Source organism: Eucalyptus grandis, chromosome 5, assembly GCF_016545825.1.
Source record: "Eucalyptus grandis isolate ANBG69807.140 chromosome 5, ASM1654582v1, whole genome shotgun sequence".
Taxonomy (NCBI): Eukaryota; Viridiplantae; Streptophyta; class Magnoliopsida; order Myrtales; family Myrtaceae; genus Eucalyptus; species Eucalyptus grandis.
The window spans coordinates 46,975,968-47,048,056 of NC_052616.1; the positions used below are offsets into that span (position 1 = coordinate 46,975,968).

At 40.4% G+C, this 72,089-nt stretch overlaps 2 protein-coding genes and 2 pseudogenes across 2 annotated transcripts; 2 read left to right on the forward strand and 2 right to left on the reverse strand.

Annotated features, from left to right (window-relative positions):
- Positions 1-9,233: 9,233 nt before the first annotated feature.
- On the reverse strand, positions 9,234-14,635 carry LOC104431719 (annotated as a pseudogene).
- A 15,304-nt stretch (positions 14,636-29,939) lies between these two features.
- Positions 29,940-33,064, reverse strand: LOC104445283 (probable 2-carboxy-D-arabinitol-1-phosphatase). Its single transcript, XM_010059121.3, has 7 exons — positions 32,748-33,064; positions 31,940-32,091; positions 31,643-31,762; positions 31,462-31,561; positions 31,090-31,229; positions 30,928-31,007; positions 29,940-30,594 (listed from the first exon to the last, which is right to left on the reverse strand). The coding sequence occupies exons 1-7, from the start codon at positions 32,917-32,919 to the stop codon at positions 30,468-30,470; spliced, it is 891 nt and encodes a 296-aa protein (XP_010057423.2). The 5' UTR covers positions 32,920-33,064; the 3' UTR covers positions 29,940-30,467.
- A 4,629-nt stretch (positions 33,065-37,693) lies between these two features.
- On the forward strand, positions 37,694-44,329 carry LOC120293337 (DNA-directed RNA polymerase II subunit RPB2-like). The gene is given in 29 exon segments (XM_039312451.1): positions 37,694-37,793; positions 37,876-38,166; positions 38,348-38,369; positions 38,372-38,544; positions 39,050-39,114; positions 39,193-39,279; positions 39,359-39,479; positions 39,573-39,617; positions 39,699-39,729; positions 39,732-39,779; positions 39,782-39,834; positions 39,965-40,037; positions 40,171-40,247; positions 40,343-40,450; positions 40,534-40,650; positions 40,823-40,978; positions 41,056-41,163; positions 41,249-41,374; positions 41,462-41,539; positions 41,622-41,717; positions 41,811-41,886; positions 41,889-41,925; positions 42,017-42,086; positions 42,163-42,216; positions 42,295-42,331; positions 42,334-42,437; positions 42,599-42,898; positions 43,329-43,751; positions 43,976-44,329. Coding segments are annotated over 28 exon segments (3,087 nt in total). The 5' UTR covers positions 37,694-37,793; positions 37,876-37,884; the 3' UTR covers positions 44,096-44,329.
- Positions 44,330-45,100: 771 nt separating this feature from the next.
- LOC120293167 lies at positions 45,101-50,271 on the forward strand (annotated as a pseudogene).
- Positions 50,272-72,089: the final 21,818 nt, after the last annotated feature.

Sequence of the window (72,089 nt, forward strand, 5' to 3'; positions counted from 1 at the left end):
GCCGAACCTCGGCGACCGGCCAGAGGCGATGGCCCGCGAGCCTCGCCGGCCGTCGCTAGTGGCCGCGAGGGTGGCCTCGTGCTGGGTAGTGAGGCTCGCCCTCGCCGGATCTAGCGAGGTCGAGCCTCGCTAGATCTAGCAAGGTTGAGCCTTGCTCAAGCGTGAGGCTGCCTTCGCGGCTAGTGAGGCTAGCTCGAGGCTACCCAAGCTGCAAAGATGACCTCACCCATAGCCGGCAAGGGTCGACCCTCGCTAGATCCGGGGAGGGTGAGCCTCGCCGCCTAGCACGAGGTCGCTGCAAGGTCACCATCGTGGCCACTAGTGGGGGCTCAAGCCTCGACGGACATCGCCTTTGGCCGGTCATCCCGAGGTTGCCATCATGGCCATTGGCAAGGGCTTGAGCCTCGCCGGCTGTTGCCTTTGGCTAGTCATAGAGGTCCGGCAACTGGCTAGGGGAAGGAGGAGAAGGAAAAAAGAAAATGAAAAAAATTCAAAAATATTAAATTATTATTAAAAGTTGTCTACATCAACGTTTATTGTATCACGTCAACAAGCCGACGCCTAGTTAGCAAAATCCGGCCAAAATTAGCCGGAAATGATTGAATTGACACCAAGTAAAATGGTTTAGGACTAAATTAGCACAAATACAAAAAGTTTATAACTCTTTTAACACTTTTCCCGGAATAAAATTGATCCTCAATGGTTGATATGCACTGAGTAATGCCAACCACCTCGCACTCAGCGTTGTTGCCCGTAAACACTGCACCACTCTTGCTAAACGATTATATGTGTTGCGATAGGGCAAGCGATCGAACAAAATATAGACGGAAGAAGAAAAAATAAATCAGACACCGGATTTACGTGGTTCAGTCGTAAAGACCTACGTCCACGGGGAGAGCAGCAGCGAATTTCACTATAGATCAAGCGATACAAGGAGATTACACACTCGAGTCACTCAAACACTCTCTCGGTGTTTCCCAAGCCCCAATTACACCCAATAACACACACAGTGTTTAGCCCCGAAATTCCTCAAGAAATAATCTCTCAATCTCACGAAGGAATTACACACAAATCTTACCACAAGATTTAATTGGCTTTAACACTAAACCTTCTTGGATGTAATTCACGACAAAGAAAAATCCCTCCCAAGCACTCAACAACGAGGCGGTGCTTCAAGACCAATTCTTCACGATCAACGGCGGAACACCAAGCACTCACGTGGCGCTTCAAAACAACTTGTGATCCACATCTATCACCCATGGCCTCAAGTCTATATATAAGTAAAACCCTTATTCTTTTGCCAACTTCTCATAGGATTTTGTTTCCTATCCAAAACATATCTTTGTATATTTTAAACAAAAATCCAAGTCCTAGTCAAAGTTGGACTTTCCTATTTTAACAGCCAGACTCTCCAACGCAGATTCAAATTCAGGAAGTTGATCTTCGGATCTTCTTTGCTCGATTTCGAACATCCACAACATATCCAATTCGGAATATTCGTAATTTTGCATTGGGCTTAAACTCGAGACATATTTTAACAATATGAAAACCAGTCCCTATGTAATGCCACGGGGATGTGCATCCGAAATCCATGATCCACCTTCTGCAATCAAATCGACAGACGTACAGCAGATGTAGTTCGAATCTTCCCTGCTGGCTTCTGCAACATTCACATCGCATTTTCGATCTCACCGCTTTCTTTAGCTCTAGGCAGTTCTATGTATTGCGGCCCCCCTTTTAACAGTTGTAAAATATACGAATGCCATGCTTGCTTCATATTTGAAATAGCGTATAATATATTTGCAGAAGTTCAAATTCCATGGAAGAGTGAAGGGACAGATGGAGGAACTGAAGGGAGAGGTGAGGAAGATGCTGACTGATGTCGTGGATAAGCCTTTGCAAACGCTTCACTTGATTGATCAAAGCCAACGCTTGGGAATAGACTACCAGTTTGAGCGTGGAATGGACGAGCAATTAAAACAAATCAACAAGAGTTTCTCTCAAACTTAATCATGGAAATTTTAAGGCAGATGACCTTCACATGGTGGCTCTTACCTTTTGATTGTCGCGACAATAAAGTTATAATGTTTCATCGGGTATGTCTTAAATGTGGTGCACCAATTTAATAAGATATCCAAAACAAATTAAAATATTTCTATTGCTCAGTTGAATTCCAAGAGAAACAGGTAAAAGAAAACCTAGAACATTAAATAGGATTTGAATTACATCTTTTTTCCCATGGTTGTTCGCACAAAGGTCTTTGATAAATTCAATAATATCACTCATGAACGATGTGCGTGGATTGTTAAGCTTATATGAAGCTTGTCATTTAAGGTGTTATGGCGATTTTATGTTGGAAGCAGCACTCCCTTTTGCTATAACTTACGTTGAATCGATCAATGAAAGCAAAGTGAGCACTAGTCTTGCAAAATAAGCGAGTCATGCCCTAAAGCAGCCACTTCACAAGGATTTCTCAGGGCTTGAAGCAAGGTGTTAGATTCCACTTTACCAAGAAGAGCCTTCACGTGACAAAGTCTTGCTCCCACTTGGCTGAATTAGATTTCAACTTACTACAAGAGCAACATGAGAAGGAACTTGCAAGATTCTAAAGTTCATTAACATCATATGATAAAAAAATCTAAAATTAACTTCGAGAATATATCTTAACAATGCCTGAACTCTCGATTTTTTTCTATTTTCCAAAGGTTTACTCGTCTAGTTTCAATTACCCTACTAAATAGTGCTTTTGAACATTCTTTTCACTTTTACTTGAACTTTGGATAATTTTAGAATAAATGTTTCCCATTAAAAAAAAATTATACAACTCATTAATACGATAATCTGTTAGCTATTTGCCAAATAAACCATTTTTGGGTTCTACCAAAAAAAAAAATTATGGAAAAGAGGGACACAAATTTCGTCCCTAGTGGGAGAACAAAAAAGAAAACCAACAAAGAAGAAAAAAAAAAAATGTAACAAATTATCTTAAATCAAGAATAGGCCCCACATTTGACCTTTATCTTTGATGTTTGAGTCTAACATGGTAGATTTGTCTTTTATTCTAATATGTTAGAGTCGAACATGGCAGAAAATGTTAAGAGAAAAGGACTAAATGGACAACACCATCTCTAGACAACAGCACCAACCGATCTATAATGGCTATGTACTTCAATGGGAAGATTGAAGATAACTATTTAAGATAAGATGGGAGAAGTACCAAAATGCCCTAATTAAACATGCAACCTATCCTAGAAAAGTCTCTAATTTACTCTAAAATGATGTTTTTGGTATTTTATTTTAAGAAGCAATCAAATAACTGATAAGCACTCATCACAAAATAATATTTATCCAATTTGCATCACTGAATATCCCGTCCATTCAAATTTCAAAAAGAATAAACCGACCATCTTCAAAGGGTTGTAGATGGCCGCTATTCCGCGTGGACAAGAATCATATCTTGAGGTTGATATCGGATTGCCATCCATGCACACATTATGAATGATCAAATAATCCTATTTTGAGTAATCATAAAAATCTTCCCAATATGCATTAGATAACAAATCATTCAAATATCTCGATTTGATACCAATCGTTCAGATTATGCAATAAAATCAGATATTCAACTTTGGATAATGATCATCACCTAACTCGAAGATATGTTCCCAAGTCAAATTCAACAGAGGCACGTGGACGGAGGTGCTTCGGACGACGACCAGCGATGGGGGCACGGCTAGGTAGCCCACGGTAGCTTGGTCGCGGTGGATGTGTTGGGATCGATGAGGGATGTCACCGCAGCAAAGGAGTCAATAGCCATTCATGCCTACAAAAATGCCATAAAAAGCGTGACTCGACCTAAGGCAAATGACTTATCGCAAGACTCCCACGATCAACAAAAGGACAAAGCAAACACCGTGTTTCCAATCAATCCTCAGTTCACAAATCCTGCATCAAGTGCTCAAGTATTCTCTTTTCAAGGAATAAAAATTTGGTCGTGAAGTTTAAGCTCTTAAGAACCTTTATGCACACTGAATATAAACGTTAAAGTCAAATAAGCTTAAGAAAACAATATTCTGCACAAATTCCAGGTTAGTCGTCTACTGAAACAGCGCTTCAACGAAACAAAGGAACTAATACTATGCAAAATCTAACAAATCAAGGAATACCATGCAAAGGCTGTGAAGTGAAACCGTGGATAGGTTTGGCGCGGGGGGATGATGGATGACGCGGCGATGAATTCTGGTCTCCCTGGAGGTGCTTGAAGACTCGCCTGGTTTGAAGCGTGCACGGCCATTGAGCGCGACGACAAGGCTTGGCGAAAGCGACTGGGCAATCACCAGACGGCGGGTGTTCTTTTCTATCGACTGATCTGGACTTCACACCAAGGCCACTGGACGCGATGGTCTCGCCGGAAAACCTACCAAACGAGAGAAAATCCCTGGTCTCTCCCGAATTTCTCTATGAACGCCGGGACTTGCCGAGGCGCCGGTAAGTAGCTGGACACGGCTGAGCTGTAGTGAGGCAGGAGGATGAGCGTGACGACCAGGCCTGCTGGACGACTCGCAGGAGCCGTTGGGCGCAGCCGCGTGTACGCTGGAGGTGTCGGCTTCGCTACAAGAACTCGCTGGGTGCACTAGAAAGCCAGGAGATTTCACGGCGTCGTTATTTATATTTGGAAGGACACCAGGAGGCCTCGACTCGCCGGGAAACAGCCGGATTGTTTACTGGTGCAGATCAGGTGCGAGGTGAGGAGCGGGCGAAGGAGCTCGGCGGCAAAACCCGAGCTGAACTGCAGGACTGTTTCTCGGAGATCACTGGAGGGTGCTGTTCCGGCGTCGGGACTGCCAGAGTTGCTGCTGGTCGGTGGCTGAAGCATGTTGATCACTTCACCGGGATTTGCTCGAACTATTGCTACGGTGAAGAGCGGCGGCGAAGGCGAGTCACGGCCGTAGGGGCAGCTTGGCAGCATGAGGTTCCAGCCTAGAGGGTTGCCGATGCGGGCGGGGCGTCAGCAGCAGCAGCAGGAGGGATGGCGTGACCCTGGTGGACGGCTCTCGGTGGTCGCGGGCTCGTCGGGGCTGGCTCGTTGGGCTGACGCCGGAGTCGCGGATGCTGATGCTTCATTGGAGTCAACGGAGAAAAGGAAGGACTTGTCGAGGCTGTTGTTTCGCGACTACCTGTCTTGTTTGGAATCGCTGAGGTTGCTAGGCGGGCACTATGACACCCGAATTTTTGTCGACATTTTTAGGTATCCATTTATCTTACAAAAATGTATAAAAAGATAAAAAAAGCAAAATGAAGAATAAAAATGGATGAAATGAAAATAAAAAAATAAATAATATATATAAAATTTGAAAGCGAAGTCATGTGGGCCGGTATGTCCAGCCAATAATATATGTTTCTATCCCAATCAACCAATTGCTGATAAATTAGGACACGATCAAGACAGTTGTAAAAGGAATGAGCGGATTGATTACGAACAAGAAGGAACGTGCTTAAGGTTGGAAGCCGTTATCAGAAATGAATAACCGAGTGGTGGTTACCAAGCTCCTGTAAAAATACCGCCAATCGTCCAACTAGAACCCCCTGAACAACACATCAAATGTTATTTCCTTATTGTATTTTAGTTTTCCCTAGCTGTTGTGTTTAGATTTCCGTCGTTGATTAAATTTCAGCAAGTGTCTATATCTTAGGGCGGCATTGTTGATTAAATTCCGACATTATATCCCTAGTCCAACGTCGTTGATTATATTTCGACATTGTGTCATCTATCCAAGTGCATTGTCACCGATTAAGTTCCAACATTGTATCAAATTACTTTAAAGCTATACAATTGATTAGATTCCATCATATAGTTCAAATTGGGTCTCAGAGTTAGTAAGTCAATTATCAAGATTGCATAGTGCAGTTTGAAATTGAGAATTCAATCTTTAAATTGCATTTGATATCTCTTTTCGGAATTAGCACGTAACCTCCGTCCTTTTTAAACAAAAGCCGAGAATAACACTGGTGAAAGATATTTCGTCGCCAAATCAAAACCGGCGAAATAGCACTACTGCTGAAGATGCCTAGGGTTGCTAGATGGAGACTGCAGAGGTAGCCGGAGGAGTCGCTGGGACAAGTCTGGCCGCACAAGAACAGCAGCAAGTGGCACAGCGTGGACTAGCGATCAACGGCTGCGAACGCGGTGTCGGTTGGAGCACCGCGAGAGGGCCGCGGTTGCGGTTGCGGCTGGCGTCTGTGGGTCTTTGCCGCAAACCCCACAAAAGCTGTACGGCACAACTCAAGATTTTCTCCATTAGCTTTCTTTTTTCTTCTCTGTTTTCCTTTTCTCATGAAAAACGTGCGGACGCCCTTTTTTGTCCTTTCTTCCTTCTACTTCTGTTGTGAACTGCCCCAGAAAGCTTTTCTCCATTTGCTTTCTCATGAAAACGTGCAGACCTCTTTCCTTTTCCTTCCTTTCTTTGCTTCTTTTGTGTAAACGTGGATGGAGACCAAAGAGGAAGAGAGGAACAGATCCCTTGCGTCAGTCCATGGAGAAAAGAGCTTAGCTTCTATCCACCCTTTGTCTCTGCCCTACTCGGAATTGGAGCAGACCTCTCCTTTTCCTTTTGGGCGTATAAGGGGCAGGCAAGAGAGAGACCCTCGTTCGTCTTTTGTGGCCATGGCATGATATTCATATTTAGTAATGTCAGCCAATTTTTTATTTCATGAAACAGATCAATAGCCAGAGAATAAATTTGAAATAAAAATAAAAAATAGAAAAACCTACTTCTTTGTTCCTGAAAATACCAAAAAAAAAAAAAAAAAAAGAGAGGTTATTTTAGAAAATAAACTCAACATAACATAATGTTCGTCTTTACACAATCAACACAATGTTCGGTCTCCCGGCCCAATATAAGTTCTCATTTTTAGAATAAAAATAAATAAAAATTCAAAAATTTAGGGAAAAAATTTAGAAATTAGATGTTGAGTAGTCTTATTGGATTTTTATGTAAACTTTAGTTTAGAATTAGTTTAACATAAAAATGTGAAAATATTTTGATGAAAATTGGATTCAAGATTGAATAAGCTTTTAGGGTTTTACTATATAGATTTTGAATGTCGTTTTCTTTTAGAGACAATACTAGATTGCAAAAGCTTGATGACTCCAAGCAACTTTTTCTTTTTCTTTTTTTCAAAAGATCTATACACCTATTTATCGTAATGCTTAGAGATTTACTATCAACTTCCTCATATTATAAGTTATAAATCAACGGAACTCTCTATTACTATTTCAACCCTCCATCTTCGACTAATTATTATGAAGATGGAATTGTTGAAATATGATGAGACATTCTTCTCTCTCTCTAGGGTATTTACAGGCAAGGAATGGTTACTATTTCCAACCATCTTTAACTAATTATTATGAAGATGGAATTGTTGAAATACGATGAGACATTCTCTCTCTCTCTCTCTCTCTCTCTCTCTCTCTCTCTCTCTCTCTCTCTCTCTCTCTCTCTAGGGTATTTACAAGCAAGGAATGGCTTAGCAATTCTAGTAATTGCATGGTCATTTTGGGATTTTTCATCTCCCACAATAACAATACGTGCCAAATGCCGGTGGCCCAAGTTATGCACCTGAGTACGGTTGATTTTTAGTAAATGCATTATCATCGGGTTCTATTGGGCTGGTCGATGGACGGCGTTTGACATGGGTACCGTGCAGGATTTTGGAAAGACTCTTTAACCTGCGAGTTCATGCTGTGTTTAGCTTCTTCACCGTTCATTTTCCTATCAGAATTTGGTCTTCCTTGCGGTTGCTTGCTGCGGACGAGAAGGTTCTACATATTTTCTATTATTACAGTGCGCGGTAACCTTCTGAGTGATGAGAGTGTCGTGCCCATGCCTTTTCGCTTTCACGGCCTCATAAAGTGCTGCCATCTCGTTAAGAATGGAGATTCCTTTCGCGTTATGTGGTTCCTGATTTGATTCTGAATTAAAATGTGAAGATGTTTCTGTGAACTTGTGCACTTGTGGTCTACATCCACGCCCAACCATACCTGGTCTAACCAAGGCAGCAGCACTTCATTTCATGTGGATGTGGATTGGCCTCGCCGTTCTTGGTCGGGTCATTCACAACTTCCTCCCTCTTTCTCTTTCGTAGCGCGTTCTTAGCTCATCGCGTTTGGACCATCTCGCCTCTCAAAGCACTCGAGAAAGCTGCCTCTAATTTATCAATTTCTAGCCTTCCAATTGATTTTCACGTTGATTTTAGACAGTAGAATTTTTGGAAAGGCCCTTTAACCTGCGAATGGTGCAGACTGTCAGACATATCATGAATGCTGTGTTTCGCTTCTCCACCATTATTTTCCTATCAGAATTTGGTCTTCCTCGTTTTCGCTTGCTGCGGACGAGAAGGTTCTACATATTTTCTGTTATTACAGTGCGGTCAACTACTAACTGAGTTCCGATCAAGGTCGAAAAAAAAAAACTACTGAGTGATGTGAACGTTGTCCCCATACCTTTTCGCTTTCACGGCCCATGCGATGCTGCAACCTCGTTAAGAATGGAGATATCTACCGAGTTGTGTGGTTCCTGATTTGATTCTGAACTAAAACGTGAAGATCGTTCCTGTGAACGTGTGCAGCGCTTGTGGTCCACATCCGCACCCAACCTCACGTAGTTTATCCAAGGCAGTAGTACTTCATTTTATGTGGGTGTGGATTGGCCTCATTGTTCTTGGTCAGGTCACTCGCAAGTTCCTCCCTTTTTTCTATTTCGCAGTGTGCTTTTAGCTCATCACATTCGAACCATCCTGCCTCTCAATGCATTCAAGAAAGCTACCTACCTCTAAATTAGTAGTTTCGCATCTTCCAATTGATTTTCACAATTCTTTTAGACAGTAAAATACCAGTTAAGAGTGCCAAACTCTGGAAAGCTCATTTGAATGTGTTGAGAGCTACAGTTACAGGGACTATATAGGCCTAGAGGCCATCGTAACCATGTAAGAAGCCGGATCACTATCTCAAATGTGGGATTCTCCTGTTGCACTAAAAATGAATTCTACATGGCCAAGTCCCTGTAGGTGGGCTTTCATTCCGTGCTAATAGTAAATCTCATTCTCTTCTTTCCATACTCCATACCGATCAAAACAATTGGTTTTATAACCATACCATTCTAAATCGCATCCTTTGAAATTCGAAATGAAAATAGCTCATCAAAAGCTTGATTAATCCTTTTTGGACAGAGTACACCTGCATAGATGCATCATCTTTTGAACAATGGGTCCAGTTTTCTAATGTCCAGCTGATGAACTTCTAGTTCACTAATTGCATATCATAACTATTGCACTGGGTCTATGAGCACCGAATGTATGTAATCTTTCAGTGCAATATGAGGATTGGTATAATGATCTCCACCATCCTTGTACAACACATCCATCACTCGCGAGAGGTTGAGAATTCCCACGAGAAGTGGCATTGCGACAGCAGTCGGGCGAAGACACTCCTCATTGATGTCCTTCCACGAGTCATTCACTTGCTTGCGAAGGTTGTTTTCCGCTTCTTGTTCTGTGACACCATATAGCTTCATGTAACATTGCACGGCCGAGTCCACATGTCCTCTTGATTGTTCAAACTGCAAAGATATGTATAACAAGACATTTAAACAAGACCGTCTATATTCCATAGGAGTTGGGTTGGGTCTATATCTTCATGGAACACTTGCAAGAACAAAAAGTACCTTATGTGTCGCCAAATCATCCATGAGCCTGCAGATGATTGTTGAAGCCTTGAGGATCTTTGGGTCGTTGAACAACCAATCTAGATCGTCTTTTGTGACGATATCAGGCATTCCCACAAAGGACGTGACAGCTAACAATGGGTAACCACTTGATACTAGCGCAATGGACATGTACTCATCCATGGTGGGCTTGTGCTGTTGGTGCAGCCATTTTGCTTCAGCAAAATAGGATCTCGCCTGCCTCTTCATCTGAGAATGCAAAAGATTATATTTCTATCAATCGAGAATGACAGCACTAAGATTGTAGAATATAGTAGGGGTGGTACGATCTTACTGCTTCTACCGCATAGCAGAGGCAGTATGATTTTCCTGTGCATGCCAGTATTTCTTCAATTTCAACATAGATATTGATAAGTGCTTTGTAAAACACTTGCATGTACTCTGGAAGTTCATGTATGCAATCAATGTCCCACCTGAAATTATGAGATATTATAAGATAGGGTATAAACTACGTGATTATTATAAACTTCAGATCGCACAAGGATTTGGTAATCACCATATTACCATATACGAAAAGGTTGATCAATCAAACTCCATCTTCTTTTGACATAGAGTTACTGATCAGATACGTTTTGCCACATCATACAAGTAGTGGTGAAACATAATGTACGAAAAGTAAGACGCACATGCTGCAAACCAAAAGGCAGAAAAGCGAATTTAACCTTTGAATTGCTTGAGTAAAGAGCTCTAGCTCTTCATAGGTGCCATAGACATCATATATGTCATCAAGAACTGAAGTCACTGCGATCACTTTGGTCATCATTCTTCTAGCAACCGCTAATTCGGGCTCAAAATGAACTCCCAGAATCCAAAAGTATCCTTCCACGAGCCTGTCTCTTGCGAATGGTAACTTCCTCTTGAAGTCTAAACCCATCCACCACCTACAGGTAAAATGGCATTATTCATGTAAATCTTCCGTAGAGTGTAAATTCAAACTATTTAATCATGTGATTTCATAGTTGATGAACCTTGTAATATCAAATAACTCCTTCTGGTGTTGCTTCTGCAAGCGGTTGAAATCTAACTTGGCTAGTGATAGCAGGACTTCATTATGTAAAGGTTCTGCTTCATACATGGAGATGTATCGTCTGGCCTCGAGCCTCGGCACCCCTTTACGAATTGTTTGCTTTAAGGCATGATGGACTTGTGTTGCGAGAGGAGGGCTTAGTTGCTCCTTAACGGATTTGAGATGGGTTAAACTGAAAGAAAGCGCTTGATCCAGAACATCTTCTCCATGCACACTCAAATGGCTAGCTTCGTACAAACTTAGTAGTCCTTACGTCACTTGCATGTTTCTCACTGAACTTTCCACTGGGGTCCTTGAACTTGTTGAAGATGTCTGCTCATAGATCACAGTGAAATAAGGATTTCTATTGTAAACATCTCTGTTAGACAGAGATTCTTCACGAGCAACAATAACAACCAACTTACAAACGATGGTTGAAGCCACTTGTAGTTATTATTTTTATCTCTTGCCAAGGACAGTCCCTATAACAATTGTTCCTCATGATATGAAAACCATGTGACCTATCATTTAGTGTGTATTAAGTGAACTATATGTAGAAATCACTCTCTGTATCTATAGCATTTTTCTAAAAGAAACAGTCGCAAACTAGTTGTATTCTAGGGTTTTCTAGGGATATCCGGCATATTTGGTCAAGAACGTGAAGTATGCCACAAGTTTAACACATTTATGAAGTTCCTTACGGTCAGAATTTTGTTTAGTAGGAGTACTATTTAGGTGCGTTATACTTTTATCGGATTGTGGCTTTGGGGTTCTGTTGTGCAATAACTTGGGCAGGTCGTCTGTAACTTCAGGTGATTGATTGTCGAATGACCTCGATCCACGGTAGAGAAAGGCAAAGGGGATAGATTTTGGACAGTGGGAAAAGATCAAAGTATATAGATCATCAATTTTGTGGCTGAGTATTAAAAACAAAAGAAGGCGACTCACCAGAAGAAACTCGGTAGCCTTGTTGTCGCAACAATCGGAAGAGGAGAGCAGCCGTGTAGAGGTCATCGATATCCCTGTCTCCATTGTTGCAAACGAAACATGTCTCACTAAGTTGTTTCAACACGTGATCAATGTTACTTGCGAAGCGGTGTGCAATGCCTAATCGTTGTATTTGATCAATCATGTCCAGTTTCAGGGACGGCTTATCGGCATCAGCGCATAGCATTCTCTTCACCTCGTCATCCAGCTTCTGGATTTCTTGTTCCGCATGCTGATCATGGCCATTTTCCTACACATAACAGAGAAAAACATATGTCAATTTCTCTCTGGTACTGAGTGCATGAGAAGTTCACTGGCCCGTAAGGAAGGACGAGAGGGGCTTTCTATTGGTGTCGATTTCTCTCTGATACAAAAGACTGCAGTGGACCGGGCCAAAATCGATATCTTTGTGCATCACACCGCAGCACGTGGATATTTTACTTTGCTCTCACTCGCGCAAGGGCTCTCTCTCTCTGCTTGATGTTAAAGTCAATTGTGGAGCTCAAGCGGTCTCATGATCTCTCCCCGGCCAGTGAGAGGCTGCCTCCTCCTCCAGATCCGGAGCCAATGCCTCCAGATCTATAACCTCAACCTCCATGGCCATGGAGGGCGGCGGCTCCTCTATGGCCATGAGACTCAACCGTGACGTCAATATCTCAACCGCTATAGAGGAGTCGCTGATATCATGGTGGCGGAGCGCAGAGAGAGAAAGAGAGACCAGCCTGGAGATGATGAGGACGATGGCAGACGGTGGAGCGACTCAGACATGTGGCCAAGGCTCAGCCTGGAGGCGGCGGCGGCAACTTCACTGGTGGCGAGAGCACAGGGAGAGGCGGCATCGAGTTGCTGTCAGGAGGAGGACCTAATATTTTCTCCTCCTTTCTCTCTCACACGCTCCTCTCTCATGCACACCGCAACTCGATGTCGCACAGCAACGCTCCGATTATCCCGGAAAGAACTCTATTTTGTTAAAGCCTCCCTTGCCCTTAGCAACGAGAATTCAATTCCATGCCTAAAGATCATTTGTCACTTCTTGTAGTCACATCCGATTTCCTCACCATAGGATGCAGAGATGTGTTCATCTAGGGAAGTCTGACGTATGGGCCCACTCGGACACGTGTCATCATTTTAGGTCCTTTTTTTTTATTGTGCTGGCTACATCAGAGGTACCTAATACTTTCTCGAGAAAAAGGAGAGGGGGAATTTGAAGTTGGTACGAAAAGGACTAGAGTTACGTGGACAAATACGGGATTTTTTATGGTAAAAAAGTACGGGATAGTCCAAATAATCATAAACTGTAACTAATTATCATCTATTCCTCCTTAGTAGGAGGTTAAAAGGCTCCGCAGAAGACAACTGCGTAAACAAATCACGGTCAAACCGGAACGCCCTCAGGTACCCACTGCGATCGGAAAAAACTAATTGGAGTATTGGCAGCTCTCACGCCAAGAAAAATATAGTGGCTGGGTTAACTACCCATAAGATACCCTCTTGAGCAGGAGCCTAAAAGGCTCCCGCAGAAGACAACTGCGTTAACAAATCACAATCAAACTGGGACACCCCCAGGTACTCGCCGCAACGGAAAAAAACTAATTGGGGATATTGACAGCTCCCACGCTAAGAAAAATATAGTGGCTGGGTTAACCAACCAACGTAAGACTGGACCTAAGCAAGTCCTTAAAAGGCTTCGTCCGAAACAGGGATCCCCAGGACGTAAAACAGGGGTATCCCCCACGAGGCTCTCCGGTCACAACCCCCCTAACGGGCGGTTTGGAACCCACCCGGATTCCCGCGCCGCCGCCAGGTGAAACATCCTGTAACTAATTATCATCTAGATATGGTCTGGAGAGGACATGGGTATTGAATTCTTGAATGCATAAGGTAAAAAAAGAAAGAAATAGAGAAAGAAAGATGGTAAATATGGGATAGCTAAGAGTGTTTATTGAAATTGTGCACCAGGATATTCACGAAGATGTTATTGATAATGATAATTCTCACATTCCTTGTTTACGAGATTTGTTTGGATTTCATGTCGTTTCTTTTGACCTTACATCAAAGGGCTCTCTCACCTTTACCTAATATTTTCACTCTTTTTTAGGAAAAATTTTAAATACAGTGCCCCTTTCGGAACACCCCCTTTCATTTTTCTTTACCACGCCCAGGTATTTCACTGGGGAAATAGCTTGGGACGAGTCCCGCCTCGGCTAACCCCCTACCCCAGGGAGGGTCCCTTCATTGGCGGCGGCCCGCCTTGTTCCTTGGATTTTGTAATCAGGGTTCCTAGGATAAACCCCTACCTAGTGGTTTAAGCCGCATGGGCTTGGCCTAACTTGGGACGGGTCCCGCCTCGGCTGACCCCCCTACCCTAGGGAGGGTCCCTTCATTGGCGGCGGCCCGCCTTGTTCCTTGGATTTTGTAATCAGGGTTCCTAGGATAAACCCCTACCCAGTGGTTTAGGCCGCATGGGCTTGGCCAATTTTCACTCTTTTTTGGCAAAAAATTTTAAATTTATAATGAGAATGTCAGAATTTCCTTGGTCATTATAGAGTAACAAAGTGAAGAACCAAGTTTAAGCACGAGAGGAAGCTTTGTATTATTCCAGATGAAGTGCATAAAAGGAAATTTATTTTCACGTGCTATACCACTACTATTCACGAAATATGTATACATATATATAGTTGAGTCAGAAGCAATGTATTAAATTCTAACCATTGAGCAAGAGCAAGAGGCATATTTGAGGAAGTAATCCCCCCATATGCTTGGATGAAAATTTGCTGAATGGCGTTCAACCACATGGCTTTTATCTTGAGTTGCAAGAGAAGATGGAATTGTTGAAATCGGAAGAGACATTCTTTTCCTTTCTTTTTTATGGCTTTCTAATGAGAGATAGAGAGCACGAGGGGCTTTTCTATGAGTGGCAAAGACATTATTGATGGGTATTTATAGGCAAGGAACGGCTTAGGCTCCATATGGTAACGCTTGTACTCTTTTACTCTCCGAAATAGAAAAATAACTAAAATCCGTTTGATAATATCAATTAATTTTTCTACTCCCTGTAATAATAAAGTGATTGGGAATAGATTTGGAACAGAAAACAAAAAGTAAAAAAAAATAGTTTCTTATTCTCGAGAACAATTTGTAAAAATAAGTTATTTTTATTTATTTATTTTTCTTTTCTTCTTCTTCCTCGCCACTCGCATTTCTTGTTCCTAGAACAATTTCTAGAAATAAGTTAATTTTTTTCTTTTCTAGGCGACGAGCGGCAGCGAAAAAGAAAAAGATAAGAAAAAAGAAAAAAATTAAAAAATTATACATTACAAAAGAAATTGTAGATTATATTAAACGTAGTCATATTCTTTTTCTATCTTGAGAATAAAATTTTGTGTAGCTAATAAACGTTCTTGAACTCAAAAATTATTTTAGGAATCGAAATAGAAAAAAATTATTTTTAAAAGAAATGAAATAAAAATATTATCAAACACACCCTTAATAATTTTAGTAATTGTACTGTTATTTTCGGATTCATGGTTTCCCAAAATAACGATTCGTGCCAAATGCTAGTGGCCCAGATTTTTTCCTCTTTTTTTTTTGGTCAAAATAGTGGCCTAGGTTGTGCACATGAGTACGTGGGGTTCCATCGGGCCGGTTGATGTATGGTGTTTAACACGTGTATCGTATAGAATTTCGGAAAGGCTTTTTTAACCTGCGAATGGTGGAGGCTGTTGGAGATAACTTGCAAACTGTGTTTTGCTTCTCCACCGTTCATTTGCCAATCAGAATCTAGTCTTCCCTTGTCTTCGCTTGCTGCGTGCTAGAATATTCTGTTCTGCATGTCTCTATTATCGTACCATGGTCGACTACTGACCTGAGTGGTGTGACTGTTGTGCCAATACCTTCTCGCCATCACGGCCCCATGCGGTGATACCGCATCGTTAAGAATGGAAGTATCTTCCGCGGTGTGTAGTTCCTGATTTGATTCTGAATTAAACTTGAAGATCGTTACTGTGAACGGGTGCATCACTTGTGGTCCGCATCCGTGCCCAACCTTACCTAGTCCCACCTAGGCAGTAGTACATCATTTTATGTGGGTGTGGATTGGCCTTGTCATTCTCGGTCAAGTCATTCGCAAGTCCCTTTTTCTATTTCGTAGTGTGTTCTTAGCTCATCACATTTGGACCATCCCGCCTCTCAAAGCACTCGAGAAAGCTACCTCTAAATTAGCAATTTCGCATTTTCGGATTGATTTTCACATTGCTTTTAGACAATTTGGTCCTGTTTGATAACATTTTTATTTCTTTATTTTTCTGTTCTTTTATTCCTTGAAACAGAAAAAAGAACAAAAATCTGTTTAATAATGCCAGCTAAGGGTGCGTTTGGTAACGCGATTTTGTTCCTGAGAACAGATTCTAATCAAAAATGATTATTTTTTATTCTGTTCTTGGGAACAATTTCTAAGCATTTTAAATTGTTTGATAACTATCCAAAATTTCTGATTCTGTAATAGAATTGCATTTGATGCATCTTAATTGATTCTCGTTCCAAATTCAATTTCTTTTAATTTTTAAATGTTTTTCTTTTTCTTTTTTTCTTCTCTTTTTTTCCTTTTCTTTATTTTCTATTGTTTTTTTCTTTTCCTTTCTCTCTCATGTCTATCTTCTTCCGTACGCTGGTCGTCGGTCCGGCAACCGGCCAAACAAGGGTCGGCAACCTCACCAGAGCATTGCTAGCCCTCGGAGAGGCCGGCCCTCGTCGACCAAGCCTCAATGGGGCTGGGCAAGGCTCGCCTGGCCACCAGCAGGGCTAGGCAAGCTTTGTTAAGGTTGGGCAAGGCTCGCCTAGCCATTGGCGAGGCTCGCCCAGCCTCGCCGATGGCCAAGACGGCCTCGCCGGGGCTAGGTGAGGCTCGCCCGGCCACCGCGAGACTTGGCCTCCCTAGACGCGAGGCTTGCCCGGCCCGGTGAGGCTCGAGCTCACCAAATCTAGCGAGACCGAGCCTCACCGGTGGCCAAGGTGCCTTGCCCAACCTCTAGCGAGCTCGCCAGACCGGTTGCTAGCGATCGGTAGCAACAGCGGCGGACAGCGACGGCGACCGACGGTGACTGGCGGCAAGCGGCGACAGACGGCAACCGCGGGATGGTGGTCGATGAAGAAGAAGAAAAGAGAAGAAGAAGAGAAAATGGAAGAAGAATAATTGGTTTTGATTCTTAAATTTGTTCCCGAAACAAGAATCAATTTTTTTTTATTCTTAATTATATTCCAAATTTACTTCTGGGAACAAAAAAATATAATTTTGTTTCCGAGAACAAAAATTTTACCAAACGCGATTCTCATTCCCAAACTAATTCCAAGAACAAAAAATCAGAATTAAGCATTGTTTGGATGGTTACCAAACAGTGCCTAATTTTTCTATTCCTCAAAACAGATTAGTAACAAGGGAATAAAATTGGAATAGAAACACGAAGTATATATAAACCTACTTATTTTTTCCTAGAAACACAAAAAATGTCATTTTAGAAAATAAGCTCAACATAATCTAATGTTCGTCTTTATACAATCGACACAAGATTCAGTCTCCTAACCCAATCCAAGTTCCCATTTTTCGAAATAAAAAATAAAATAAAATACAATCAAAAATAAATAAATAAATAATTAGGAAAAAATTGAGAAATTAGATTTTGAGTAGTTTTACTAAATTTTAATGTTAATTTCAATTTAGAATTAGTTTAGCATAAAAATGTGAAAATATTTTGATGAAAATTGATTCAAAATTGAAAAGCTTTTAGGGCTTTACTATATGGATTTTTAAGTGTCGTTTTTTTTAGAGATAATGCTGGATTACGCTAGGTGACTCCAAGCAACTTTTGCTTTTCTTCTCAAAAGGTCTATACACCTATTTATTGTAATGCTTAAAGATTTACTATCAATCTCCTCATATTATGAGTTGTAAACCAACGAGACTTTCTGTTACCATTACCAAGGGGAAAGTATAAAAAATTTCATAAACCTATTATATTGGTACTAATTAACTCCTAAACCTTTTTGCATTGGTATCAATTCAATTCATTCAGCCAATTTTGGCCAGCTGGCGTTGACGCCCAGGGCCATTGGTGAGGTGGCTTCGCTTAGATCTAGGCGAGGCCATGGTGGCCATCGCCAAGCCGGAGGCTTGTTAACCACTAGCGAGGGCCGCGAGGGCCTCACCAATCGCGGGCAAGGCTGCCTTTGCCCACAGCAAGGCTAAGGCGAGGCTGACCTTGCCCAGATCCGGGCGAAACCGCCTCACCCGCAGCCTTGGGCGAGGGCCGCGACCTCGGTGAGGGCCAGTGGTCGGTGAGCCTCTGGCCTGGCGATGGCCGCTGGTGAGGCTACCTTCGCTAGTCGCGAGCAAGGCCACCTTCACCTGAGGCAAGGCCAGGGCGAGGTTGGCCTCACCCAAATCTGGGTGAAGCCGCCTCACTAGTGGCCCTAGGCGAGGCAGGGCGAGGGCCCCGGCCCTTGTTGGCCACCACGGGGACATCCAAGGAGGAACAAGGGAGAAAAGAAAATGAACAAAAGAAAAAAGTAATAAACAATTCGAACAAAATAAAACAATTATTCAAGAAATTCTCACGTTAGCGTCTGGCCATCAGCATGCATCCACGTCAGCGCCAACTGGCTAAAATTAGTCAGATGGACTAAATTAGTACCAATACGAAAATGTTTAGGACTAAATTAATTCAATTAAAAAGTTGAGGACTGAATTGGTACAAATATAATAAGTTTAAGACTTTTTTGTACTTTTCCCCCATTTCAACCATTTATCTTTAACTAACTATTATATTGGTTTTCTTAGGTCATTTTAGAATATCTTGATCAATTAAATCATTACAAAATTTCAGTATTATCTAAACATGAAATGTTATGTCTCTTTATAATTAAATAAAAAAAAATTGGGGTTAGAAATTTTTAGGATTGTACCAAATGCATTTTTGTTCTTTCTCTATTTCGGAAATCTAAATTTTGTGCGGTTATCAAACGCATTTTTTTTCTAAACTTGTCCAAATAGAACTATTTTTGAACAGAAATTGTTCTCGAAAATAAAATGTTATCAAACACACCTTAATTACCAGTCAAGAGGCCAAACTCTAGAAATTTCATTTAAATGTGTTGACAGCTACAGTTATGGGGACTATATAGGTCCCAAGGCCATCGTAGCCAGGGAAGAAGCTGGGTCCCTATCTCCAATGCGGGATTCCTTTGTTACACTAATAATGAATTCTACATGGCCAAGTCCCTATAGGAAGAGCTTTCGTATTGCCCTTCAGTAGCATCGCTTTCTCTGAATTAAAATCACTATGAATAACACTAGAGGAAGATGACTTTAAGTATGTGGCCGAGAAAAAAGATGTGTATGCACACTGGCCCTTGTAATTGGTTCTCGAATTTGCATAGGATCTCTACTTTGCTCCTTCTCATCTCCGATGGTCAACCAAGTTTATGACAACCGAGAGTTGCCTACGAGTTGGAAACGCACAAACGTGGATCGAAAATTATCAATCACGGGCCAGACGCGTTAAAATCCTTAAAAGTTACCAATAGGTTAGGTTATACTAAAATCGCGTTCAGTCGATTTTAACCACGAAATTGAATTTATTTTCGGAAATCGAACATTCAAGCGTGTCATGATTCTTTTTAGGACGCCGTCTCATCTTTCGGAGAAATTTCGTCGAGTCTGGAATTTTTGCGAAAAATCAATTTTGGACAAAAAGAAATTATGGAAATTCGTATGGGCTGCTCTAAGGGGTTTATTGGCCGCCAAAATTGCTTTGTTTGGAAAGAAATGAGAGGAAATTAGCCATTGGAAAGAGCCTTGACTTCTTGGCTGAAGACTTTGAGGCCAAATGCACTTGAGTGCATGAATATTTCCCTTGGACTCCCATTGGCCCTCACCTTGACTTAGTTTTCCCCCTCTCTCCCCTCCTTATTCTCTCTCTCCCTCCTTGTGCGTGAACTTTAGCCAACCGAACCCCCACCCCTATTGCTTCTTCTTCTTCTTCTTCTTCATTTCCATTTCCCTTGGTGCCGCAAGCCTCCAGTAGCCAGCCAGCCCACGCTGCCGTCTTTAGTCTAGCACCGCACCACCTTCTTGCTACCACCAACCCGTGTTCGCCCGTGAACCCCGTCTTGAGCTGCCGCCCACCTTAGCTCAACTCTATCCTATTGGGGAAATCCCTTATGATGTTTTGAAAATGACAAAATAAATCAAAGGCTACTGACGTGATTAATTGTTAAGTAACAGATTATGCAGATGATAGAATATGTAAAAGATGTTATCCAAAGTTTATTCTGAAGATTTCCAGACTTATGTGTCAAAGTTTGAAAATTGCCAAACTTTAGTGTTAAAGTCTGTTCTACATCAGAAGTCTGCCAACTCCCAACTCTAACAAGTTCCGGGCAACGTGAATGAAGAACCGTGAAAGACGACTTTATCTTTGGCCCGAACTTATTCAGACTGTATTCAAACCTTAAGGTTAAATTTGTTCAGAAGCAGATTATACTCAGACTCAGATTGTAAAGTCTATTGCTCTCAGACTTTACATCCAGAATGAGGATCAAACGTAACACAAGCCCTAAATGTATAACGGTTAGTGATCTAATTTGGATTCTACATCAAGATTGATTTGATTGACTCAATTTAATTGATTGACAATTGGATCTTGAAGATAAGAACTTTCTATACGGAGAAGCTCTACTTATGGAAACCAAAATTCTATTTGTATGGGCGATCAGAATCAATTTGGATTATACTTCTATCACTCAACGGCTACTGAATCTTCTAGATACAGATTTGTCCAATGAGTAGATTGGAAGACGATCCTCGAGATACTGTTCAACGGCTAGTTTGGAAGTAGATGAGTATTTAAGGAGATCAATGACCGATGAGCAAGTAAGAGACGGAGTGTAGAATTTATAATTCCAAAGTCTGAGCGACCTTCGATCATACACTTGTCTTTGGTGAGCTTAAACGTTTGTGATCGTGAGAGAAATACCAAAAGAGTGACTTAGTGAGATAATGCGATCTACTACTAAGTGTTTGCACTCAAAGTTGTAATCTCTTGTCGATTGCTAATGGAATCTAGCCAAGAAGGCTATTAGTGTGGAAGAGTAGACGTGACTTAATTTAAGCCGAACCACTATAAACTTTGTATTCTTATTCTCTTTCATGAATCTCTTTATTTTGTTTGTAGTTCTATTTAATTGCTAAAGTCTAAACTTGCTCAAAATATGTTGTTCTTTAAACTCAGTTTCAAAAACAAAATATTTTACTACGTTTAGTGAAAAAATTTCTTCATACTTATTCACCCCCCTCTAGGTGTTCATACTAGCAATTTCACGTCCGACACCCTCCACAGTCCGCACCACCTCACGCCCCCATCGCCGAACCACCAGCTCAACCAGCCCTGTCCGTCCGTTAGCCACCCACCAACTTCGTCCAACCGCCTCGCCAGCCCACTCAACCACCCGACCAGCTTAGCCCTTCCATAGAACCCCCTTCAGCCGTGAGCTTGCTGGGCTGATTTCAACCCCTGGGCGAGCCTTCGTTGGAGAAATGGTTGTCTCAGGATCTCACCGCCGTCACGGTGAACTCGTCGCCATTGAATTCCAGTGAATTAGCTCTCTAATCCCGGATTTGGTGGTTAATTACACTTAATAGGTTAGGTTAGTGTTAATTAGGGATTAGTGATTAATCTAGTTAGAGTAACTAGTTAGTTAAGATTGGTTAGTTTAGTTAGGTTAGTTTGGTTAGGTGGTTAGTTTAATTAGTTAGCCTACCCTAGGTTAGATTAGTTAACTTGGGTTAGTTAGTTAACCATGGTTAGGATAATTAACTATGGTTAGGTTAATTAACCACGCTTAGTTTAATTAAGTTGGATTAATTTAATTAATCGCAATTTATTTAATTAATCGTAATTAGCGTAATAGTGACAGGATAGCCATTTCATGAAATTTTACGCTGTTTCTAGTGGTTGAATTTATATGTGGAATTGATTGCTTATTTGTGTAATTGAGTACTTGGTGGTCATTATGGATTATTATTGCAAAATTTGATTTTTATGGTATTTAAATAGAAAAATACCGAGTGTCGATTTTTTTACGCCAAATTTTTATGTATTATATAAAATTGTGGAATTTTGAAATGAGAGCGTACTACATTTATTAGTTCGATTTAAATACGTGACCACGCACGATTATTTTACCGAGATTTTTAATACGAATGAAAATTAGCTAAGTTCATTATTTGAAAACGAGGCATTTGAACACGAAGCATGGTGTCCTTAGTTAACCTAAATTTACGTAGGGTAGTGAGCCCGTCCTGATGCGTTTACGCGGGACGATGCCTGATTGAGTTCGGATGCTCCATGTCAACAGATGCCGGTCGCGGTGGAGACCGGGCCGATGCTCTTTTATGGAATGCCGTCTTAATGCATTTACGTGGGACGATGACATGCTCGATGGGGTGAAACAACGCCCGGTTATGCCGGATGACCGCCAACTGTTGAGTTAGCCGTGGCCGATGGGTCATAATAACTGGAACACACCTGAGTGGTTGTGATGACTGCGCCTGATTACGGGGCAAAATTGTTTGGCACAGAATGAGACGTGTCATAACGGTTTTACCTTGTAATCGGCACCCATGTGATTATTTGAAAGATAAATTGAGGTATTTCTGTTATTAAATACGTTTGATGTATGCATATGATATATGTGACGCACTAATATGTAGCAACGTGTTGAGGCGAGGTAAGTTGACGCATGTTTAGGCTACCTCTGAGTGAATTTGCGTCCTAATCGAGGTTTAAGGTATTGATTCACCGAGATTTATCTCACTCTGTAGTGGTTAACCCTTTTTCAAGGCCGTAGCGTGAAGATTTGCCGAGTGCGGATGTGATGGGCGCATGATGCGACACCTTTTGGCTGGCCCTATCGCTAGTGGAGTGTAGGTTACCTAGGACTTTCTTTTGAGACCGACTTGTGAATATAAACTCCTAGATTAACCGGGTATGTTTATAAAGTGTGGTTTGTGAAAAAGCGTTAGCATGTTTTACTATCCCTGTGTTTGATGGTTGTCCGGGTGTTTATTTAATTCGCTTCCGCATGTGCTTAATTGAAAGATAAAAATAAAGGGTCGGTGACGCATCCTGGGAACATCGCATTTCAGTCGACCATCGAGGGATGTGCGCGTGCTCGGGGTTCGGGGTGTGACACGTGGACAATTTTTAATAATATTATAATATTTTTTTTTAATTTTCTTTTCTTTTCTCTTATATTTTTCTTTTATTCTTTATTCTTTTTTTTTTCTTTTTCCCTTCACCAATCATCACTAGGCCTTATTAATGGCTAGCGACGGTCGCCACCCTCATCAACCTTGGGCGAGGGACATCTATGCCTAGACTAGCGAGGGGCTACCCTCGCTTGGCCGGTCGAGGGTGGCCCTCACCTAGGTGGGCGAGTGTAGGTTGCCTTCGCTTGGGCAGGGGATTGCCACCCTCGCCAAGGCAAAGGCTGCCCTCACCAGCCTAAGCCTGGGCATCCCTTGCCCAAGGCCGATAAAGGTGGCCCTAGCTTGAGGCTCGGCCAGTCGGCAACCTCTATCGGCCATCGATGAGGCTTGATAGTGGTTGGCGAAGAGAAAAGGGGAAAAACAAAGAAGAAGAAAAAGGAAAAAAAAAAGAATGAAAAGAGAAAAAGGAAAAAATAAATAATTGAAAAAAATTAAAATATTATTAATTGTCCACGTTAGCTCGATTGTGCCACATAGGAAAGCCAATGTCCTCTTCACGATTTGCGGCCAAAATTAGTTCGATGTACTCAATTGGCAAAATATGGAAATACTTAGAGTTGAACTGGAAAAATTACAATAGTTTTAGGACTTTTTGAATGATTTCCCCCAAGTACTAGAGAGAGTAGGATGAATTGATCATAAAGGAACAACTTTTCAATACAAGGATTCTACTGCTGCCTTTGCCTCTTGTTCTCCCATTTTTCTTTTTTCTTTTGTGTGATGTCAATGGATTAGGAGTTTCATTGGCAAAACATATCTCATGCAAGAGTTAATTTTTACACATGACTTGATTGCAATTCGAAACATAATTTTTACTTATCATTTAAGAGTATCAAAGTCGTGACCATTTGATACTCCAATTTATTTTGTGATGTACTAAAACAATGGTGTGGTCACCAAACTAATTGACTTAGAAATAAAGATCCCAATAGCTAAGTTTCTCTCAAATTTCCACCCCAAAGTAAGGGATGTACATTTGCTGACCAAGGCCCATGATGAACTATACGCAATCATAGCCATTGAAATTTGTGGAATTTGAGTGAAAATCACGTGACTGACAGCTTTGGTTGGCTCCAGTCCATGCTGCTTGTGATTGGACCGTGTCTAAGATAAGAATTTCCACCCCAAAATACATGCCACATCAACATTAGTAGTGGCTCCTACATTGTTATCAATAATTATTTAAGAGAAGAGAATTGGACGAAAACAAGTAATTGTTTTATATGAAAAGAAGGATTATTGACATGAAGAGAAGTGATTATTGAGCATAAAAGTGGTGATGGTTCCAATAAGGTACTTATTTTCGAGAGATGTGTTGTTTTCTATTATCACATATTGTTTTCTTTTTTTTTTTTTTTAAAAACTTTCTCTTCTTCATAATACTCTATTGTTCATATTTCTCTCTTCTTATCTTTTATCACAAAAGTTTAATAACACATTCAAGATGAAATTCTAAAAGGAAATTAGAAGAAAAATAAGAGAAAGTAAGAGAAAGGGAAAATGAAAAGAAAAAAAAATGAAATAGATACATAAATATTTGAAAAAAGTTAGAATATTATTAAAATTATTTACGCGCAAACCATATCACGTAGAACAACCAACGTCCATGTTAGCAATTTTCGACCAAAATTAGCTAGATTGACTCAATTGGTAAAATTGAAAAATTTATGACTGAATTGACAAAAATGTAATATGTTATGATTTTTTGGACGATTTTTCCCAGATACCGATCCAAAGTACCTCACATATATAAAATAATTGCAAGAAGTGTGGAAAAATTAGATGATAAATGGAGCTTCATCTAGCTTGCTAGCATACAGTAAAGGGGATCACTACTAGTCCATTGATGCATTAAACGATGAAGCATCATGGAAGCCCCCCGAACAGTATGTCAAAGCTCTTCCAATTGCAATGGCATCGTTAATGAAATTGTTGATGCTTTCAATTGCTGGAGCACATCATTCCTTCTCGATGATCCCGGCTATACTTGGTCCTCTGACAAACCTCTGAAACTTCGAATCGTTTCAGGATGACATCCACTCATCACGTCCAAGGAACTGAAAAGAACCTACATAGAATCAGTTGCATAGGTAAAATGTAAAAACAGAACAGATTACAGAAACGAGTTTACGTTTAACATTTTCGAAAAAGAAACTTAAAAGGTCCTCTCACCTTGTGACTTCGATGTTGCAGCGGACGAAGGCAGATTCTACATCTCCCAAACAATATCTGAACCATGGCTTGAAAAGTGAGTTGTGAGGCGACTCAGGAATATGGTCACGGCCTTTAATTTTTCAGTGCCAATGTTTGACCCAAGTGGTCCTGTGAAGAACATAATTTGAACTTTCGTTTTCATATGGGAAAGTGGCTGCCGATCAAGGTGCAGCTTTTAATTCAAGCATCTATGCAATATTGGAAGAACAGCGCGGCCAATGAACAAGTAAGCTAACATTGGCTGTACTACTAAGATTATGAAGTTTGTCAATTTACTCCTCCTCATAAAGAAAAAACTTGAGTATATTTCTAATGATGGGTAAATGTCAATTCACGGTTTTGATGCAGAAACCTTCAAATACTTCTCCATCCTTGATTCTTGAAGTGCACCTCTCTAAGAGGGTGCTGGCATAAATCCACTTCTGCAGACAAACAAGCTTCTTGATTAGGAAAGAATGATGAATTTTTGCTGATCGCCTTTTGTTACTATCTGTGCTAAATTTCCTTGCGTCTAGAAAGTTCCACACTGATGGTCTGCTCAATACCAGTCTCGTCATAGCCATCTAAATCACTGTGAACTGATTCTGTGGACCACCTCCAAGATCGTTGCTTCTTTTAAGGGACAAAAGCTTGGTTAGCTCTTCTGTGGCTTTCGAACTTTTGTGAAAACGGATTTCTGCTTGAGATTTTGGTTTTCCCGGCTAACCCTGAAATCAGTTTTCCCAAAAGTCCCATTTGCAAGTAATCCATGCGGCAAGTCGGTGAACTCTTTTCATTGTTCTCTATTAACCTGATCTGAACCATTAAGGTTTAAACATGACATTAAATTCCGCCAATGCAAGAGATGACATGAAGTTCATGTATATCTACGTAATTTGGTATACTCTCAACAAAACTCGTGCTCTCCAGAAGTGGAATAAGGACGAATTCCACTGAATTCCTCCAAAATATAAGGTATGTTGATTGGAAAAGTAGGCACTTTTTATATTGACACGAAAGCTGTAGGCTCCGAGTAGACTCCTGGTCATTGTAATCAAGATCATGTAGTCATGTAAGGAAATGAGAAGCACGTTCACTGGCCATAGAAGCCCCCATTCACCGCGCAGATGGTAAGTGCAATGTACATATGGCAACATGGCATTCGCCAGTGGAGAGAAACAGATCAATGAAAGGTCTTTGATTCCACCCTAATGAGAGTATGGTAAGCTTCTTAACTTTCTCATCTTTTGTGATGTACATAATAAGTATTATTATTTAGAAAGACAAGCCAAAATAGTGCTTCCAGTTACGGGCTACTGGAACTGCTTAGGCTTAAGGAGTAGACGACTCCTGTCTCGCGTTCAGCTTGGTCTGCATCCAGCTGAGCAAATGAATCCTTGTATTTGTGTTTGAGAGAGCAGAGTTTGAACAAAATTCATCACTGCCACAGGTGTTTATACTTTCATATTGAATCAGAGGATTGTGGAGTGTCTGGGATGGAGGCGCTGAAGGTGACTGAGTTACCTGATTGCGGCCCATTCTTGCCAAATGACTCACGAAAATAAATTGGATAAAGTCAAATTATAGGAGACGTGACGAACAGAACCAATAAAAGCGTCCGACTTGAGATGCCAAGATGATATGGATGAGGCAGTTCTATATCTCCAAAAAGATATCTCAAACCAAGGGTTGAAAGATCAATTGGTCAGCTAACTGTTTTAGGAGTTTGCTATTCGTCATGCATATATGGCTATGTTTGATTCAGGAACGTGGACGTGTCGTTACATCTTCAATGAACATATTTGACCCAAGTGGTTCCCTGAATGTAGGACTTATGTTCGTCTAGGAAAGTTGCTGCCAATCAAGACATAGCTTTTGGCTAAAACATTTATACAGCGCACTGGAAGTGGCAGCACCACAATGAGCAAGTAAGCCAAGAGTGGCTGTACTACTTGTAATGCAACTCCTTACAGTCAGAATCTGTTTTGACCAATTTTCTGATATCTTCCCCGTTGTTTCTTCCTCTACTAATTATGGCAGTGGTTTATGCCAAAGTATTTCTTAACCAATGATGCTCGAGATGCATTTCTGGGATAGATTTTCTTGTGAATTATTGTACTCAAAAGATGCGCCATGAAAAAGAAGGGTTAGCTAACTAATTTTTTTAGTTTCCAATGATACCTTGTGCTGAGAATAAAACGGCACAAAATTATGATAATAAAATGAGCATACGGATAAACGACCTCATTCTTATCTGATGGTACAAGATATGGCTTTGCAAGAATCTCTAACTAAATATTACATCTGGAAGCCAACTCAAACCGCAACTTAGACAAACATGAAACTGGATCATGAGTAGGGGAGGCTATGTTTTGGAAAGTAAACTGGTGTGCAAGGTTTTGGTACAGACTAACGAGTTCTACAATATCCATAATTCACGAATTTCTAATGACAGTAAAGTTCAATTCACGATTTTAATGCTGGAACCTTCAAATACTGATTAAAGAAAAGCTCAACCATGTACGGACCTTCCGCATCCTTGATTTATGAATTGCACCTCTCAAAGTATGCGCTGGCATGAATCCACTTCTGTAGACAAACATCTTCTTGATAAGGAATGATAATTACTCTTTCGCCAATCGTTCTTGTTCCCATCTGCACAAATTTCCTTGCATCTACGAAGTATCGCGCTGATGGTCCGCTCAATATCAATCTCGTCATCATCGTAGTCATCTCAATCACCGTGAAACAAACTGCCCATTCTGCGGTCCACCTCCAAACTCGAGGGACAGTTGAGGAGTCTATCCAGCGGGAGGTCCATGATTTGTTTTCTGTTTCGCTGCTTGTTTTAAGGGACAAAAGCTTGGGTAACTCTTTCTGTAGCTTTGTAGGATGAAATTGATTCTCCTAGAGATCTTGGTTTTCCCTGCTTCCCCTGAAATCACTTTTCCCAAAAGTAATCCATGAGTCCGTCAATGAACTCTTCTCAAGGTTCTAGTTTCATCTAATCTGAGCCATTAAGGTTTAACAATATATTAAATTCCACCAATGCAAGAGACGACATGAAGTTCATACATATGTAGATCAATGTGGTCTACTCACAGTAAAACCCATGTCCTAGAAGTGGAATAAAGAACAGATTCCCCTGAATTCCTCTAAAATATAAATCAAGTGGATTGGAAAAGCTGGCACCTTGTATAATGGTATAAAAGTTGGAAGCGCTGGGTAGATTCCTAGCTACTACAATCAAGATCGTCCAATCATGTAAGGAAATGATAAGCGAGTTCACTAACCGTGAAAGTACCCGTTCACAGTGCATTTCCGTAAGCAAGTCTAGTGTACACAAGGTAGCATGCTAACGTCGCGTTTGCGAGTGGAGAGAAACAGATCGATGAAAGGCCTTCAATTCTACCCTAATGAGAGTATGGTTCGTTCTTAGCTTTCTCAGCTTTTGCGATGCACAGTACAAAGTCAAGAATCATCCATTACAAAGACATGCCCAAATAGTACTTATGGTGACAGGTTGCTGAAAACTGCATCGGCTTTACGAGTATGCTCCTCCTATCTCATCGCAACCTGTGTTTTTACCTTCATCTTGAGTCAGAGGATCGTGGAGTTTCTGGGATGGAGGTGTTGAAGGTGACTGAGGTGTAGATAAGATTAGTTAAGGTGGTTCAAAATGGCCGATGTAGGCATTTATAATTGGATACAAGGAGCTCGTGGAAACCAGCTGAACAGCTTTTCTTGGTGGTTCCGGGTACATGAACGCGGGTCCTCTCTCGCCACTTGACTCTCCTATGAAAACATATTGGATAAAGTCAATCCAAGGAATGTCACTTGACATATTGGAATGGAAGATCGCAGGCGTTAGAAACCAAGGAATGTTACTTCAGGTATTTTAACCAGTGTTTGACCCTAGATTGGCCTATACATTTTACAACCAATCAAGCAAGTTATTCAGCACCTATTAGCTTTGAAATTTGAGCGAATGAGGAGCCACCCCAACATGTACAAGACGATTCAATTGTCTTTCTTTCATTAAGATTCACGAATAAGCACGAAAAGCTAAGCTGTTAAAGCTGATCGTGCATAGAGATTTAGAACTCCCTCTTGGATCGAGACTGCAGACAACTTACATGCACATCTTTCAAACATGTCACTCAGCGAACCATATTCATGATGTGCATGCTTTCGAAGCCAAAAGATCTTCAGATCTTGCAAAGAGAGAACTATCTGCAATTTACCATGATAACACAAACCGCACAAGGCAAGGCTCCCGTTTCAGAAACAGATCTATGCTGGCAGAAATCAACACTAGCAGAACACAACGACCTTGAAGTCCTCATCTTAGAGAAAGAATCATTTCATATCTTCTTTGAATTTTGAAGCCATACGGTCAGATCAATGTAGTCCTTTTCTCATCCCAGGACCAAATAATCATAATAATATAACTAACTAAAAATCACATATGGTTGGCACAGTAGGAAAGCTGGTCTTCTATCCTAGCTCATCAGGCGCTCCACAAGCTTGTCTTCAGTCTAGAAAAGTCTCAGCCCGCAACACATGGGTGTCGGCTATTTTGGCAGAAAAGTGTCAATTTGAATTGGTGTAGCATTCTAATTCGCATGAAAGGAAAGAACCTTCATAGTCCGAGCGTGAAGCAATTACCATATTGGAGATACCTTACTGGAGAGTGCTTGATTTGGTAGTTCATACAAACCATGGGGGAAAGCTCTCTAAATTCCTTTCACTCGTTAAACTAGCGATGGAACTAACACTCTTTAGTTCCACAAACCTGTACTAGTTGCTGTATGATATGAGGTCCATTATAGTCCTACTTTCTCTATATAACTTCCTCTGTAAGACCATGAGAGAGATTCTTAAAAGCGTCATTTTACACTAAAATACAATGCATGGAAGGATGATACAAATCGAGCTTCAAGATTTCAGTGCCCCTGCATCTTCATTGCAGCACCGGTGAAGCTTTAATCTCTAATGCAACTATCAGAGCAAACATAATCTAAGTGTAGATTCGAAGAAAGAAGATGAAGCCCTGGTTCATCTTGCTAGGATTCAGGAGATCGTGAACCCTTTCTCATGCATTAATGAGAGTGCTTGCTGCTCCAGCCATTGCATTTATCCTGACGTTTGCATACAGAAGAAAGGTCATCGAGAGCTTCTAAAATTTGTAGACATGATCTTGGTACATGTGGGTTGTCATGTTCAATGACTGCAGCATCGCTTCTCCTTTTTTGTTGAAGCTGAATACAGAAATCCCACCATTATTAATATCTGTTGCTCGAAACCTGAAAAGTGGCAAAAGAAAGTCAAATAGATATTACAGAGAAAATCTGGCAGTTGTAGAATGACATCCATGAGTTTCATAGACTTTGATGAAGAGCAAGTCAAGGCTATTGCCATTTGCCATAAAGAAATGCAAAACCATCCTTGGATCTTTGCAGATATACAAGAATTGTAGACAGAGGCATTGTACCAAGCCAAGGTAACAATTCTCAGGAAAAAAAAAAAAATTCGCTCATGAGCATTCCTTTTGGACTTTTCATGATGATTGAATACACCAACAACATTTTTTAAAGAACAATCCAAGAACTGCTTAATAATCATAATCCTGCACCTACCTCTCTGGCCCTAGACCAAGAGCTACACATATCAGTGCCCTCAACAGTGATTTGTGGGTCACAACAAGAAAATCTTTCCCCTGGAAAAACAGAAAAAGGGGGAAGATGAGTGGCAATGCAACTCTCAGCAACAAAATATCTCATGATGAGTAGAGAACTAACAGGTGATAACAAGATCTCCTTCCAAGCCTCTCTTGCTGTCCCCCACAATTCCCTTACAGGGTAAACACCATACACACAAAAGTTTGATGGATCCTCCCTCCATGTTGTATACTCCTTTGGATATATCTTCCGAGCATCAACTGCCTCCAAATTCTGAGTTTCATTTAGCATACAGGCATATAACAAAAGCTAAAGGTAAAATTTATGAGTGGAAACGAAGTTTATGGTTCAATGAACTTGAAATTTGAATGCTTCAGGAACTTAGCACAGATAAAGCAGTGAAAAGCACGACAAATTTATGTCAACAACAGCTAACATAGGAAGCATTATTGAGATTTGAGGCGCCTGAGTCAGAAGATGATGAGAACTGACCATTTTTCATTCCTTCAAGGTAGAATAGATGGGCCTCCTTCAGTGAATCAAGGAAAATCACTGGCTCTTCCCTTCCTTGCCATAGGACTTCCGCAGTAGTCTGCATTAACACTCAAAAACTGATTGCTGATAAAAGGATGACTAAGTACTAGTTTGACCATCTTGATTATCATTTTCAAACCTTCGCACGGGATATTGGACTTGAGAAACACTGATCAAAGTGCATTTCTGACAAGGCTTGTCTGCACCGCTCAGCTTGCTTCACCCCTGTCTCCGTTAGCACAGAAAGATTTGAGCTTCCCTGTGTTTCATACATGGGAAGATTATTAGCTGAAGAATTACTCTAAAATCATCACAAGTGAAGAAAATATATGATAAAATGACAAGATTTGTCAAGTCACAAACAATCCAAGCAACAGGAAGTGAACTATCTTTCCCTAGTAAAATGTCTATTAACTTAATCAGATAACAGCCAAACCTGGACTCTGCCTTCTTCATTCCAAGAGCTAAGACCATGCCTAACAAGAGTGACCCTCTTTGACGAATCCAGCATCTTCCCAGTAAGTGATGTTGTTGCTCTGGAAAAATCATACGCACCACCAGTCACAGAAGCACCGCTTTCAATTCTCTCTGTGGAGGAGGTGTGGGTTAAATCACAATCAACTCAAGTTGAAATGTCCATCTAGAAGTAATCAGCAAGATGGCTACTGCAGATCTCTCTTGGTCTTGCCAATAAATTGAAGATATTCCACAATAAAAGATGCTTTCTAGCTGAAGTAATGATCAAAACCGACACATCGCCAACCCAGCCAAATTATACTTTCATGGTTTCTTTTGCCAAATTAAAGTCATGATAAAAGCCCATGACTTCTGATGGATAAACATAGACTTTGTCCAAGCATAAAGAATTTCTCTTTGTCTTTTCTCTATAACTTTGAAACATAAGATCAGTCATCAACTGTATTGCAGGAATTGCAGAACAACGGCGCTCTATAATTCTTCCCACATTACTCTCCCAACAAATCACTCTTGACCTACCTTTTTGCATATAAACCTCACTAGTTTTGCATCTCGCCACGCTTGTGCTTCGCTATCACTCGTTTCACGTCGGACGAACGTGGTTTCGCAAATCAACTGGCATTCCGAATCAGACAGTCGCATCCGACAGACAACCCACGAGACGTCACAATCTGTCACTCCATGTCTACTCTGCTCTACTCTACACGCAACAACTCGGCACATGCAGGAACACATGGACCAAGAAGACGAAGTAGAAGAGTCGTTACCCTCGGTTAAAGGCGGCGCGGGGCTTGCCTCGCACCGCACCTCCGGAACGGCTGAGCTGCGGCGGCGGTGGAGCTCCGGTGGCCTCTCGACGCCGACCCGGAACCTCGACGACCTCGAGGAGGAGGTCGCGAACGGGGGGCTCGTCAGGGCGGTGATGACTCCCGGAACCATCCTTTTCCGGCGACGAGCGTCCTCGATCGACGACTTCCGATGCGGGCGAGAGAGAGCAATGCCAGATGCTTTGAGCGATGCGGGACCGCGTTCCGGAGAAGAACGAATGTTGTCCTCACGAGTCCGAGGCTTGTGTCGTCGCGTGGAGGATATGCCCTGTCAGATACTCGTGCTGGCGAGATTTTTATGACGTGGTCCGTGGCTAATGAGAATCTCGTCGTTAGTAATTCTAAGGGTATCAAAATCGAACTGAAAATCGAATCAAATCAAAAAATTCAATTTTTTTGTTCGGTTTTCATTAAAAAAAATATCGGTTAACCGAATCAATGGACCGATAAGAACTTATTTCTTGGGAACAAAAATATATACAACAAAAAAAATGAAAAAAAAAAACAAATGCAAAAAACCGAAAACTAAAAGCTAAAAACTGAAAATCGAACTGAATAGAACCAAAATTTCAGTTCGGATCCCATTCGGTTTAGTTTGGAAGTTTTTTCTAAGGGTTCTATTTGGTTCGTTTTTTTTTTTAAAATCAAACTGAATTAAACTATTGACACCCCTAAGTAATTTCTAATTTTTTTGTAATTTTTCTCATTAGGTAGTTTTTCACCAATTGAAAATTAATTTGATTATCAGTAATAATATTTATCTCAATATTTTCGTCCATTCATTTTGATAAGCTTTTGAAAAATAGTTTTCAATTTATTTATTTTTCCAAAAACAAATGAAACTTGTTTCTATATCAGTTTTTTCATTTTGCAATTGAATCTTTTCTTACTAAATATACAAATAGAAATACTAACGTGAATTGGCAGATCGACATCAAGTTAAAGCTGATTGGACTAATTGAAAATAATATGGATTTGTTTGTGGCGTTTATGATGATGACAACGGTCAAAATATTAAGAAGTGATAATCTAAAACTGTCGTAGGAATAGAGAGAGAAGAGGGGAGGCGGGTGGGGAGCCGCCGGTCGGGCATGGCTGTCCAAGGACTGCCGGCCTGGCTGGCCTCCGGCGACTCGGGGCGGGAGCACTGCCGCCGCCTTTCGCTCAGAGAGAAAGAGAGGGAGTATAACTTATTCATTCGCAGATGCTCTTCAGTTTGCCGGGGAAAGGGTCACGTCGGAGAAGCGTGCGTCGGCGATGAGGGTATTGAACGTCGTCCGATGAGGAGTGAGGGGGCATTTTGGGACGGTTTTATGTGGTACGAGAAGCAATTTGAGAAAATGCTGTTTAGGGAGAACTTGAATGTGGTCAATATGGGAATATACGAAAATTTCATTCGATTATGTCTTGTCTTGTCTTTTCTAAAGAGTTTATTCAAGAAATTCGAAACGGTCAATCAAGGAAAGCCGAGTTCTTCTACCAAAAAGAACACAAGCCAAATCGTTAGGCCTCTTTGGGTCCCATTATTTTGCTGAAAACTCTTTGCCGGGAACCTCTTTCTCATTTTTTGCATAGCTTAGAAAAATGAGTTAAAAAAATCATTTCATCATCTATGAAAAATGCATGTTAAATTTATAAAAATGATTTTCTCTTTTACAAATCATATAATTTTTCAAAATACTCTACACTCAGTCCAAATAGCTCAGATCTTGGGCACAAGGACCCCAATGATTGTGCACAAGTCCATAGAGGCTAGGTTCGAGACCTCAATTGAGCCAAGATTCTCAAAGCGGCCATGCGTGGGTACTAATCTTTCATGCACAAGTTATTAGTGCTTGGACTTGGGTCTACAAAAGCTAGGCTCAATCTCAAGCTCAAGTCTCTTGAGATTGAACCTTGGACCTCAGTGTTTGTGCCTAGGTCCACAAATGCCCCAAATCCCTTGTGGCCATACCCCGTTACCTAGCTCTTGTGTCCAAATCACTGGCACCCCCAAATCCATCGAGGCTAAGCCCAATTCTTTAGCTATCGGGCCTCACTCCATAAAGGTTGGGCCCCGAACCCAAGTCTCCATGCCTAGGTCTCTAATGACCATGCTCGAGTACCTTGCTCTCATGCCCAAGCCAGCAACACTTGAGCTTGGGACCTAATCACTCGAGCTGGGTCCTCGAGTCTTGAACGCAAGACCTTGGATGGAACTTGAGACTTTTTTTCTCAAATACATTTGAGGAGTTTCTTTTGTGACCAACCGTTAGGTAATAATTTCCATATTATTTGCAAGATGCAACCAAACATAGGAAAAATGACCATTTACGTTGAAAATAAATTTCTTTGAAAATATTTTCATACAAAGTTAATTTTCAGTCAAATACAGGGAGCTTATTAGGATCATATTTATCAAGTACAATTGATTTATGGATCACTAAGAATTGATGTTTCAAACAATGTTATGCATCGTTAAATATACGGCAACAGATCTTGTAACAACAAAAAGAAAAATAATAAATCTTCTTATATAGTCCTCATCTATCATACGAGGAAAAAATAAAAGAAAAAATAAGTTAGCTTACATTACACAACATATAAAAAGTAAACCATCTTATTATTTTTTTTCTAGGTGCTTATGTCAACCATAACGGAAAAAGTGTAAGGAAAATCTAATTCGACAAAACACTTTTTAAATTTCAAGGATATAGCATTTGTAATTCTTATACTACCTGAACAGTACATTTCTTCGCAGAAAAATGAAAATTGGAAAATAATTTATGTTTTATCTGTAGATTTTTCTCAACACACCTTCTCGAAAAATAATTTTTCAAAAAAAAAAAAATTCTAAACATCTAACGCAATAAACCGTGCAAAACGCAAACCCACCGCCATCCCGAGAATAGTTGACCCTCCTCCTGTCCGTCTCCCCTCTATAAATACCCCCTCACCCCCTTCGTCCGTCACTTTTCGGAGAGACTCGCGATCTCCCCCTCAGCACAATCCCGTGCGCGAGCGGCCGCGCTGCGGAGAACTTCCCCCCCAAAAGAATCGAACTCCAGTTCGAACGAACGAACGAACGAACTCGCTTGCGAACTCGAACCGCTAACGCCGTAAAGCTCAATCCGAGGGGGAGAATCCAGGGGCGATTTAGGGTTTCGAAGCTCGCGGCGGCCATGATGGAGGACGAGCAGGGAGTACGATCCGGCGTACGCCGAGGGGGAGGGGGAGGAGGACGACGACGAGATCACGCAGGAGGACGCGTGGGCCGTCATCTCGGCCTACTTCGAGGACAAGGGCCTGGTGCGGCAGCAGCTCGACTCCTTCGACGAGTTCATCCAGAACACGATGCAGGAGATCGTGGACGAGTCCGCCGACATCGAGATTCGCCCCGAGTCGCAGCACAACCCCGGCCACCAGCCCGATTTCGCCGAGGTCGGTTTCTTCGTGTTCCGCTGGAAACGAGCTCGCGAGCTTCTTTTTGCGCGTTTTGGATTTCGATGATTCGGACGGGGTTTTAGGTTAGTGACGGGCTGGTTTGAGGACGGGAGTGTTCGAGTTGTGGTTTTGGAGATGGTCTAGCTCTAGGCGATTGCGATTCTTCAGTGAATACGGTTATAACTGTGCACATCGCATAGGCTGTTCTTGGTTGGAGCAGCTTATGAGTCTTGCTTACAGAAATGGTTCGGAAACCTTGTCCATTTGAGGTTTGTGAGGCACGTTGTCGAGTTTGAACGTACTTAGTTTCGTAACATCAGTTCATGGGGTTCTCTCTTAGCTCGGGAGTTCGACATTGGTCTTCAGCTGTTGAGAATTTGATAAGCCTTAGTTGAGGTTATTTTGAAAAGATATGTACGCCGGAAGGCTTTCCCATGGTGAAATATTCTGTCTTTTTCTGGTTGTGGAAAAACTGGTTTCATTTTGTTGCTGAAAGTCCTGTTGTACACGGCAGCAGCATTCGAGAAGTGAGAACTTTAGAGGAATGAAAGGGCAAAATATTTGAATTCCTTTTTGTTCTTTAAGTTAATTAAGACCAAATTGAGGCTAGATTAATTTCAGGCTTAGTCTGTGCTCTTAAGTCCAAGTTGGATTTGAGAAAGGATGGAGTTGGTTCGATATTTGTTCAAAATTACATATATATGATGAGTATTTCTCATGTCTTTTCATTTTTGTGGTGTAACTTCCAACGTTACCAGATGATGGCAAATTCTACTTTTAGCATTTGAAATTGTGAAGTTCTTGCATATTACTCTGGTCAAAGTTACAAAGCAATATTATTCCCACAAAGTGGGTGAATAGTCTGTCAAGTAATGTTTGAGGGATAAAGTCAACTGTATCATGTGTGAACCAAGCATAGAAACAATGCTATGAAATTCTGTATACCAGACCCCTGTTGATTATCATTCGTATAGTCATAGACCCCCTCAAATGTCGTTTGTCTGATTGGATCCATCTAGGACACAGAATACAAAAAGATATTGATCCCTTTTGTGATGGATAAGGGTGCTCTCCTCTCCTTTTGTAATGTTAATGAGACACATAATCGTGCAAAAGATTAAATGACAGTGACTTTGGTGGAGAGAATTTTAAAGAATTGCTGAGGGAGGAGAAATTTCTGAGTGGTGATATATGGCTAGTTGATGACAGTGGGTTGGAAAACTTGACTAGACAGCGTGACTTCATAGAGTTGCTTGTTTTGATTACATGTTAGTCAAGTTTGCTAAGTAACTACTTTTGCAATCGCATCTTGCTTCTCTCTAATGCTTTTGGTTGGCCTGCAGACCATATATAAAATCAACTTTGGTCAAATATACTTGAGTAAGCCGATGATGACCGAGTCGATGGAGAAACGGCAACTTTATTTCCCAAAGCTGCAAGGTTGAGAAATCTGACGTACTCAGCTCCCTTGTATGTTGATGTTTCCATGAGAGTTATCAAGAAGGGACATGATGGTGAAGAACTCACTGAACCTCAGGACTTGCAAAAGTTTTTATTGGAAAGGTCTGTTATTTGAGTACTAGTATGGTGATATTGTATATTGGGAAGCAGCACGTGTTAACTGTTTTGATGTCATTGTTATTAGGTCCCTATAATGCTCCGATCAAGCTATTGCACATTATACCAGAATTCAGAGAAGGATTTGACTGAACTTGGAGAGTGTCCTTATGACCAAGGTGGTTATTTTATCATTAATGGAAGTGAAAAGGTTTTAATTGCTCAGGAGAAGATGAGCACCAACCATGTGTATGTGTTCAAGAAGAGGCAGCCCAATAAGTACGCCTATGTTGCGGAAGTTCGGTCAATGGCTGAATCTCAAAATAGGCCACCCAGCACAATGTTTGTCCGCATGCTTTCTCGCACAAGTGCCAAAGGGGTAATGCAATTTCTCTGTTCCTTCTCTGTGTGCACTTCTGTTTTCTGGGTGTTGATCGTTCTAATTGGGGTTTGGGGTTTGGGGTCTGCAACGACAAGGTTGGTGGGTTTGGAAGGGTGCGATGGTTCATTTTTACTTCTAACTGCTTGAATACATGGCTGTTGTAATTGGAAAACTGCAGGGATCTTCAGGGCAGTATATCCGGCGACTCTTCCGTATATTCGGACAGAGATCCCTATAATAATTGTGTTTCGAGCTCTGGGTTTTGTTGCTGACAAGGACATACTGGAGCATATATGTTATGACTTCTCTGATACTAAAATGATGGAGTTGCTTCGTCCTTCTCTTGAGGAAGCATTTGTAATACAAAATCAACAGGTATTTTTGTTTCTGTCACCTCTTCTTCTGGGATAAAAGGCAATCACATGGAGAGGTCGAATCTTTCTAGGTCGCATTTGATCTCCCAGGCTGATGCATAAATATTCTTTTTCAGGCTGGGTCTGCTAAGGGAGTTAGTTGCCTTGAGCATGACTTTTTATTGTTCACTAGGATGAGGAAATGGACTTCTGTTTCTAAGTAATAAGTGGAAAGACATGAGCTATTTGCTTGATAATAGATTTATGGTTTTTTCTGTTTACCGTCTGCGACTTTTATCTATACAAGAGTTTATGATGTTTTATCAGTTTATAATTTCTAGTTAACAGTTTTGTAATTAGAATGATGTAACTATATTTCTTGATGTCAGAGTATGTGATATCTTTACATTTTTTCCTTGCATATGAACCGCATTTTCTTGTGTCTACCAAGAAATAAGTTGAGTCTTGTAGTTCCAGCACAAGTTATCTGGCCTTCTTGACATGATCTAGCCTTCTTTTAACTGTAGGTTGCTCTAGACTACATTGGTAAGCGAGGAGCGACAGTTGGTGTGACTCGAGAAAAACGTATAAAGTATGTGGCAACCACTGTAACATTTGCTTCAGGCAACTTTTGATTGTATTGTGGTGACTTATGTCCTTCTTTGTGCAGGTATGCCAAAGAAATCCTTCAGAAAGAAATGCTTCCACATGTTGGTGTTGAAGAGTATTGCGAGACAAAAAAAGCTTATTACTTTGGGTAGGTTCATTTCTCCTCAAAACGTAATTTTTCATGGAGACACAGCAAGTGCTTAGTAAGTCTGTGCTGCTTGCACCAGATACATCATCCATCGGCTTCTTTTATGTGCTCTTGGTCGAAGGCCAGAAGATGACCGTGATCACTATGGCAACAAGAGGCTAGATCTTGCTGGACCTTTACTTGGAGGCTTGTTCAGAATGGTCTGTCCTATGGAAGTGTCTGTTGTGGAATTCCCTTGCTGGTTCATTATTTTTTTCTGTGCTCTAAGATTATTTTCCTTTCGGTATATGCAGCTTTTTAGAAAATTGACAAGGGATGTTAGGGGATATGTGCAGAAGGTTAATTACTATATCCCCTTCTACTGAACCACATGTTGGCCATACCACTTCTGTGTCCTTACCAGTGTTCATGAATGACAGTGTGTTGACAATGGAAAGGATGTCAACCTCCACCCGCAATAAAAGCAAAAACCATAACTAGTGGTCTTAAGTACTCGCTTGCCACGGGAACTGGGGACAAGCCAATGCTGCTGGAACAAGAGCTGGAGTGTCACAGGTTTATTGCATTTTCTTTTTCCGAAGCTGCCTTTTAAGTTTGTTATGCTAATGTACCCAATGCTTTTGAATTTCGATTATGAGGATTTTTTCCTCAGTGCTGTTGATGGGAAACTTTTATTGATATTCAGGTGCTGAATCGGTTAACATATGCTTCAACGTTGTCACATCTGAGAAGACTAAATTCACCAATAGGACGTGAAGGTAAAGTTAGTTACTCTGGGAGCTCCAGTTGTGTGGATTGTTCTTACTGTGGAGAATGTTTTATCAACAGTTAACAAGGCATGTGCTTGTTTTTCTCATATTTTTTTCCCGTGAGTAATGCTTTTCTCTACAGGTAAATTGGCAAAGCCACGACAGCTGCACAATTCGCAATGGGGAATGATGTGTCCAGCCGAGACTCCTGAGGGACAAGTGAGTATTTTTCCTATTAGCGAATATCTACGTTGGTTTGTGAAGATAATCTCTTATTTTATGGTGTCTTTAAATTCAATTGATATGTTAATCAGGCTTGCGGACTGGTGAAGAATCTTGCTTTGATGGTCTATATTACAGTCGGGTCAGCAGCATATCCCATATTGGAATTTTTGGAAGAATGGGGCACAGAGAATTTTGAGGTTGTCAAAGTGTTTTGGCTAATTGTTCTAGTTCTGTGTTTTCTTAAGGATTTTTAACAAATTTTATCGTTCATTCATGGTAGGAAATTTCTCCTGTGGTTATTCCTCAAGCGACGAAAATTTTTGTCAACGGTTGCTGGGTTGGCATCCATCGTGATCCTGATATGTTGGTGAAAACGTTACGACGGTTGAGGAGAAGGGTGAGTGCATAAGATCTTTTATGTTTAGTAGTTAAGAGTACTTCTTGTCAGGCTTTTTCTGGATCAGCAGCATGTTTTCCAATGTTCTTGTTATGATAAGGATATCTAGATACTAATTGTTGAAGAGATTGAGAGTTAGCTCCTGGTGCTGATGGGCTCTCACATTGTGCAGGTTGATGTCAATACTGAAGTTGGGGTTGTCAGAGATATCAGATTGAAGGAACTGAGGATATACACTGATTATGGACGGTGTAGTCGTCCACTGTTTATAGTTGAGAAACAGAGACTTCTAATAAAGAAGCAGCATATACATGCATTGCAACTGAGAGTATGCCTTCGAATGTAAACCTGTTATTTGCCTGAAGCACTGCTGGTGCTTATTTTGAGTCTTTATCTGCTTTCCAGGAAGGGAGCCCGGACGATGTGGGGTGGCATGAGTTAGTGGCTAAGGGATTCATAGAGTATATCGACACTGAGGAAGAAGAAACTACTATGATTTCCATGACCATTAATGTGAGTGGATAGATTTCTCAGAATAAGCATGTTTTGGAGCATCTCAGTGACACACCCAATTTAAATTGCCCGACATCTGTTTCAGGACCTTGTGCAAGCACGGCTTAACCCTGAGGAGGCATATTCAGAAACTTACACCCACTGTGAAATCCATCCATCATTGATCCTAGGTGTTTGTGCTTCAATCATACCGTTCCCTGACCATAACCAGGTAGGCCAGTCATGCCAATGAACTTCATTTATCAAAGTTAATCATAGGAATTCAACTTAAAGTGAAGTTTTTCTTTTGGTGGGCTAGTCTCCACGTAATACGTATCAATCAGCAATGGGAAAGCAAGCCATGGGAATTTACGTCACCAACTACCAATTTCGGATGGTGGGTTTTCACTCCAGATTTTTATAATTTTTTTGTTCCCTTAATATAATCAATTCTTGCTTAAAACATGTTATCTTTCCAGGATACATTGGCATATGTGCTATACTACCCTCAAAAGCCTCTTGTTACTACACGAGCTATGGAGCACCTTCACTTCAGGCAGCTCCCTGCTGGCATTGTAAGCATTTAGTTTTGGGAGTGGGTTGCATCTTTTGCCTATGTCATGATCTTATCATGCTTCGTCACACCTTTTGTATCTTGATTTGGTTAGAATGCCATTGTCGCCATTGCTTGCTATTCTGGGTACAATCAAGAAGATTCCGTCATTATGAACCAGTCATCAATAGATCGGGATTTTTCCGATCTCTGTTTTTCCGATCATACAGGTAAAGATGCTACTGGCTTGGTGATAAACCCGTTGATATTTTAAATTATTTCCAATTTAGTTTTAATATTGCGTTAAAACTATTCTCTTAGGGATGAGGAGAAAAAGATGGGGACTCTGGTCAAAGAGGATTTCGGTCGTCCTGACAGAGCCAATACAATGGTGAGAACCATTTGAATGCTCTTCATCCTTTCCTATTGTGAAAGTAGTGGAATCTAACTTCATCTTTGTTGCACAGGGCATGAGGCATGGCTCCTATGATAAATTGGACGATGATGGCCTTGCCCCTCCTGTGAGTACTTGCACGTCCACTGGATAACCTGTTTTTGGTTTAAAGATAGGTTTCACTTAATTCAGTTTTCTGTGATAGGGAACGAGGGTTTCAGGTGAAGATGTCATTATTGGAAAACAACTCCAATCGCACAAGATGATGCTCAGGGACAAGCCTCCCGTTATTCAAGGCGCGATCACAGCATAAGTTTACGGCACAGTGAGACTGGGATAGTTGATCAGGTTAGGCCTGCGTTGACTTCACTGATACAGGCTAAGCGTACTGTTTCTTTTGGTTCTGAATTAATGATTGCTTACTGTTGGTTTACTATTTCAATAGAGATTCTTGCGGTAATCAAACCTTCTATTTTGATTCGATCCCCTTTATACTTTGGTGAATGCAGGTTCTGCTGACGACAAATGCTGATGGCTTGAGATTTGTCAAAGTAAGAGTGAGATCTGTTCGAATACCTCAAATTGGGGATAAATTTAGCAGTAGGCATGGGCAAAAAGGAACAGTGGGCATGACATACACGCAAGAAGACATGCCTTGGACTGTGGAAGGCATTACACCTGATATAGTCGTGAACCCACATGCTATTCCCTCTCGCATGACAATTGGGCAGCTTATTGAGTGTATCATGGGCAAGGTTGCTGCCCACATGGGAAAGGAAGGAGATGCTACTCCATTCACAGATGTGACTGTGAGTTCTGATGTCTCCTAATCTTTTTGTTTTGGCCTAGATTTTGTAAATGCTCATTAGAATCTTGGGAGTTAGGTGATGCAGTTTAGATATGATGGAGTAAGGAGGTGGAGGCATATCATATATATTTTCCATTTGGCAGAGATAGGGCTACTTTTCTCAAGCTGCATTGCCAAATGTGCTTTGTATAAGAACAATGGCTCCTCAACCTGATCTGGAGAGACATTTTCACTTGTTTTGTTACATGCTGTGATTGCGGGGATTAATTATTTGTTTAATGGGGTGTCAGGTTGGAGGATAAGCTTTTACTTTTGCTTTCGAGCTGCATTTTTCATGTTGGAAGTTGGTCATAACTGCGTAGTTATACATTCCTTTGTTTTTAGTTGTGACAGCAAGACTTGATGTCTAATCCCTATTTTCTGATACTTAGGTGGATAACATCAGCAAAGCGCTTCATAAATGTGGGTATCAGATGCGAGGATTCGAGACAATGTATAATGGTCACACTGGCCGGCGGCTCACTGCTATGATTTTCCTGGGTCCAACATATTATCAGAGACTCAAGCACATGGTGGATGATAAGATCCATTCCCGTGGTCGGGGTCCTGTGCAAATTCTTACAAGGCAGCCTGCCGAGGGACGATCTCGAGATGGTGGTCTCCGATTCGGAGAGATGGAAAGAGATTGCATGATTGCTCATGGAGCCGCTCATTTTCTCAAGGAGAGGTTGTTTGACCAAAGTGATGCGTATAGAGTCCATGTGTGTGAACGCTGTGGATTGATTGCCATTGCAAACCTGAAGAAGAATTCTTTTGAGTGCAGAGGTTGCAAAAACAAAACCGACATTGTTCAGGTGTGTATTGCTTTCATCCAGTGCTTACTTCTCACCTCTGATTAAGTTAGGGTAGAGTCAAAAGTGTTGGTTCACTCTTTAGATTTAAGCTCTGGGTTTGTTATTTTCTCTGTGGGCTCTGCATGCTTCTGTAGTTGGATAGGCTGAGGCTGTCTAACTTGTCCTAGGCGATAATCGTATTTGTCATGATAACGCAAATGATGTTCTCTCATGACCTTGTGCAGGTTCACATTCCTTATGCTTGTAAATTGCTCTTCCAAGAGCTTATGTCCATGGCCATAGCACCTAGAATGCTCACCAAGGATATCAAACCAGCAAAGGACCAGAAGAAAAAGGGTGCTTGAACTCGGGTAGTTGAGATTCCATTTGGTTCGATTGGTCGAGCGCTGCTGTTTTGTATGGCCTTGTACTTATAAGTGTCAACCATCTAATTATCTGTAATGAGGGACTCGGTTCTTCTCGGTAAAGGACATGTCCCTGCGATGTAAGGCATCAGTGTTCAGCTTAAAGTAAATTCTTGTTTATTTGTCCAAAGGACTGAAATTTTACCTAGCAAAGGAAATTGTATGTTAAATCAATCTGCTGAGTGAAGACAAGATATCCCCTGTATTCGAGCCTCGATAATTCTCGGCGCAAAAACCAATTTTAGTTATAATGGCTGGCTGTACGTAGAATGTCTTCCGGCTTAACCGGAAAACTAGGATGATACCGGTTCAATAGGAAGTTGGGCCCTTGAGTCCTTTGTCCATGTACCTTTCTCTTACATTTTTCCTCGATCCCCTGGTCTAATTGCAAATCAAGACCTGTCATCACCACCTGATTTGAACAGGGTTTCAGTCCCGTTCACACCAATTGGCACGATCGTTTTTTGATGATTAAGGACCTTCCTTGCATGGTGTACTGCAGCTTTAGGTTTGCAGCCGATTGAAATCGCATTTCAATATGGTCCCAAGTTGGCAGGACCGGTTGTAGTTTAAGGTAGGAGAAGAGGTGTTGGAACAAGATATGTAAGCCCGTGTGGAGATCTCTACATTGTGTAGGAACTGATAAGGAAATTAAAATTTTTAAAGCAAAAATAACCGAGACAATAGATCGGTCGAGTCAATAGATAGTGATCGGAACTTGGTATTTCGGGAATCCTAGGAGGCGAGGAATCTTGATTAATCCTTGAATCCCGACCGGTTTGGACCGTCGGAGAAATTGAATTTAATTCTGGCGCCGGAAAACCTGACTCCGGTTCACTGGTGAACCGGATGCAATCGCGAGCGAGACGGGTCGTCGGGTTCGGCCGGCGTCCCCTGAACCGTCGCCACTGCGCAGTTATTTCAATTTCGCTACTGTCTGGGAGTGTAGAGAGAGAGAGAGAGAGAGAGAGCATGGAAGCCCAAGAAGAGCTCAGGGAAGAACGAATAGCGGAAGACGAGGTGGAGGAGGAGGAAGAAGAAGAAGGGCCGCCTCCTGGATGGGAGTCCGGGCCCCCTCCGCCGTTGCCGACCTCACCTCGCTCCGCGAGAATCGAGACCAGCGCCGCCATGGAAGTAGTAGGAGAAGAGCAGAAGGAACAACTGAATGAAGCCGAAGAGAGAGAACAGGAAGAGGAAGAGGAAGAAGAAGAAAGTCCGCCTCCTGGTTGGGAAGCCGCTGCGTGTCCCTCGATCGGACAGCAAAGCGAGGGGACGGAAAGCGAAGCAGTCGCGCTTGTAGGAGAAGAGAGGGCGGCGGGAGAGAGAATGGAGGAGGAGCAGGAGGAGGAGGAGGAACAGGACGGTCCGCCTCCCGGTTGGGAAGGCGGCGCTCGTCCCTCGCTCGAACCGGGGAGCGAGGGAATGGAAAGCGAAGCAGTCGTGGAAGAGGAAGCGAAGGAGGAAGTGGACGGTCTGCCTTCTGGCTGGGAATCGATCCTCATCGTCCGATCGAGCCGCCGCGGAGTGAGAGAATGGTGAAGAGCGAGGAAATGGAGGAGGCGGAGGAAGCGGAGGAGGACGGCCCGCCTCCTGGTTGGGGAATCGATTCTCATCCTTCGGTCGAGCCGCAAAGCGAGAGAATCGAGAGCGAAGAATCCGCACGAGAAAAAGCGACAGGAGAGAGAGCGAAGAAGGAACGAGGAGTGGAGGACGGTCCGCCACCTGGTTGGGGAATCGGTCCACATTCTACGATCGAGCCGCAAAGCGAGATGATTGAGAGCGAAGGAGCCGCGGAAGAAAATGGGATCGGACAGAGAGCGGAGGGAGACGAAATGGAGGAGGACGGCCCGCCTCCCGGTTGGGGAAACGCTCCTCATCGGTCGATCGAACCGGGGAGCGAGGGAATCGAGAGCGAACGAGTTGTGGAAGAAGAGAGAGTGAAGGACGACGGCGCACCTCCTGGTTGGGAACCTGCCCCACCGCCGCCTGCCTCTAAGGTGCCGCAGCCGGCGCCGTCCACGTTAATGCCGCCGGCCCCGCAGCTTGGTCGGCGTACCTCAGGTCAGTGCGACCAACCATATCCCAAGTTCATTTTTTGATGAGTGGTAGTTGCTTTAGCAGGTGGTCTGTAGCGTCATTGTCTTTTGATTCTCTAAAGTTCGTTGCAAGAGGTGATTTTCACTTCGTCCTTGCTTGGACGGTTGACCTGATCTAATGGTCAGTCCTTTACTAAGTTCGAGTAAGCTTTCAGGTGGAGATGAATCCGGAGATCCTTCGTTTCATTGGTACTGTCCCTTCAATAGTTGCGGTACCTGTTTTGTTCTGATGGATAGGTTTCCTGCGGAGATCATAGCTCTAGTCTTAGCGGGCTACCTGCAAGATGAACGACTGATTGGTGGTTTTTGAGGGCGTTCTTGTTTATTCACACATTCAAGAGCTTATAGTGGCTTCGTGCTTGCTTCTTTTTTACTGTTTCATCTATATATATGTTCTTTTCTTTTGTCACATTATCTGGGCACAATTTGCTGTGTTAGATATGGAAATGTTGGCCCTATTGAGTAAAATTTGTGTAATGATGGTTCCTCATGCTCTGAATGCTCATCTTTGTAATAGAAAATTGGGAAACAGCCATCTTTTGATTGTTCTTTCAACATTTCTTTGGTAAGAACTGGTTGTTTAAGCAAAGAGGAGTGCATTTAATTTAAGCTGACCATGCTTCATGAGGGGATGTGTGTGGATTGTTAGCTTGTACTTCTTTACCATACCATTGTACTCTGTTATCAGGTCGTTGTTTTGGTAGACTTAGGATTAGACAAGTCAAACTCATCGGCCTCTTTTGGAGTCTAGTCATGTTTTGGAGGCTCATATCTGCTATTTTTTCATGCAATCACGACAACATCTTGATGCTTGATGTCTTATTGAGACAATGATGCTGCAGAAATGGCTCAAATGGTTTGTGGTTCCTGCCAAAGATTGATTTCATATCAGCCAGGAGCCAAATATGTGCAATGCTTATGCTGCAAGACGATTAACTTTGTGTTGGAAGGTTTATCTCTTAATCTTTACTGGTATTACTTTTATTGTCATCTTTCCTTTTCTCCTTTCAAGAACTATACAGTTTGACAGTACTTCGAACTCATATCGTTTGTGTATTGATTGATAGATCAGCAAGTGCATTGATTGTTGCTGCGTAACGACTCTAATCTGCAGCAGTAAATGGTAGATGTGGACCCACACCTAGTTACTCCCCTATTCTTCTTCTTCACAGAGCTAAAAGAACTCATTAGTATGTGACTATGTTCTGAGCTGCACAGTGGCATTATCCTCTAGAAGATTCCATGACTGGTTCAAGACTTTTTGCAGTAAAAATATGTTGTCATACCATCAGTCCTATATGTTTCATGATGCCGCAGTTTCTTAGAATATGCAATTGGCTTGTTGGTTTATGCGGAATTGTTGTCTTACATGTAGGACATAAGATTGTTTCGTGCTTAATCTTGTGATCTTGGATTTTAACCTTTTGCCTTTTCTTTTAGAATGGAGATGGGATTGGTGAGATTGGGTTGTGGTAGGAAGAGGGAGTCAAAGATAGATATGCAGCATGGTAGATGTAGGTTGAGGAACAAGACTGTTTTATAGTAGCGAAATTTTTTTGACTTGCTTTATGTATGCATGATGTATTTGTTCTGGACATATCATTGTGATAAAATTGATGCAATTACGTCTGTACTTCTTCCTTGATGCTTGGATGCAAAAGTTTTTAAAATAGGAAATACTCTCTATGGCAACCATTTGAGAATTTATTATAGTCTGATCCAGCTTGAATATCTTTGACCTGCTTTATGTATGCATGATGAATTCATGTCGTTGTGATAACAATTGATGCAATTACAGCCGTACTTCTTCCTCGATGCTTGGATGCGAAATTTTTAAAATAGGAAGTACTCGCTATACCAACTGTTAGAGAAATCTTTATTGTCTGATCCAGCTCGAGCCTGATCCTCGAAAAAGAGAGAAGATTAAGCCTTTCAAGAAGGGACCTAAATCTGCCTGTAACATGTCACTTTGTTAAGAAATTTGTCAAAATTCACATGAATTTTATGTGCCTTGGGAAATTAAACTGGAAGAGTTCAACAGTAAGTAGTTATTGGAGGTCAAGTGACTTACGTCGAGTCTGTTGGAAAAGTAAATAGTGCCTGGGTGATATGCCATACTATAAGTTTTAAGAAGCTGATCATTAGCATGTCTTGAGTTTACAGGATAGTTTTCCCCCAATGTCATATCAGCTCGAAATTGTCTTTTGCATTAGTTTCAGGCTGAAAATGGTTATATCCTTTGTCGATTAAAGTTTTGCCTCCAATTCTGCAGCTTTTGCCACAGTAGTATGAAATCTTATCACATAATATTATGATGGAGGGATACAACTGATGAGCAATTCCTCTTTAATTTTGCATTCAGACTAAATATGTCATATTTCTGTTGCAAGAAGAGCATAATTGAAGAAGGGACAAAACAATTCAGTGTTGAAGCTGAAGTTGTTCGCAGTCTAAAATAAATTATGGTGTTCCTACCACTGTAGAGTGGAGTCTAGTTTGGCTGGAAACTTCTTTCTGTTATTCAGCGATGTATGTCTTTGTCTTACTGAAAAACGAAATACTGTCTTTGTTCTTGTTTCTTCAGAGCATCTGGTTGGACAAGTTAAGTGTGGTACATGTGCGATGTTGCTTATGTACCCGTATGGCGCTCCAGCAGTCAAGTGTTCGGCCTGCCGTTCTGTGACAGAAATTGGGGTATGCAAACTGTTTGCTTGAATAACTTTTGCATGACCATACTTGGTAGATATATCTTTAACTTCCTTCATCCATGGAGTGGGTTCCATGGAAAACATCAGTGGCAGTAGAAATTTTTGGGTCCCATGATCCTTAAGGTCCCTTTAGGACATATATAACCATTTTTGTGACTGGAAATATTTCACGTTGATGGACTTCTACTTTTTGTAGACATGAGGAACCAAATTACAATTGTATGTATCTTTTTTAACTGTCGGCCAATGCTGGTTGGACACCCAAGTTGAATTAGATACTTGTATGATTTAGCTGTGATTTTGAAGATTTTTTGAGTGGTGGGGTGTTATTCCCGTTTCTGGTCCCTCTTGGCTAGTCTTAAATTGATCACTAAGTCTGTATTATTTTCTTAATTTTCCTTTCACTTGAAACTATTTAACATGTTGAGGCAACAAAGTTACTTTCTCCATTGGCACGGTCTCATTGACAAGAGCTGGCACTTGGGTGACCGATTGGATATATTCATGGTTGTTTACAAGCATCAGTCCTTTCCATGTACATCAAGCTTTAACTTGATTTGTTTATGGTAATGCCTAAACTGAGTATTAATCTGTATCACTAGGAGCACAACAAAAGGACCCCATGGGCGGTACAGCAAGGAGACTTCCCCTCCCAGTACAGTTCCTTGATGGGCACACGCAAATCTACAGTTCTGCAGGTAGTATCATTTTCTGAATGCCTTTTCCGGTCTAAGTGCATGTTTGTTATATCATCCACATAATTGAGATATGCTTGCTAAATCCCGAATTTATACTTCCCCAGTTGGAACTTTGTTATGCCTTATTATTATGTGCTGCCCTGCATCCTAGTAGGCTTCGATTCTCATACGGAACTGCTCTAAAATCTGTGTATGCTTCTTGTGCAGATGTTAACATCAACGGGGAATGAAGGCAAATTCTTTGCATCTGCACAAGCTACGCTCATGCTTTTTGGACTCATTTCTTCGGGCGCCTGCAGTATGAAATCCCAAAAAGGTCCCTGCAGCCAGATTTGCAGTTTCAGAGGATCTCAGCCAGAGATAAGTTAAGACCTAACAGCTGCATCAAAACGATCCTCAAAATATTTCCTAATACTGCTGGCGTGTGAGATGTTTTTGCCTGCCTGGGTCTGTTCCTAGAAGCCAATCAAGGATTGCTAGTTAGAACGAGATTAGTATCCGAGTTCAAGTCCCTATGTACATGCCTATGTATTAGTTCTTGAAGCCTGAAAAATTTATGTGCCGTATGATCTGCTTCTCAAACTTTTGCCGTGAGATTAATTTCTGCACCTGAGCAATCGCTTGAAGACTTTGGTCCCTCTGAACATTTTATGAACCGACGGCAGCAAACCGCGATATGGCGATGGTCGTGTTTTCGGAAGTGCTGCTGCTTTTAAAGAATATTCGGAACAGATACGCAGTAACGTGTTTCCACCTCAACGTTAGAATCGTGGATGGGCTACGTTAATGACTATCTCTGGGTAAGTGGGTCTTTGGGGAGCTCATTGGGACCGTGGTCGTCCATCTTCGTTTTGCTGGCCGACGAGATCTTTGCGATTGACAAGCCAGCTGGGTTGGTTTGCCAAGTTCCAAATTAAGATTCTGTTTGATTTACAGAAAATAATTTATAGGAAAATATTTTCTGAACTTTTTGATGTTCATTTCACAGAAGATTTCACAGAAGATGAGTTGGTTTGGTTGGGAAAACATTTTCCAAGAAGGGCAAAAAGGTTTTTAAAATAGGAGAAAATGTTTTATAGTTTAGAGAAAGAGCAAAAACATTTTTCACATCTTCTTTCACCTCATTTTCTTTCATCAAATACTTTTTACTTTTATTATTTTTTTTTAATTTTTTAAGAATTGATTTTTAATTATTTTTAATTATTTTTCCTTTTTCCTTTTCTTTCTTTTTTTTTTTTTTCTTCATTGGCTGATCGTCAGCCTGAAAAAAAGGAGAAAAAAATTAAAAATCAATTTTAAAAATATGATAAAAGAATTATTGAAATTGTTGCATGGAGGAAAAGTTTTTCCTTACTAACAATGAAAATATTTTCTAGCTGATTTTCAGATTTCAGTTGAATATTGGAAAATATGATTATTTTTTTTAAATATTATATTTCTGCAAAACCGAATGGAGTCTAAATGAAGTGCAAATGTATAGTTGATTGCAATATTGCTAATGAGGAAAACAATGAAAAATACAAGGGGGGAGGGGGGATGAAGAGACATAACTTTCGATGTCTACTTTAATGCCAAAAATTTATGTTAGATTGTTTAAATGATGAATTAGAGAGGAAAAATTGATTATTTTGATGCTTTTGGTGATGAATTCATGTAACGAAATTTTAATGTCTATGTAGCTTTCTTATAAAAAGAAAGTCCCATGTGGATGATGACTTGCCCTTTGAACTCATTCTCTCTCAGTTCTCTGTTCTCCTCTCATACAGAAAATAGTTTCACTTGGCTTGAAACTTAAGCTCTCAAGAAGTCAGGATTCATCTTCAATGACGACCCCACCTTCCATAGCAAGCGCAATCTATTCCCTTCCCCCAACCCTAGGTTGACATCACCACCTTCGTCTCCTTCTGTTCCCACTGCGGCTCGACCACCTGCAATAATGCCTCCTCCGATCTCCATGTCCCCTTCCGCAAGCTCCGGCACACCGTCGACTCCCTTGCCTCCCGCCTCTCTGCTATGGGCATACGCTAGGGTGACATCGTCCTCCGTTGAACCTTCATTACGGTCCTTTGTTATTGTCAGTCCTCAAAATACCACCTTAAAAATTGCAATTCCAGTGAAACAAAATTACACAAATGAAGTAGCAAACTCTATTGTAAGTTTCGGTCATTAATTTTGCCCCAAATCCACGGTTGTAAGGGTATGGTTTGAGAAAGAAGCTGAATTTTTCCCCAAATCACTTATTGTGACGTTAGGGTTTGAAGAAAGGTTGAATAGAGGTATCTTTTAGTCCACTAAACCAGTCGAGATTATTTGGGGCAATCATGGGTCGAATAGTATTGTTTAGGACTATTATTAGTTGTTAGGTACGCCTGCCACACCTGATTTCCAGCATCTCACATCTGAGTTGCCATTTTTCTTTTTTAAAGTGACACTTTGATCCGACAAAAAGTGTTCGCACCAAATTGAGTGCCGCACAAAAGTGATAATATTTTTAGTGTCATTTTTTCACAGACATCACATTATGAGAAATAGCATGTGAGGAAGAAGTTGCAAAAAAAATATTAAAAATAGGTCAAACAATGGTAGGACTCAGGTCTCTCTCCAAACCATAAACATGAAATGGCGAAAATAAAACCTAAGCACAAAGCGTAAGCCGCCAAATAAACTGAAATATATTTGGGAACCACCGTCTCAAAGCCTCTTGAGCTCTAAAAGCCCTTGGGCAAATATAGAGAAGCAGTACACAAAAATTGCGCAAAAGAAATCCACGAATAAGAACGCGTTTGGTAACGATTCTGCATTAGGAACTGATTTTGACAAGAAATGATTATTTTTTATTCTGTTCATGGGAACTGATTTTAAGTAAAAGAACGTGTTTAGTAACTGTTCAAAATTTCTGATTTTGGAATAGAATTGCATTTGATATTGTGTTCATTAATTATGTTCTAAATTAATTTCTTTTAATTTTTAATTTTTTTACTTTTTACTTTTCTTTTTTTTTCCTTTTTTCCTTTCTTTTTCATTTTTTCTTTTCATTTTTTCCTTTTTATCCTATTTTTCTTCTTCTTCTTGTGGCTGGTTGTCGGACCGGACCGGTCGGACGAGGGTTGGCAACCTCACCCAGCGTTGCTGGCCCCCTCGGCGGCCGGCCCTCGTCGGCCGAGCCTCGCCCGGCTCGGTGAGGCTCGCCCGCCCCCACCGAGGCTTGGCCTCGCTAGATTTGGCGAGGTCGAGCCTCGCCGGTGGGTGGACGGCGGGCCTCGCCGGCTTGCAAGGCTCGCCCTGGCCACCGGCCGGCTAGGCGAGCCTCGCCGGCTAGGCGAGGCTCGCCCGGCCCCGCTGAGGCTCGGCTTCGCCGATGGACAAGCGGGCCTCGCCGGGTCTTGGCAAGGCTCGCCGGGGTTGGGTGAGGCTCGCCCGCCACCGATCAAGCTAGGCGAGCCTCGCCGGTGGCCGGGTGAGCCTCGCCTAGCCTCGGCAAGGCTCACTGCCACCGGCGAGGCTCGGCCTCACCCGGATCTGGCGAGGCCAAGCCTCGCCGGTGGCGGGCTCGCCTCCCGCGAGCTAGCGACCTCGCCCGGCCGGCGAGCCTCCGGAGGCCGGCGGCGGGCGGTGGTGGGCGGCGGTGAACGGCTGCAGGCGGTGGGCGATGGCGGACGGCGGCGGTCGGTGGCGGGCGCGGCGCGACGGTCATGAGATGGCGGAAGGGAAGAAGAAGAGTTTTATTGTGTTGATTCTTTTTTTGATTCTCGGACGCAGAATCAACTTTTTTTTTATTCTCAAATCTTGTCCCAAACTGATTCTGGGAACAAATTTGTTCCCGAGAACAAAATTTTTATCAAACGCGATTTTTGTTCCAAACTAGTTCTCGAGAACAAAAATCATAATCAAGCACCGTTTGGCACGTTGTCAAACAGAGCCTAAGTGACTAGGGTCTTCAAGTCTTAAATTCATTTCAAATCCAATGTAAATCCTAATATCACCACCTTAGATACAATCAGGCAAAGACAACCTTAAAAATTATTTGTTTCTCTCCCCTAGCATGTGGAGATGAATTGTCTTCCCGGTCAAAGGTGTAATGCGCCACAAATGAGGAGCAATTCAAATCCATTTGAATCTATTAGAAGATCCATTGCTCCAAATTCTCGATAGAGAACTTTAGATGGAGGTTTCATTCATGTTTGAAACCATGTTAAGTTAGCTCCTCGGCAGATGATTTAATTTTTAGAAATGTAATTTAATTAGCACCACAAAATGAAGAGAGAATTCAAATTCATCTAAATCGATAAGAAGATTCATAGCTCCTAATTCTTGAAAGATAATCATAGATGAAGGCTTTATTCAAGTTTGAAATCAAGTTAGCTCCTCAGCTAATGATTTGATTTTTAGAAATGTAATTTGATTAATTTTTTGTAGATGAAAAAATCGAGTGAGTTGGATTTAGAAGTGCGGAGTTCTAGAATCATCTAGTTGAAAAGCATTGCCTATAGAAAATACTTATAGAATATCATTGCGGAGTTCTATGTGCATATATATGAGATGACTGCAAAAATTGACTTGGTCTTCAAAACCGCTGCCCTCTATGAGATGACCTGGTTAAAAAGCTAAAAAAACGTTATCTTAATTCATGGATAAAACCTCATATTTGTTGATTTCCTGAATCTCATAATGTTTCTCTTATGGATGATCATGCTTCTTAGGCCATACCATTTAACGATCGAGCTCATCGGATTTGCACATCGCCCTCCAAGGGAAGTTATTTGACAGATCTAGTTTCTCGTACAAGACCAAATTTAGGACCAATGAATAAACTTCCCGTAGGTGAAAGTTGAGTAGCTCTTGAAAAGTTAGTTGATTTATTTAAAGTGACATCTTTTTGTTAGGATGTCGGATAATCTACTTCCCGAACCAAATCAAATTAGCTCCTTAGTCAATGATTTAATTTTAAGAAATGTAATTTAATGACCTTTCCACAAATGGAAAAAAAAAAAAAACAGTTAGTTGGATTTAGGATCGTAGCCAAAGATGATCTGGCGAAATGCATGTTCATAAGAAATTTCGAGTACTGTTTACAACCTTCCCATAAGGATAGTGAGGTTTATAGTTGACTTGGTCTTTTGAAATTTTCTTATGATCCTATTAGTTATATCTTATCATCATTGATTTGGTTAGTCTTATGATTACAGCAATCAGAGTAATGAGACACTATGATCCTTCTTGTGATTGCATGAATCCGAGTATTCAACAAGCATCACACGTGATGTTTCTTATATTATCGTAACACCATCAATATATTCATTCCATATCATAATGATTAAAATGATTAATTATCTCCTCAGCCAATTATTTTTTTTATAGAAATGTAATTTTATAGACTTTCTTGATGCAAAAATGAGTTGGAGTTAGAGAGTCGTCCTCTAGGGATGGTATAGTTGAAAAACATACTTTCGATCTTTATATTTATTGATTTGTTAAAAATGTAATGTTCAACTACATCTTCTCTTCTGGTTGTTAGCATGATTATGCTTTCCGAATTGAATCATGTTATCTCCTCAGCCAATGGTTTGATTTTGGATATACGATTTGATAAGCTTTCTGTAAGTGCAAAATTGAGTAACTCTCTTCAGGGGATGATTCTCAACTTGTGGATATTGATAACTCTCTTTAGGAGATGATCCAGTTGAGAAGTTTGTTGATTTCTTTAAACTCATAATGTTCAATGACATCTTTTTCATTTGGACGTTAGGATGATTTTTCTTGCTGAACTAAGCGAAGTCAACTCCTCAGCTGATGATCTGATTTCTAGAAGTATAAGTTGATGAGGTCTCCGTAGACACAATAATTGAATTTAGGATCCGAGCCTTTAGAAGATGATCCAGTTGAAAAGGATGCGTACAGAAAAGTCAACCACTTGAATACTTGGTATAAGAAGATTACGCTAGAGAAAAAGTTATTTATTTCTCTAATTAAGCACCGTGACGCTTACCGATTGCCCCATACTCTTCGCCATCCTTGAATTATATAAGGAAGTAATGATGATTTTCTTTCTTTTTCTTTATTGCTACCAGATTTCCTCACACATTTTGAACATTCCCTTCTCATAATATAGCGTGATCTTCTAATATTTCTTGTGATATTGGTAAACGTCATTGATCACTGATATTCATTCCATATGATAGAAATCAATATGCTTGAGCTCTCACCACCTGACGCCACTGCGAAGTCTCTCACCATCTCTCTCTCGTCATGTGCTTGAGCTCGTATGTCGCAGCCATCAGAGCCCGAGCTCGCTGAAACTATGAGCTCGACTTTGTGGGGCTCGTGTGACTCAACGAACTACGTGACAAAGCCTGCAGCGGCCATGCTGGCTTTATCACAAAGCTCTTGGTCTCCCATGTTGTGGCCACGGTGGACCTCGATATGGACAAGATTAGAGGCAAAGCCCGTGACGACGATGGGCTCGGCTGGGATGCAGCGACCGAGCAGTTGTGGGGGTAGGAAAGAGATGATGGAGGAGAGAGAAAGGCGGGTTATGTTTGTTCGTTTTTGGGACGAGGTTAGTTTGGGAAAAGGATAGCAAGTTGGTAGAAGATGAGTGGAGGAGATGTCAGAGTTAAAGAATAATAATGCCACGTAAAATTTGTGTACATTTCATTGCGTAACAATGAAGGTTACATTAGCCTATTTATAAGTTTCATGAAATGATAGAATAAGATGACAAATCAATCAAGATATGCACAATTAAATAGAGATATTCGCATATCTTGAGAGACACAAAAAACTATTATAATTATACTATATATCTCTAACATTCCTCTTAAATGTAAAGTGCATTGAAGATGTCAACTTGAGTATGAATACAAATCTAAACAATGTCCAACAACTAAGATGTGGTGGATGAGATTGCGTCCAACAGCTGTTCATGGCAAAATTTTTAGATCTAGCTGGTCTAGAGCGACGAGTCTGATAGTGGTGTCAATTCTCGAAACAACATACAAAATGTCAAGAATCGGAAGGAAATAGCAAGCAGCCGATGCGGCTAGCTTGCAAAACGGTAACTGAGTGACATAGTCTATATGACTGACATCATGGCATCAAGCAGCCTATATGGCTGATTTGGAAAAATAGTTACTAAGCAATGCAGTCTATGAGGTTGGCAATGAGGTTGGCATTGAAAGAAAAGCCACTTATGTGAAAGGCTTGACTAAGTGATGCAGCGATTGCGATTGGCATGAAAATACGACCATCATGGAATGGATTTGACTAAGCACTTGCTTATATGAGAGGGCTTTGAAAACTATGCAACAAAAGTTCGTTGGTTATCGAACGAGATGAATAATGTTGAAATCAATGTTGACTGGAGAATGTTAGGACTTATTTGGGGAAAAAAAATAACAAGAAGCAAAATTAGCTTTGGTGTGCATTGGGTGCGAGTGCATCAAGTGCACTTCAAGATCGACTAGTGCTTTGATACCAAGTGAGATTTTATAGGAATACCGTCAACTATTTTAAAAGCCTAAATTGTTAGATGAAAGCATGGTTTATTATTTAAATATTCCAACACTCTCTCTTACGCTTAGTTCGATCTTTTTTGCTTAATACTAAATATGGAAATATTTAATTGGGGAGACAAATGAGATTCGAAAAAGTTCGGGACTTTTTGTTTTGATACCATATGAGATTTTATGATATTGTTTGGATTATTTTTTTTTCCGAGGCAAGGTGAATTAATACAAATCAACTTGAATATGAATGAAGTTGTGTTTGTTGCTTAAATATTGTAATAATCAGGACGTGACTCGAAATCAAATGACGAAGGTGCTCACGTCGGTTCAGGTTGTTTTATTGCAATTATCTCATTTTATGAAATGTAATGGAGTATCTGTCCCTGTGCAACGCAAGGCCGTTTTCCAGCAATTGACGGAAAGCAAATATAACGCGTGGCTATCCTAGAACTGTCGTCTGGACCACCTGAAATGAAAATCTAAACGATGAAAACTGTTAATGATATATGCAATTTCAACTTCCAAGAAGCCCCTTTCGAAGTGATCATAGAATTTGGGAAACTACATTATTAGAATTTCTGGGTCCCTCTGGGGCGATTGACTAACCAGCCAAGTTTTCAAATCAAAAACCATAGACATGAACTTCAATTTAAATTGCCCGCAGAAACGGTCACTTTCCAAAATCCGCATAGAGAAGCTAATCCAAATTCAGGCACGTTCATCTTTATTATCTCTCACACTATCCTTATATGGTATGCCTTCCCATGACAAGACACAACCAAATCTTTGTTACTAAGGAGAACGCACTCCACTTTATGTTAAAGTATTCCGCTCCACTTGCAAATTGTTTAATATTTCAAATTGTATTTTCGACCATGCACGGAATTGAAGACATGTTCGAGACTTCATGTTGCTTTCTTGTGATCCTTATCCATGTTATTTCACATTCCTTGACACCGCCCGTTTTCCGAAATTAGAATGAATTGATTCCATCCAGAATCGCACATGAGATCGGTTTTCTTAAACTACACTTTGCTTATGTACAGGATTAATGAAACTCTTTTAAATCAGATGTGATATCTCTCTACCTAATAACTTTGTTTGAACTTTCAAACACTTTTTTTTTTTCCATCTCGGTAAGAGAGCAGGATATAGAATTCCGGACTTCTCCGATGGAGGCCTTCCAAACCACGAAGAACAGTGCCCTCATAGTAGAAAGATCCGTCCCTCTCGCCGTCCTGCCAGAACAAGAAACTCCCGGGGTTCCCTTTTCTTAAATAGCCTTGATGAAACGGCCAAAGCGATAATATTGATTGTTTATTCTTGAAGGAAACAGAATTCCCAAAATAGTGATTCGACACGGAATCGAACCCTAAGAGAAACAACGAAGCGGAAGCAAGCCCAGAAAATCATGAATCACCGATCCTAAGGCACGTTACATAATCGAACGTATCTTATTTCTACAGACTAAACACCAGTGTTGTCTTCAGAGGATAATCCTGTTCTGTTCTTCAGGAGAAAGCGGTGTAGAAAGACGTAACTTCAGAGAGAGCGTAATCTCTCTTTTTCAAAATACGTAACTTCTTATCGATAACAGCCTCTTTGATTTTCCCTTATCTATAATAACTTCCTCCATGGGCCCTCAACTCATGTGCCGGGCCTTTGTGCCCAACATGGGCGGACGCCCCAACTTAGGCCCATCAAAGGAAAAATCCATCAATTCTTACGACAGGGGTGACACAAATGTGGTAGACGTGTTTAATCATGCTTTGGCCAAAGTTCTGGTCTGTTACTATCCGCTTGCAGGGAGATTAGCTAAAACCTCTCGAGGGAAGTTGGTTGTTGATTGCCAAAAGAAGTTAGGAGTCCCATTTGTGGAGGCAATATCTAATCGTGATATCGAAAGTCTGGGTGATACGAGAGTTTTGTATTCTGATGTTCTAGGTAAGCTTATCTACAAGGATCCTACGGAAGATATACCTGAAGTTGCCCCCCTTCTAACTGCACAGGTAAGGAACAAATTTTTTTTTTTTTTCCTGGTAATGCTTGAGAGTGCTCTTCTAATCTATTCATTTCATTTCAGATTCCTATGTAAAGATCATAAATACTCCTTTTTGCCTTTTTTATTTGTTTTTCTCGATTAAACATGATTGTCTATTTGTTTTGGTAGAACGAATTCGCGTTTAACTAGTTGGGTTCCTGATTCGTTAACTTTGCTTAAGATTTAGAAGATGATAATTTTCTTTTGGTAAGAAGTTATTTACTTTTTTTTTATATGACTAGTAATTCATATGAAAAAAACTCGATAGTGATTAGCAACTTCCTATATTGTTAATTAATATTTTCTGCTTATAATAAAGACGAAGTTTCAACTTATTTTTGCAAGACGTAATTCTAACTTTTCATCTAGTATAATAATTATCTACCTGCAGGTCGCCAGTTTTTTCTCTATATAATTGATTGAGAACTTTATTTGTTTTTATTTTTGGCAAAGGTCAGTATATTTGTAATCATTTAGTTATTTCTCCAGTAAACTAGTATCTCCATGACAAACAATATTATAAAGCAGCCTCTTCATGGTCCAAAAAAAATGGAAAATTGGCACTTTATCATTAGTATCTCTCTCAATGACATAATAAATTTTCAAATTCAATGCCAACTTATAAGTATCCATTTAGATAGTAACTTGCCGATAAAAGAAGGAAAATAGAGATAGCTACCTTTCCAGAAGAAGAAACACTAGGAATGCTAAAAATTATGCGCAATGCTTACTTTAATGCCAAAAACTTTTTTCTAAATCACTTAAGTGCTACATTTTAACAAAAACGATCACTTAAGTATCAACTCCGATTTGGGTTACTGAAAATTCTATGTGACCATATTTTATCAATACCTCAGTCCTATGTGGCCCGCTAGAGTGCCAAATTAGCACATAACCCCCGAACAAAGTTGTATCGACAAGTTAACGAGTGATTATTTGGGTGCCAAAATTTGTAAATATGGATCATTTGAGTGCCAATTATAGTTAAAAGTGATTACTTACATATTGATTATTATTAAAAAAATGACCACTTTAATGCTAGTTGTTGTTAAAATTTGATCACTTTAATGCCAATCTCAATTAAAAAAAGATTATTGTGGGACGTTGTTTTGGATGTCCAAGAGGACAATTTAAAAAAAAAAATATTTCAAATCATACTAAAATTTAAATTGTAAATGTCACATAATTAATATGGATGAAATTTATTGCTGAAGGCACTTAAGTGATCTTTTTCTCCTATTTGGCATTTAAGTGCGTCGACAAAAACTTTCAACGCTTAAATGAATGCCGTACATAACTTTTGCACTTTGAGTGTCCTCTTCCATTATTATTCCTGATGGGCTGTGACTCGTCCTGGTAAGGTCTCATGAGGAATGATTCTTCAGTCCACCAGTGATAGGTGATTTGGTACTGTTGGATAAAGATGTGGCCCCCGCTTAAATGACGAGGTTAGCAATCGAGAATCATCAAATTTGTGGTGTATCGAGTCTAGGTAAATCTTTCTCTTTATTGAAGGCAAAAAGTCAAGATATTATGGCATGTATCAAGTACATTCATCCCGATTCCATTTGCTGTGCATAAACTCAATCACGCAAGAATGTTTTCACATGTTGACATGTTCTACATTCTCTGTTGAAACATTATTAACTTTGAAGACAAATTACAGGTGACTAAATTTAGATGTGGAGGTTTCACTATTGGGATCGCAATTGACCATTGCATGGTAGATGGAGGGTCAACAATGGATTTTATGAACACATGGGCTAAAATAGCAAGAGGCAAGCCATTGTCCCTCGTCCCTTCTCATGACAGAATTATACTAAAAGCAAGAGTGCCTCCTCAAATCAATGGTGTTTACAAGGACCTTGTTCACGTAAGTGATGTATCAAACATGACAGCATTATAAGCAATAACTCGTATATAAATCTTTCCACTTTGATGCTAAGAAGCTGGCGACCATCAAAAGAATGGCAACAAAAGACAGAGGTAAATTTCTTTCTTGTGATAATTGACAAGTGGCAATTCATAGGCATCTTTGTATAATTTATGCGTCAACTGATAGTTCCAAATGAACTCCAAACACGCTCAAAACTAAATCAAAACAAATTTCCAATCGAGTTAAATGTACTGAAATTTTTAAATAATGAGTGTAAATAAAAGGATAAGTTCATAATATCATTTCTTTTCTCTAAATGTAGTTTTCATTAAGCAATATGTGTATAATACCGTGGCCCTTCTTAAATCATCATAAATACCACTAGTATGTACATCCTTACAGTTATATGGTCACTGAAAATGGAATCTATCTATTTTGAACAACAGGTAATGAGTAGCTACACTAAATTCGCAATAGATAGGATTTTTAATATTCATAACAGAATTTCTTTTTCGAATAATAACTTTTTAAATTAATAAAATTAAAATAATATTTTAATATAAATAATATTAGAATTCTAATATAATCCAAAATAACAACAAATTCATTTTAATTTATTCATATTTTTATTTATGTATTTGAGTGTCTTGGTATTTTATAATATAAATTGGATATATAAATATATATTTAGTAGTTATATCTATTACATATATTAGTATTTAGGTATATTAGTATAATTTACTAGTTAATAACATATTATTAAAGAACGATGGAAGAGGGGAATTTTTTTTTTTTTAAAAAGAGGGAAAATAATAAAGTATAAGAAAAATGAAGTAGGTAAGAGCGTTGTAAAAGATTTTTATCATCTCTATTTATGCAATTTTTAAATTCATTTATATTGATATGTCGTTTGATCCCGGGACCTGTGGGTTATGGGCCCACCACGTTTCTGCCGCGCCACTCTGATTTTGTTGAAACTCCTTCAACAAGATTTTTTATTTATTGGAAAATGCTGCTCTTCCCTCCCCTAAACCTTTTGCTGTATGGGGGGATTATTTATATTTGATGACAACGCTCCGGAAGGACTGTAAACCAATGTGTTACAGTCAATGGAGTATTGTGAAGGCAATTCCCAATGGAAAAGAAGACCGATGGTAATGTTAAGACGATCACCAACCCTCACATCTCTATACACATTTTGAGTTAGGTCATCGACTAATCCTTGGACTTTGGTGACGAACAATTCGAGCTTCGTCATCCGATGCTCTAGATCCCCCATTGAATCCCTCAAACTCGAACCACCACGGTTCTTCTTTCCCTTGGTAGCGCCCTTCTTGGCATTCCTCCCACGATCATCACGATTGCCTCCTTATTACTCATGTTCCTCTCAAGAAAACGAAATTATTCTTGAATCTTCCAGCAAACCAAGCAAAAAGAGTGCCCCTCATCGGCGAGTGCCGTGCACACACTTGCCTCTGCACAGTGTGTTAGGTGCGCACGCGCACCATGTGCTTCTTATGCAATCCCTTCCTTTTTTTTTTTTTAATTTATATGTTCCAAACCATAAGAGTGATTTTAACCACATATTAAGTTAAGATTTCCCTTTAAGTTTTTTTTTTAATTTATATGTTCCAAACCATAAGAGTGATTTTAACCACATATTAAGATTTCCCTTTAAGTTTCATTTCATGTCGATTTAAATTTTGATAATAGAGAGTTAAAAAAAGTACTCTTGGCCAAATTAACTACTTGTATCTTGCAGGTGATTTTATCAGCACCCTCCAATCAATACTGGCTTTCTGTCAGAACCAAAAGTTTAGGATAGAGTAGATGGTGATTTATAAGTTGTTTATTTGATCAGTGCATTGTTTTTTAGTATATCTATTTCCAAAAAGGAAAACTTTTTTTTCCCTTTGAAAATGCTATTATAATATAACAGCTAACAAAGATGATATGTTATCCTTCCCTAATACTTTTATGGTTCCGAACTCTCCTTAAATTTGACTTCAATAGGACAATTTTGTTAACTTGATTGTGATGTTCGTTCTCTTCTCATGGTTGTCATGGGTAGGTTCCATGAGCCAGACAAACTAGACAAGTCGAGATTTTGCTTCTTTCGATCCTTGATTGGTGGGTTACATAAAGTTTCTCACATGTAACTCTAAAAAATATGACCAGAAAACAAAAACAAAAAAAGAAGAAGAAAAAGGAAAAGAAGATAACCAGAATCGGCCCATCCCCCTCTATCTCTTTTCCTCTCTCTACTGGTTCAACCATGGCCGCTGTACCACCTTTTGCTCCACCCTGCTATTGTGTCCGTGCAATCTCCAGCGCCCGGCCTTGCGGCGCCCACCGAAGTCCCCATTAGGGGCACCCATCCAACACAAGCTCAATGTCGACCACTCAACCGAAGCTGGACCACTCCAAAACAGGGGAGGAGAAAGAGGCGAGCTTGACAATGGTAAGGTAAGGTGTTGGTACCTAAATTTTGATGAATTATTTAGTTATTCATTATATAGAAATTTAAGAGTTGGCACTAGCCCCTAAACAAAAATTTTGTTAAATTTTAATTGCATGTTAGGAGCATGTAATAGTAATAGGCGAGCATGAATTTCATTATAATCTTAATTGAATTTACAAGATCGAGCCCATTTAATTCAATTTTGATGAAAGACCCTGGAAAGAAAAAAAAAATGAGCGTGAGTTAAGAGAGAGAGATATATATATCCCGAGTTGAGTTGTTGTTATAACCGGAGCTTAGGGGGAGAATTTGTTGAGATTTTATCTCACTGGTGTTGATTCGTTTAGTCATTTATCGCATTAAAAAATTAGGGATTAATTTTAACCCATACAAAATTAATTAATTAATCGCATAGCATATAGTTTTAGGTGCATTTATTTTTAATTTGCATTTATATTGGGCCGGTGACAGATGGGTTCGAATTGATGGTTCAGAAACTTTAATTTGATGAGTTGAACTAAGCCCACGAAGCGAACAAATTGGCCGAAGCCCCTTTTTTTTTTTTTTTTTTTATATGATCGGAAATTATCTCGTGAAAATAGAAATTTGAAAATTTTCAGAATATGAGGGAATTTTTTTTGGATAGAGCAAGTGTGAACAAATATTGCGTTCGGAAAAGTAAATATTGTGTTTGGAAAAAGAATCTTCGTGCATATCGATTTGGAAAAATTGAAAAAATCTAATCGGTAGCCTATAAAAAGGTAAAACTCATATGGTTTTGGGGGCTTGGCTTTTTCTTTTGAGTCGAAGGAAAAATCAACACAAAAAGAGAGAGAAAAGCTTTTCTATTGTTTGGTCGAAGAAGAGAAACACAAAGAAAGGAAAAAGCTTGAGGAAAAGTCAAAAAGAAAGAGGAAGAAGGAGGGGGAAACGTAAAAGTAGAAAAGGCAGAGGGACCCCTCAAGTACCTTAACTTTGGGTGATTGGACATTTGCCAAAATCTGTTCATTGTCTCCAAAATCCAAAACCTTTTTTTCCTCGCGTCTGGCAGGCCGACGTGGAACAAAATAAATAAATAAATAAATAAATATAGTTAAAATATTTTAAAAAATAATATTTTAAAATTTAAAAAACTTTAAAAAACTTTAAAAATTAAAAAAAAGGGAATAGGGGACCGCCGGCTCCTCCTCAAGAGCCCGCGCTGGGGAGGGTCGCTGGTGTCGCGAGCCATACTCGCGCTGCTCGGCGAGGCCGCGAGCCCTCGCCGAGCCCACGTCGCCCCTACCGCACCTCCCGGATCCCGAGGGCTGCGACGCCGGCAGCTGCACCGGCCCAGTCACCGCCACTCCGCCGGTTGATCCCGGCCATTCGTTTTTAAAGTTTTTTAAATTATTATTTTTAAAATATTTTAAATAAATTTAATTTTAAAATTATTATTTTTAAATATTTTAACTAAATTTAATTTTAAAATTAATTTAATTAATTTTTTAATTTTCTTTTTTGTAGATCCAGCGACCCGACGTCCCTGCTCGCCGCACCGACGCAGGCCCGGAGCACGAAGCCCACTGCGATTTCGCCCTGGCACTTGCGTTCTTTTGCCGTTGGACATTTATTGTTCATTGTCTCCTCCACCTTTGCTGCCGTCGCGACCCGCTCCTCCTCACCCGTCTGCCCGTGCCCCATACCGCGCTGCTCCGAGAGCCCGTTTCCACCCAACGCCGGCGGCCGTCACCGCTCCCGCCTTGTCTCTGTTCGTGAGCCGCCCCGACCGACGCCTGGAGCAGCCCTTTCGCCCGTTGCTTCATCCCGCCCCGCCGACGACCCGCTGCTGCTGCTCCCAGCAGCTCCGCTCCTTGCTCGTCCCGCTCGCCCGTCGCACCGATCTGCCCCACTCCGCTGTCCGCTCGCCGCACGCCGCCGCCGATGCCGCGCCGCTGTCTCTCAGCCCAGCACTGCGCTTGATCCGAGCCTCCCTGAGTGACTGCTCTGTAGCCCCCGCGACGCCAAGCGACTCCCCTGTTTTGCTGCTGCCCCTTCGCTACTGCCCGAGCCTGCCTTCGCCGGACCTTGCTGGAGCTCTGACAACCGGGATCTCCGACCGACGGTGACCAGCGACACCACAGCTGCTGCCCTTGCACCGTCCTTAGCCGTGCCGAGCCTCCTTCGTGGTCCAATCTACCGGATATTTGGAAAAAAATTCAAATTTAGGTAGAGATTTATTTTATTTTATTAGGTTGATTTATTTTATTAGGTAGGTTTATTTAGTAGATTTATTTTATCTTACTTTAGTTTTGATATTTTATGATATGTTTGAAATATTTCTCGATGCATGGTTGAAATTCCCGATGTACCACCTAACTCGCAACCGCACACGAATTTTTATTTTATTTATATTAGATGAAATAATTATTCACGTGAGAGTAAAATTGATATATTGATCTGGCTTATTTATTGATTTTATTAGTAAAATAATTAAGTTTGGATTTCAATTCGAATGATGGATAACATCTTTGATGACCATGAATGATTTAGTGTTTATCTCTTAATTTTTTTATCCTGAAAATACAAAAAAAAAAAAAAAAATGCATTTGCATTCCATATAGATTAGAATTGATTACATGATAGGTTGGTTAGTTTTTTTAAAATGCATGTTTAGAGGGTATCTATAGTAGATAATATTTCACTTTAGTTAGATTTTTATTTTTAGTGATTTTAATTACGAATTTTCATAAAAAAAAAATACAAAAAAATCATGCGCATGTCATCTAGAATTAGGTTCATGAAATGCATGTCATTTAGTGATTGTTACTAGGTCCATTTGATTAGAAATTGCATGCCATTAGAATTAGATCATTTGGTTAATTTAGATTGCACATTTAGTTATTGGATAATTTTCATTTCGAATTTCATGAAAAAGGAAAAAAGAAAACTTAGAGTTAGGACATTCTTTACATGTCATTGCATACTAGGGTAGGATAGCATGTTTTATTTTATTTTTTAATTAGTTATAGTTTTAGATAATTTTCTTTAGGATAGACTGCATGCTTATATTTTATTTATGTCATATAGGTTAGGTCATATTGCCATTCCATATCACTTCATGTTAGGTTAGTAACATGCATTGCATATGGATTATATTCTCATTAAATAAGTGAAAACAAAAAAGAAATTGCGTGTTAATTAGAAATCATATCTAGGGCTTTTGATGTGAATTTTGAATTAACCTTGCAGATACTTTCGTTGTTACAAGGTAAGTCCCGTGATTTATTCATTACTTTCTTGGGTGTTAAATTGGTGGTTTGCGTACTCGCATGATCACTTCACATGTTAGGGAAATAGATTTAAAATTAATTCAAATTGCTTGCAAAAACATTTTTTGAAAATAAAAAGAAATGGTACCGAAAGGGCATTAGAGAAGTCTAGTGTAACCAAGTCCCCGTACCCAAAGTCTCTAGTTTGTAGGAGTAAAATAATTCTCTCGTTATTTTACTTAAATGTCTAATCGACATACCATAAACTGATTAGTGGTGACTCCTAGATAAAATCTATTTGCATGTTAAAAAATTTTAAACCTAAGTCGCAAATTGGTATGGGCTTGGGGGAGCCCGAGCTAAGTTTAGGCTTAGTAATTTATTAGCCAAACCCTAGGTGGTGCAACCGAAAATTTGGTCACGACAGCTTGGCGACTCCGTTGGAGAATTGAGTTAAAACTCTTAGTAAACTTAGGCTATATTTTTCTTTTGCAGTGAGGATCCTAGGTATGTCCTTAACATTTAAGGTGTTAAATGTTATTGCAGATTGGGAGGTATAAGGGGAGTAGTGATTGCTAACATTTATTTTGCAAGGAAGTGTATGAATGTATGGTTTATTTTCATATATGAAGTGTTGTCTGATATAAATTGTCGTGCATGCTTTGCATTTATACTACACTTTTGCACACACAACTTGTCGTCGGACCTGGGCCGCACTAGGATACTTAGGATGGTATTAAGTTGGATACGACTTTGACCGTGATGCCGCGTAGTAGAGGTTGCCCAACTCAATCCCGAAATTTTCTTTCTTGATGTAAAAAATGTTTACCTCTATCCGCGAGATTGCGCCACATTGGAGTATCATTCTTGACTGAGCCGAAGTTAGGAGGACTTGACTTAGTATGCGAGACCGCAACTAGTCATCCCATCCTGCTAACTTCACTTTGCTGTCTAGAATATAAATCGAGCCTCACATCTCATATGTATGTCTATGTGATTGCCATCGATTTTTCTTGGTGAAGTAAGTATTCTATCCCTATACCATACAATTTATTTCGTTGTACTTTTGATTTGTCCATGACAATCTAGGTCAATCTTTGATTTAATTCCTTTGTCAATTAGAAATGAAATGAGGAAATTGCCATGCAATGAATAATTTGGAAACTAACAAAAAAAATTTTGGATAATTTGTTTTCAATTCATTGTTCTTATTAGGTAGATTCAAATTTTGGCCTTTCCTAGTTCATGTTTAGGAAACTCCGTCCTTGCCATGGCGTCCCATGTCTTTATTTTCCTAGTCCATTTTTAGGAAATTCCCTTCATGTGTGGACTTTTTGTGACTAAAAAAGAAAAAATAGATTGGTGTCATGGACTAGTTCCCAATTTACACCTCATGCTTACATGTTCTCGTTTATTTGAATTAGGTGATTATGGAGCTATACCGCTCACCCATTCGAACACGATTGAGAGCTAAAATGATGGATCAAAACGAGGTGCCGAACCGTATCGTTGATATTGACAATGACATGAACAAGCGAATTGCACGCCTCCAAAGTCAATTCAATGAATTGTCTACTACTGTAGCTTATCTCGTCAAGCAAAAGTGCTGTGATAATATAGATACTCTATTTTCAGTGAGAAATTGTGACTCGAAGAAGAGAGCCAAGAGGACTTTTGAACCATCTCATTTTCCCAAGATTGTCAAATTTGATGCCACCATGAAGAGACTAGCGACATACCTAGAAAGAAGATTATCTGACCTGGAAGGTTTGCATCACAAGACCAAGGAGGAGCATTACTTCCTTGGCCTGATGAGAAAGCATCTGAAAAAGGCACATCGGGTTGCATTACTAGATCAATTGGTTTAATTGTTACTCAACAAGTTTGAGAACACATTTTTAAAGAGTTAATGTGGGTCACATCTCAACTCTACTTGAAATATCCATCTTGAAGAGCCAAACAAAGTGTTTTTGCATTTCCATGCTTGATGGAATTTTCATTCTTGCTCATTAATAAGAAAATGAGGAGCAAGTAAAAGAGGACCATCCTTCTCTGGTGGAAGAGGTACATCTCGTCTTTGAACATAATTAATTTTGGGAAATGACACTTTGTTCTTTTCCTTGCAGATGGCAAATTGGGGGCATGGCATATTTTGGTAGTGACCCGACTGAGATAAAATCTTGACCCAAGCCAAAATGGATATTCCATTTGCATTGATGTTGCATAGTATCCTATTCATGCATGTTCTCTTGCGCAGGGGCAAAAGTGGATTTTCAGTCTTGATTGATAGGGACAATCCAAGAACACACATTGCTGAAACAATCTCTTTGTGGGGCAATTCCCTGAATGAATTCTTAAAACCATATTTTGAGTATGATAAATTGTCTGTTTTGAAGTCACAAAAGATTTTCAAACTTAAAGCTGTTGGACTCTTTTGAAAAGAGAATTTCCATAGTGATTTTACCTATTTAACTCACCAATTTCACACAAGATGGAAAATTCATTGGAGTAATATTAAATGCTTAAGAATGCTGAATGAGACGTGTCAGGATGATGAAAGGCAAGCGTTATCATATACACAGTCCCCTACTTATACACTTGTGAGATGAGTGTAGAAAGTTCAATATCCAAAAGGTAAAGAGTATTCTCGCAAAAGATACGATCATTGAAATGATGAGGGGCAATTCATATCTCTACCCCAAACACTATATATGATCCATTGATTAGCCCCTTTGAGCCCCATACACTTATGGAGATTCTTTTCAAATTACCCCAGTCAAGAACCACCCAACATCGGCGCAAATTGGAGGTAAGACAGCACCATAAGGTGGAGAAAATGGAAAGAAATTTTCTTGTTCTCACTTGTATCAATCTTTAAGTCGTGCTATTACATTGAATTTATGTGGTAATTTAAGTGTCTTAGGATGACGAAGAGCATTTCTTTCTCTATCCTACATACTTATATCCTTTGTATAGCCCACTTGATCCTGCAATTTCATTTCTTTAAACCCAGTTGGTAACCATCCCCCACACTGGGGCAAGGCAAAAGGCAATTGTTCAAATAATATGGTCTGGAGTGCTGATAGAAGATGAAGACCTCCCAAAAAGTCCAAATGTCAAAAGCACCATATGGTCATTCAAAATAGAATCAAGGGGCATGAAAAAGCAGTGTGCCTAGTAAAAGTAAGGCCAATGCCCATGAAAAAGAAGTGATGAAAAAATGAATGAGAAGTAGGGGCATGAAAAATCAGTATGCTTGGTAAAAGCAAGGCCGATGCCCATAGATGAAAAAAAGAGAGTCAAGATAGATGACTATCAATTGCAAAAATTGAATCCCAATGGACTAGTACTCAAAGTTTTAAGATCAATAGTGCATTTATAATGACAATTCCTGGTGAAGAAGAAAACTGGTGACAATACCAAGATGATCATCAACTCTCACCCTTATACACATCTTTGAGCCTAATAATCCTTTCATTTCTTAATCCATGAACTTACCCTACGTTACGTCCCTTACAAAATCTCTTCTGATTATGGCACTTGAATTAACGTAGGAGTTTATATGTTTATAAGAATCACTCGAAGAAGTGCGAGCAAGATTATTTCTTTCTCATTTTGCAAAGTTCTTGATTTGTAAACCCGGTGATGATTACAGAGTTGTTCTTTCAATAGCCTCGACTCAAAGAGTCCATTTGTTAAGCCATTAACCAAGCCCACATTACGGTCCCTGTCAAAGATCTCTCAGATTGGTAAGGTCGTACCGCTTGCAAGAATACTCGGACACCTGTTGATATGGTGAGATTGAGTGATTCTCGTAAAATAGCAATTCTAAATGAGAGTGAGTGAAAGTCCTTTCTAACTGAAAATCTCTTATTTAGTATTCTTAAGAAATCCATGTCATTATCTTGAACGACAATTCTATCCTGTGGAAATTTGGGGTGATGTAAATATGGTAAAGTCATTATGCATAAACCTTGATTGAATGGATGACAACCCCATTGAACTTTGAAATGTGTATTATAGAGTAGCTCAAATTGTCTACAATGAATTCATATCAGTTTTTGCTCTAATCGTGTTTGACAGGTAATATTTCCTTGAAGACTGAGTAATACTTGACGTTCAAGTTGCTCCTCAGAGTCCTTTTTCCATAGCCGGGTGTCCTTTTCATCGACTCAGCGTACTTTTGTAGCCCGATGTCCCTCTTTATTGACTCAACGTGCTTCCGTAGCCCAATGTCCCTTTTAATAGACCTGGCATGCTTTCGTAGCCTAGTGTCCCTTTCATTGACTCGGCGTGCTTCCGTAGCCCAATGTCCCTTTTAATAGACTCGGCGTGCGTTTGTAGCCCGGAGTTCTTGATTTGGCATGCTTTCGTAGTCCAGAATCCCTTTCATCGATCCGGCGTGCTTTCGTAGCCTAGATTTTTTTTTTTATCAAACCAGCGTGCTTTCGTAGCCCAGATTTCTTTTATCGACCTGGCGTGCTTCCGTAGCCCAAAGTCCCCCTATCAAATCAGCGAGCATAAGAGGTATTCTCTCTCAAGTGCACTGACACTCGACTCGGTCAAGTTGTCCCCAAAGATTTTTTCTCCAAGATTCAGTCTGATTAAGGCGACCGTAGAAAGATACGGGTCTTGGAAAAAAAATTCCCCATTTAGGCGACTGTAGAAAGGTACAGGTCCTGGAAAGTGATTTCCTATTTAGGCGACCGTAGAAAAGTGCGGGTCCTGGAAAGTGAATCCCCGTTTAGGCGACCGTAGAAAGATACGGGTCCTAGACAACATTTATTACTCTAACAGGCGACCGTAGAAAGGTACGGGTCATGGAAAAATAATTTCGCCATTCAAGCAATCGTAGAAAGGTATGGGTTCTAGGAAAACAGTTTCTTTACAAAATCTTGCTGCCATACTAAGTGACTGTAGAAAGATACGGGTCCTAGGAAAGCATTCTCCTTACAAAGCCTTGTTACTATTCTAGATGACCGTAGAAAGGTATAGGTCTTGGACATGTAACACCAACTATCTTGAGTTACTCTACTCTCCTTGAAAGTAAGTTATTCCAGATAAGTTCCTTTATCATTTGCATTAGCATTTCTATGCATCATAAAAGTTGCATTTTAAAATGAATTTTATTTTCCAACAAAAAAATCATTCATTACATGTGCATGGTCAAAATTTAGATCTCAATTTGTCTTTGAAGGCAATCTCTATGAGCTCATCTTCAAAGAGGGGCAGCTGTTAACACCTAAATTTTGGCGATCCATTTAGTTATTTATTGCATTAAAAAATCATGGATTAATT

Excerpts from the sequence above, each read along its gene's own strand:
- LOC104445283 (XM_010059121.3), bottom strand. The coding sequence starts at position 32,919 with ATGGTTCCGGGAGTCATCACCGCCCTGACGAGCCCCCCGTTCGCGACC. Across the intron at positions 32,092-32,747 it reads CGCGCCGCCTTTAACCGAGG|AGAGAATTGAAAGCGGTGCT; the intron begins GTAACGACTCTT and ends CCTCCTCCACAG. Across the intron at positions 30,595-30,927 it reads CTTGGTCTAGGGCCAGAGAG|GTTTCGAGCAACAGATATTA; the intron begins GTAGGTGCAGGA and ends GCCACTTTTCAG.